The 72,089-nt window shown below is 29.4% G+C and overlaps 2 protein-coding genes across 2 annotated transcripts; one reads left to right on the top strand and one right to left on the bottom strand.

Moving 5' to 3' along the window:
- Positions 1-28,804: 28,804 nt before the first annotated feature.
- Positions 28,805-29,842, bottom strand: LOC136088070 (uncharacterized). Its single transcript, XM_065811724.1, has one exon. It carries the CDS (start codon positions 29,840-29,842, stop codon positions 28,805-28,807), a length of 1,038 nt encoding a protein of 345 aa, XP_065667796.1.
- A 24,733-nt stretch (positions 29,843-54,575) lies between these two features.
- Positions 54,576-55,316, top strand: LOC136088069 (zinc finger MYM-type protein 5-like). The gene is made up of 2 exons (XM_065811723.1): positions 54,576-55,032; positions 55,105-55,316. The coding sequence occupies exons 1-2, from the start codon at positions 54,576-54,578 to the stop codon at positions 55,314-55,316; spliced, it is 669 nt and encodes a 222-aa protein (XP_065667795.1).
- The last annotated feature ends 16,773 nt before the right edge of the window (positions 55,317-72,089 follow it).

Here is a 72,089-nt window from a genome sequence, read left to right as displayed (position 1 = left end):
TACTTTCACCACAAAAATAATACCTACTGTCTCCTCTTTAATAGAAAAACTAGTGGAGCATTAAAAAAGAATCTGTTAAAAGAAATAGTGAAGGAATTATAAAGGAAGGAACCAGCGACGAAAAAAATTTGATTTGTTAATATAATAGACGCTATTGTATCAATATTTATAACGAGTTTTTTTAGTTTAGAAAAAGAAGAAGAATAAAAAAATGGCAACTAATGAATCTTTGTCTCTTTTTTTTTAAAAACTCTGAAATTAAAAATTATTTTATAGGAGTTTATGCCTTTGACGAACTCAGTCAAACGCAGACTCATATTCATATTATTAATAATATGAAAAAAAATGGTTCTTTTATTATTTACAACAATGAAACTACAAAAGAAGCAGGTCAGCATTGGAGAGCGTTGATCAAAATAGACAAAGCTCATTTTTCGTTTTGTTTTGATAGTTTAGGAGAAGAAAGTGTATTACAACAAATTCTAAATTATTTAAGATACAATAGCCATTTGTTAAAAGCAGTAGAAGAAGTAAGTACCAACGTGCAAATCAACACTATTAATATTAACTACAACGAAATTGAAATTAGTTTTTGTATACGTCAAACACACCATTTCCCCACAGAATGGACAGCAGAAAACCATGAGTTTTATTGGTTTACTAAATTTATTTTAAAATATAGCGCTATGACTGGCAATCAAAATGTCTTTTTTTCATATAAAAAATTTTCTTTTCAATGGAACGATAGCAGTTTGTCTGGAGCGTTTGCCGCCTATTTTGTAGCTTTTTTATTTCGCAGTGAAAATGTTTTATACAGTGATCAAATTTATCTACCTTCACTGTGCAGATTGCTAGATTATCACTTCTTTGAAGTAACAACGCTTCATGCATCGCCATTAATTCAATCAAATCTCCGTCCACTCTTTCAATTTATAAAAAATGAACTCTTTTCAATATCTTGATGTTACCGCTAAACAACTGTTTGAAAAAGACATGCATTTGCATTTATATATGAGAAAAACAAAAATATCAGGAAAATGTGGAACGAAATCTAATTCCTTTGGATCATGATATTTTTGAAAAACAAACAATGGCTCAAAATACAATTAAAAGATATTTAAAAGATGCTGGGTTCTTAAGAATGAATAACGAATGCACATGCCATAAATTATCCATATTAGATATTAAAGCTATTCCTTCTGTGTTAAACAAGGAAAATATTTATTACATGCAACAAAATGAAATAAATAACATTTACTTAAACAATTATTCTCAATTAAAGACTGCAAATCAATTTTTAGATAATCCTAGAGCTGAATTTAATTTAAAGAAACATGAAACGCTCATTGTTAGAAGAGGTAGTAGAAGAAAAATAATACAGATTTGTTAAATTTTTGCTCGTGCAGTGTTTCATTAGAAAAAGAAGAAATATGGTTCACCAACACGAATACAAAAAAGACGGCAAAAGTAAAAATTATGAAAATATGTGGAACTTGCAACGGCAAAAAAACATTGTTAATCAAGCATTAGAAAAAACAAAACGAGAAGAAATACAAGATAATATTCATTTAAATGTATATATTTATTGTTTAGATGAATTTATATAATATTTTTTTACAAATGTCTTTTTTAATATACTTTAAATACTTTGTCGGGTGGCATGTAAGGGTTGACGGGTTTTGTAACAACAACAGGTTTTGGAGCTGCGTTTGTTTTTTTGCCTTTACACGCTTTTTTTAAACCGTATAACAGCGAACCCAATGCGTTGATTACATTTTTAGGAGTAATAAAATAAGCTATTCCGTCGTATTTTCGTCGTATCTTAGATCTATAACGTCTCTGCCTTCTTCGTCGATAAGCCATCCTCCCCAAGATTTAATAACAAAGTTTACAAACTTTGTTTCGGATATTTCAAAACAATGTTCTTGTCCGTCTTCATACATAAAAACAATATTGAGTTTATCACTTGAACGAGTTACTTTAATTAACTTTAATTTCATGCTCATATGCTTCATCCTCTTAGAAGGCTTTAATGCACTTCTCAATTTCTTCCTCATCGGACTTAGTAATCTGATAGAAAAATACACACACACATATATATATATATATGCGCTAACTTAAAAAAAAAAAAAAAAAAAAGAAATGGTAGAAAAGAAATACCGAATAAAGATATAAAAGCAATATTATCAAAAAAGACATAGTCGCGTGGCACTATGAGATTGCAGGGGTGCAACACAAAAAACACAATAACTATATAGGCATACCCTTATCACAAACCGAAAAAAGTACATTAAAAACGTATATAAAAAAGCAATTTCGTTATCATTAATATCAATGTTCAATCAAGTAAAAAACAAGGATAGTAAACCAAAGAAAGTTTTATACTTCTTAAAACTTGGTTCGAATAAGATGGTTATATAAGTTTTTTTGGTTGGAAAATATTTTTAATTGCTTCTCGCCTAATGCTTTACCAAGCACTGGGTCGTTTTTATTAATCCTCCAGTGCTTGGTCGTCATTTACATTATTTCTTTTCCAATAGCGTCGTATGGTAAAACCAGTGGTATACCATTGCAGAAGGATTTTTTTCGGCATATTGATAAGTTTGACACCCGTTCCGTTGGTTTCGTAGGTTCGCTAGATTTTGTTTGGAAGACGAGGTCTTTTTGTGTTGAGGATAAAGCTTTGCTAAATTGATAGTTAATCATATCCATTGGATAGCCCTTAACTATCAGCGTTCGTGCTAGCTTATCTAATTCGGTTTGTAGCACGGAGTCTTTCGATATTAGCCTGTTCAACCTTAAAGCTTGACTATATATATAATACCTATTTTCTGATGTCTTGGGTGGTTTGAGTGGAAATTTAATAAAGATAGGGTTTCAGTGGGTTTTTTATATATATTGGAGTGGATGGTGCCATCTTCATTTTTTTCCAGAGTCAGATCCATAAAGTCGACGGACTTGGAAGATGTGGTAAAAGTAAAGCTAATATTCTGGTGTAAGTATTCATAAATATTTTTTCTTCCTCCAGTTATTTTGGGGTACCTCTGAAGATGATGAGAACGTCATCAATAAACCTCTTATACAACACGATGTTATTTTTATATTTTTGGACAATCGTTTGGTCTAGTTCTCCCATAAAGATGTTAGCGTATGGGGGAGCCATCCTAGTACCCATAGAAGTCCCAAATTTTTGATAGAAGGTACGAGGTCCAATCATAAAAGCCATGTTTTCGAGAATTATCTTTAGTAGTCTGCAGAAATGGTCGGTGCGTATTATGGGTGGTAGGTAATCAGGATGCTTGATTGCATTCCATTTATTACAAATAAAGTTCCTAACGGCCTCTATCCCATCGTTGTGAGGGATATTCGTGTAAAGGGAGACTACGTCGGCTGTGATCAAAATGTAATCCTCTTCAGGTAACGGAGTGCTACACAAAATTTTCAACAGCTCTGTTGAATCTTTGAAGTATGATGGTAAGGATTCAGCCATTGGTAACAGATACTTAACCACATATTCAGATATATTGTCGGTAGGGCCCTCGCAACCCGACACTATTGGTCTCAGTGGTGTGTCCAATTTATGGACCTTGGGAAGTCCGTAAAAAAGTGGGGTCCTAGCCTCGGTTGAGGGAAGCATGAATTCCGCCACTTTCTCGGGAATCATCAAGCTGTTTCTTATGTAAACTATTTCGTTTATAATTTTGTCAGCGATTTCGTATGTGGGGTTACAATTTAGCTCTTCGTAGGTCTCCTTGTCCTCCAGCATCTTTAGTACCTTATCTTCGTATTCTTTTTTGTCGATGACACAGATGCCTCCACCTTTGTCTGTTTTTTTTATGATAACATCCCGATCTTTTCTGAGTTTCTTTAGGGCTACATACTCTCCCGGCTTCATATTCATATTCATGGTATCTTTATGTTTGTGTCCCTTCATAATTCTCTCGGTTTCATTTTCAATAATGGAGAAGAATCTCTTAAATTTGGTATTATTCTTGGCTAGTGGCCTCCAACTAGGGTTAGGTCTTCTGAGGTGGTTATTAATATTACTATTAATTATTTGTTGTTCTTACCTAGTTTTTGTTTCTCAAAATACATTTTGCAGTAGATTTCTCTTTTAAATTTCTTGATTTGTTTAACATATAGTTCAAAAGTAGGTTTTTGGGGTTTCGCAATCCATTTTTAACCCTTTCTCTAGAAGATCCAATTCGTTATTCTCTAGATTTCTTTTTGAGAGGTTTGTAATTGACTTATTTCGCATCTCCCTTTTTGTATCATCAATCGATTTTGTAATGAGTTTTTTGTTATCGCTTTTAACTAATGTTATCGTTTGAGGAAGGAAGAGTTTTCTATGTGTTAGTGTGCCCGGTTGTCTTATCGCGCCATTAGCATAATATAAGAATTTTTTGACAAGGTGAAGTCAGCTTTTCAGGCTAGATGGTATAGAAAAATATAGTATTAAGAGGGGTATCTAGCAAAATATATACCCTCATACATCCCCCTAAACCCACCTATACCAGAATGTCAGTGTGCACCTCCATATATGTACACAAATATACTAGTCAAGACATACCATAACTCATGAGTATGTATGCATACATGCGTAATCAACGCATGCACGCCTACATAAACACACACACACATAGAACAAAATTTATACACATATACACGCTCCTAAAATGCGCAACATCGCACATACTCACCCCATCAAAACACTTAGACTAAAGAGGAAAAAACCAAAGCGCAAAAGCAAATCAAAGCCACGCTAAACGGGTAGGTAAAGTGTAAATCAATAATACATGATGTGTATTGGCTTAAGGGTGCATCAGAGCAACGTAAGAAAGGTGTTTTTCCACCAGAATATATTATACACATAAAAAACAATACAATTAGGCTATATCAGTTAACATTTTTGTTAAAAATAATATGTCCGTGTTATATTTGTATACCTTCATACACTTAACACAAACATTGCCGCCCTCCTTTAGATTTCTTTCTTCGATTGTTTTACTATGAAGTCTTAATTCATACGCCAGTAGGCAAATTTATTAATTTGTATCTTGGAGTAGGTATATTCAGGATCAGTATTATATTTCAGGTACTCGATGAGCTCCATCGCTGTCTTTTTATTAAAGCATCTCTCTTTGTGCGTGTGAGTCTTTTCTTCCTCCGCTATATCCCCAGAGTTTCGAACTATTCTTTTTATCATGGGCGAGGTCAAAATTAGTAGTTTGTTGCAAGAAGAAGTGTTCGTTTTTGGAGTAGCGTTGGTTGATATAGAAAAATCAATTTCGTCAACAGACGGCGTTTTTTCTTTTTCTTTTTTATTATTATGCTCCACTAAACTAGGTAGTGACACCTCTATCTCACGCGTCTGAAATGGTGTGGTTTTCTTAAAAAGGTAATCAGTGGTGTTATCATCATTGCTTATCGTTAGATCTATGAAGTCTTTACCTTTCTGAAGATTCTGGAAAATCTGGAAATAGAAAGAAGAATTTTACCTTATCCGTTAAATAAAAATCTTCCTCCTCCATAGAATAAAATTCCTCCTCCCCCCCCCCCATCATAACAAAAAGATTAGTGTTTATCAATAGGTTCGGTGATTTATAATTCGCATCCGAACTCTAAAACCAATTATTTTCATGGAACACAATAATTCTCATGGAACTGAATAAGCCTATAACAGGATAAAGAGGAGTGCATATGAATAGTAGCAGAATACCACCTCAAGATGAATCACCATAGCGATAGACCGGATATAAGACGCTCGTCAATACGTGAGTGAATCTCATAAAAGTAAATCTCATAAAAGTGAAAATCTCATAAAAGTGAAAAGAGGGAAATGCCCTAACCCTAAAAGTGAAAAGAGAAAAGTGCGTTTGCCGACGCGGGATGCGAACTCGGTTCTCCGAGGCCATATGCAATCTCCTAGCCGAATGAGCTAGACGCTCTTCTTTATGCTGGAACTGATTACATTTTCATTCTAAAAATTTAAAAGCTATTTTAAATAAGATTCAGAAAGAAATTCGCATGCAAAAAGTACATCATAAACCAGGTATACGATGCATGGTAATGTTAGCCTTAAATTGTTCTTAATATATTTGTAAAAAAAATATATGGACATGCGCAGTGGAATGCTAATATGACAAAAATTCCTAAGAACAAGAGGCGCATATATGCATATACGGCTATAAAATAGGTGGATAATTAATGCTTAAATCAATTAAAAAATGGCGATAGGCGCAGTGGGGTGCGTATACATAGACTGACTTAATATAGGGAGAGGCGCAGTGAAGTGTGCATATATAGACCGACTTAAATAGGGACAGGTGCAGCGGAGTGTTGCTACATCGACTGACTAAAATAGGGATAGGCGCAGTGGAGCTAAGTCGCTAGCGCAAAAAGGGTTTTTGGTGAGGGCAAGTAGTCCAAAAAATTAACTTATTATTCTTAGTGTAAAAACGCCTGCTGCTCTGCCTCAGTATAAAAACATATCATACCGCAATGGAGTGCGTATACATCGACTGACTTAAAGTAGGGATAGGCGCAGTGGAGTTTGCATATATAGACTAACTTAAATAGGGACAGGCGCAGCGAAGTGTTGCTACATCGATTGACTAAAATAGGGATAGGCGCAGTGAAGCTAACTCGCTAGCGCAAAAAGGGTTTTTGGTGAGGGCAAGCAGTCCGAAAGAAATTAAATTTATTTATATCGATAAAAAATAAAAATAAAAATTTCTTGACCATGTTCGGTTGCACTAAATGCATCCCATTTACCTTTTAAATAGTTTTTTTGACGTTCAATGCATCTCGTTAAAATTTTCTTTTTTGTTTCACTAATGTACAAACTGCCACAAGAGCATGTGAGTTTATAAACACCGGGATTGCTATTTGGAATTCACTGAGACTTGTTGTTGCATAAGATGTTTTTAAACGTAGGTGGTGTAATAAATATTAGTCTGACGTTGTAAGGTTTAAGTTCTTTACTTAGTTTTTGACCTATTCTTGGAAGCCATGGAAGTTTAACTGTATATTTAAATGTTTCTGTTTTATAATATTTAATTTTAGAAAGATTGATTCTTTGCTGAATATAGTTCTTAGCAGTTGTTTCTCGCTAAAATTAATTCAGACAATCTAGTAAAGGTCTAAGTCAACAGTGTTTGTTTGTTTGTATAATTGCAAAAAAAATTACCTCCTTTGCTTAAATTTTTGTTTGCTTAAACAAACTCATTTTTAAAATTTCAGGTACAACAGCTTTGTGTACCAGGTACAGTTATTCTGTCAGACACACAGGAGAAAATATTGCATTTCATGTGGATAAAGTTGTTGAAAAAGAAGGGCTTCATCATCTCTCCATTGTAGCAGTTGTGGATCAAGCAAGCAATGTGGCAGCAGCTTTAAGGAAAAGTAAATACTTTAGCTCATTGGATGAAAACAGTATGCAGAGCACGGATCACAAGCTAAATAACTGTTTGAGAAAAACACCTGAATCAGACCCATTGCTTTCAGTAAGAGAATTGTCGTCAAAAATGCATTACTCTACAAATTACATTACTCTCCTTGAAAATGAGTGCATGTCTCATAATATATCTCCATTAAAGATTCCAACCTATTGTGAAACCCGATAGAATATTCACCTTCAACTCATTGATGCCATATTGAGAATAAAATACCCTCTTCTAAAGATGAAGTTTGACAAGGTAGATTTCCATGATGCTATACCAGATGAAGATCAAATAAAACTTTTTGAACAATTACTACCTGTTTTGAGCTACATCAAAGATTTCAGTGAATGACTCTCATGTGATTCCCAACCAAAGATGCATCAGGTATTACTCAAGCTTAAAATACTTTTTGGATTTATTGAAATATTTATTGCCAACGAAAACTGCAGTGAATCTGTAAAGTTATTATTCTCTGAAGTACTTAAAAATCTGCATGCCAAATTTCCTTTGAAAGGAAGTGGAATCTTTCCACTTGCAGTTGAACAACTACTGAATCCCTTCTGCAAGGACACTTCTTGGGAACTACAAAGTTCAAGGGTGATTTAGTTGAGAAGCTTGTGGCAAATCACCCAACAACAATGCAGACTAATAATGAAAACATATCATTTCCAAGCATCCAGAAAGAGAGAGTCAAGGACGTTCGAGGCCTGTCTAATGATGCTTTGGAAATGGAGAATTTGTTTCTAAATGAGTTAATTTTTTAATCAAATGATTGATTAAACCACCATTGGTACGTGAGTTCATCCATTACTTAAGTTTACCGAGAGCTGATGAGCATACCTGTCCTTTGGCATGGTTGGAAGGCACATGAACATCATCTCCCACTCATTTCTGATTTGGCAAGGGGATTCCTTGGAATATTTGCGAAATCTGCATCCTCAGAAAGATCATTTTCTCAGGCTGGACAAGTTATAACAAGAGAAAGATTAAATTTGTCACCAGAGCTGGCAAGTCAGTGCATATTCATAAAAGGCAACTATTCCAGATTGTCACCTTTTGTTCAAAATTGGTACCTCAGCAAGGAGGATGTTGAAGATCAACCCATGGAGGAAATACCTTCATCTCCAGACTCTCAATCTCAAACCTACTTTGAAGCTACCCTTTTACAAGCAATCTATGACAAAAAGAAAGCCTTGAAATTCTTGAAAAGAAAGAATAGGACTGTAAATCTCATAATCAATGAATCAGAAGAGTCAGACGAATTTTGAATGTTTTATTAAGATCTGTGATCTGTGTTTATAATCTCTAGGATTATTATGGAACATTTCATTTTATTGTATCTATGAAAAAATAAAATAAAATATGAAAAATTACTTTGTTGTATTTTTGACAAATAACTTTTGACACTTAAAAAAAATGTCATGGTAATTGACATATGACAAAATCGACTTTAGGATGTATTGTAACTGGCATATATCAATTACAACATGATGTTCATAGTATTGTCTAATGGCTATATGCGAATACATTTATCGATTTTGCTCAAATTTGTATTCACGTAAAACGTCCAATTACTTCGCAAATATCAAGTAAAAGCAATTGCGTTCTTGAATAAAAGAATTTCTTTTCATACAAGTTGACAAGTTATATATTAATAAGTTATATTAACATACAAGTTAAGGTATAATTTTTTGAACATTTATTTTTTAGGCTTCACTCATCGCTCTTAGAAAAATAAAGAACAGTTTAAAAAAAAAGAAAGAAACTACTCAGTTAAAATTAGAATTAAGAGGAAGAAAAGGAAAAATATATTCCGGATATTTTACCTAAACAATTTTACGCAATTTTAAAATAAGATTTGGATGATCTATGCATATGAGTCAAGTCAGATGATAACATAACGATTTTGTTGTGATTTGCGCATACAATGTTCGAACGCTGCAAAATAAACATAACTGTAATCTGTATCTTTAATGAAGTTTAATAAAGGTTAACTGTATCTTTAATGAAGCTTACAATTTTGTTTAACTAGGAAGCCAAAAAAAGTAAAAGTAAGCAGAACTAAAAAAATATCAATAAATTTATATTTCATTAGAGAAAATAAAAAATAAATAAAATTGTTATTAGTAATTTATTTACTAATATTTCGTATTACGGGTTGCCTACTGCTAGTTTAAATATTTTATCAAAAAATACTTTTTGAAAAATAATTGATTTTAGTTCAGATACAAGGCTTGAGGCATAAATGTACCGTTATGCCCCACTGTTCCGATATGTCCTGCTCTACCCTCGATCGAAATCTCGATTTAAAAATGAATAACAACTTTTCCTTGCAATATCTAGAGTAAGAACATATTTTCCTTTTTATCTAAAACTTTTTTAGTCTCGAAACATTATTAAATATTTGAGGTAATGTTTTTTTCCACCAAAAAACTAATTATTTCAAATAAAAAACTTCCATTACGATTTAAGTTTTTTTTAATTTTAATTAAATGAAAAGCTTAGTAATTCCATAGTTTAATGCATACTTTAAAACAAAGAATAAGAATTACAAACCTTTTTTTGATTGCGAAGACTAAATATGTCTTAAAAATATTTAAAAAGGAAATCAATCACTTAAGGTTTTTAATTTTTATGGAAAACTGCTCCGTTAACCTTCATTTAATTGCTTCATTTAACTTTTAATGAGCTAATTTAATGCGCATGCTCACAATAACGTTCTACGTCTAAATCGGTGTAACTATCTCATATTAAAAAAACATTTTAATTGCAACTTTGTCTAACCATAAATACATTTATTATATTTTTATGACTTTTATGGTTTAACGAATTAAGAGGGCATTTTAAAGACAGCTTTAATTAGAAAACGTGATTTATTAATAAACTCAATTAGTAGAAACTTTTATTTAAAAAAATAAAGTTTATACATTAGAGTTATCACTACCGTTTTACTATCGCTTTCTTAATTTGATATTGTCAATACCGAAAGGTCAACGATACAATTTGCATAGACATTTTTTTTCTTCCGTTTTTCAGGATAGCAATGAGGCGCAGCAGAATGGATGTTTTGGATGCATGTTTTATCTTTAAACCATGCATCAAAGCAGAGTTAGGATCAAATTACGATTATCATTGAAACGGAAATTTATACTAATTGTTAAACTATTCATTATACCAGTATAAATATATTGAACCGATGCATTAGTTTTATTAAAATTATGTAAAGTTACGTTTTAATAAATCAAATCGCCATCGTTTTCGACTATACTTTAATAAATTTACGTAGCTTGGTAATATAGTTGGCTCTGTTGAAATATTGTCCAACGAACTATTTAAGAGAGTTTTAAGTTTAAGTTTCATTGTCCAAGTAATTTGTTGCACCCTCTTGACAGCCTTTATTGGATCATGTAAGTCTTGCTAGAAGCGTTCCAACGGTTAAATGTATTACAAGAGATGAATTTTTCCAAACTTCATAAAACCCTTTTAGTTCAACTTTTTTTGACGACAAATATTTTGTTTGATTTAGTGACTCTATACGAGAGATAAATGGACCAGAATTATCAAAGGGTATTTTCATTGCATTCCGTTTATAATCCAGCAAGCGAGTACCAAATTATGATTCTGATAAAATTATGATTCTGATAAAAGTTTTAATCCTCGTAAACGTTTTTGTAATTGTTTATAAAGACAATGTAACTTTTGTAAGAAATCTTTATATTTTGCAAATGAATATTTTTCAAAATCATCTTTTACTGCGAGCTCTAGATGATGGTGAAAACAATATATTACTCGAAGCCATTGAGATATTTTTTCTGTTAAGCTCCTTAACCCTAACCCTAATCCAAGTAAATGCCAAGAAATACGCTTGCTTTATTTACGTCTAATACTATTAGTTTTTTTACCTAAGTCATTTATTTGCTTTAGACAGATTTGTAAACCAAAGGCATTACAATGCCAGGACTTTCAACCGATAAAAGTTTAACACATGGACTGCCCTTAAATAAATACAATAGATAAACAAACTCTTGTTTCAGTGTAGCAGTATTACAACTGACGTTATTTAAAATTGAATAACATCACGACTTTAAAATGAAATCATCTTGACTTAAAAATAAAACCATCTTTGAAACAAGCTTTATCAAGTTAAGATCAATGATTAATTTGCTCTGATTTGGTCTGTCAAAGCGATTGTTGAATAACTATAAATAATGAATAATTTGCTTGTTAAATAACTATTACCAAGATCAACGCCTTTTTTCTTTAAATAGCCCGAGCAAATCAGGGAAATCGAAAAGAGGGCGTTTTATAAGCCAAGTAGTTAGCTGAATTGAATTTCTTCTTAAGTGACGATAATATTCATTCATTTCTCGCAGCCCTTTTCCAATTTCAGTATTTTTGTTATTACATTCATAACCTTCTGCATCTATTTTCTCCGATAATTGATGAGATGTGCTTCCTGAGATGTTGTTTACTATTGTAATGGCATCTTACACAATTTTTCTTAGGTTGTAGGAGTCCCAGGACGAATCCACGAAATAAAATGTTTAATGTTTTTCATACGAGATTGATATTACTATTAAAGAAAGCAGCGTTACCTTACAACATCATCTCCCTCAATATCATACTCAAACTTCAAATTAAATTTTTATTCTCATTTTAAAACAGTACTTTATTTAAATTGCTATAATTATAGATTTTGATAAGAATAATGATGCAGTACTTTTTAATATTTAGTTCACTTTGTCTACTACGCTTTTAATTCAATATATTAAAATTTTACAAGTTTGCTCAAAATGATTATAAATTTAAACGTCATTTTGCAAATTAAAGCCATTGAAATCTCAATGCCTTAGTTTAGCAATAGCTTTTCTTTTATTATTTAACCCTTTACTACCATCATACAAATTTTGCTGAGTAATTATTACAAACCTCTACTGACACATAAATATAAAACCACACTAGAATATTCTGGCAGTGTTATTACAAGCGTTGTAAACAAAAAAAAAAGTTCAAATATGGGCGAAAAAACAAAAATTCAAACATGGGCGAATTTTTACATTGTACTTATAGAAAGTGGCGAAGATAGCAATAAAGATACAGATCTTGGCAATTCTGACTTTAGTAATGATAAGGATGACGATTTAATGGAATTTGAAGTTGAAAACAATACATCTACTTTTATTCTGTATGTGCATTAACAATACATCTACTGTTATATGAAGATACATCTACTGTTATACTCTCTATGTATTAACAACACATCTATTGTTATATAAAGATAAATCTAAGTTATTTAAAGTTAAACATAATAAAAGTAAAATTAAATATATACAATACACAGTAGCGGATTATCATTAAAGCAAATGAGGCCATGGCCTCAGGCCCCACAATTTAAGGGGGCCCAAAGTTCAATTTTTTTAAAGAAAAAAAATAATAATAAAAAAAATATATATACTATTTTTTTTATATAATTTCTCTGCAACCTTCAAAAACAAAAGCCTTATTGTCTAATTATACGAATTTATTACCTAACAAGGTTATCACTTCTTAAGGAAAACATGCAATGTAGAAAATAATTTTTAATTTAACTCAAAAATAATCTGGCATTAGCATTTTCTCTCGTGATTCAATTCATTCAAAGGAAAGGTGCAAGTATTTCATTTAGGTAATTACAAAAGTTTATTGAAGTAAAACATTACTATCGTACAATTAGTTTTGTTTTACATAAAAAAATTGTTTAAAACGTCGTTTGATGTACGTTTGTGTAACATAGATAAATTAGGTTTGATGGTATTTAGATTCAGTGAGTATTTTTTTATTGCACGTTTTTAGGTGGCTAAATAATGTCTGGTTTCAGTCGGACATATTAAAGCGGTGCAGCAATGCGAAAAAAAGCTTCAGAAAAAAGTGAAAAACGAAGAAAATTTATTAAAGAAGACCGCCAAACTTGATTTTTTCACAGTCAAGAATAATGGATAATTCCAGCATTTCCATTAGTAGAATCGCAGTCTCATTAAGGAGCAAGCAACAACATAAATACTTTGTTACATACTAATGCTATGGTTGCTGTCAAACAAATTAATAATCAAACCGACAAAGAACATCAGCACACATATCAAACGGATACAGGATTTCTAAAGATGTGGAAGTGTACTTCATCAGGAATGGAAGTGCTGAAAGTCAAAACTTAACAGATAATTTTGAAAAGTTAAAACGGGTTTATGATAATCCAAATCGGATTCGTTATTGTTCATCTGCATTATTTACACGGATACATTCTCTAACTAACGAAATATCCAACCGTACCTGACTTTGTTATTTCCCAACAAATGGAAAGATTAATTGTTTTATTTGTAAGCTTCTCTCAGCTACTCAAACAGACTTAAGACATGGGTTCAATGATTGGAAGAATGCCAAACGTGCCATTGAAATGCATGAGAAGAGTCCGTGCCACTTAGCAGCAACTCTAACATAGAGCGATCGCGATTGGCTGGAAGGGTCGATATCATTTATTAAGGAGTTAAGAGCCGAAAGAATTTTTGTAGATCAGTTTAGAAGCGCGTGGTAGATATTATTAAGTTTTTGGCTGCAAGGGGTTTGCCATTTTGAGGTCATGTAGAAAAACTCGTCCACATGAAAATGGTAATTAGATGGGTTTTTTAGAGGTAGTGACAAAGTGTAATCCATTAAAAGCAATGCATATTGGAAACAGGAAACGCAGGGCGGGGGAATATGTCATACTTGTTATCGACTATTGTGAAGAACTTAATGTTCTAATGGGTCAAGCAGTGCTAACTTTTATAGTTAATGAAATGAAGGAAGCAAAATATTAGTGTTTCAATTGACTCAACACCTGATATATCACCTGATATACATTGTTGTCCGGCTGCTGTGAAATATTTTAATTATGTTCAAAATGTAAAAACGTTTTTAAGTGCATCGTCACATCGCTGGCATATTCTTCTTGTCAATTTGAGTAAAGACATACCAGTACCAAAGCGACTTTCTAATACTCGTTGGTCCAGTCATGCTAATGCAACACAAGGACTTTTATAGGGCTAAAATGACTTTTACTCAGCTCTTTGTGCAATTTCAAAAGATAATGAAGAGAAAGTTGTTACAAGGCAGGAAGCTGTTGGTTTAATTAATTGGTTTAATATGCTAGAAACTGGAATTTTAACTGCGCTTTGGGATGCAATTCTTCAGAGAATGAACAAAACTAGCAAGCTTCTGCAAAGTTCAACACTTGATGTAAATACAGCTGCATTTCTATTGCATTCCTTAAAAGGTTTTATAGAATCACTCCCCATAGAATTCAGCCTATTTGAGGAACAAGGCATAATGTTAGGTAAAATAAAGATTTATAAAGAAGATAGTAGCAGAAAGAAAAGAAAGTTAAGTTCAACAAAGGATTAGTAAAGGATGAATGCTCTAGGGACTCGGGTCAGACAAAATTCAGAAGAAACCTATTTCTTTCCATTCTCGATAGTCTAATCAATACCCTAGTTCAACATGCAGATGCGTGTTCTGCTGTTTGTGGCGAAATTGTTTTTTTGACCAATTTATCTAATTTATCCCCTGACACCATAAAGGAACAATGTGAAAATGTCAGGATGGCTCACAGTGACGCCATTGAAGTAAGTTTAAAAGATTAAATGGTTCATATTTCCGCTATATCTAAAAATTCAATTCGCCAAATTTGCAGAACTGTAAAAGGACAAAGATTACAGTAAAGAGTTATTAAATTAAGTTAATTTTTTTAATTAAATTAATTTAATTAGTTAATACTAGACCATAAATAAAGGAAACATTTCCCAATGTCGAAATTAAATGTTGTATTTATTTGAGTCTAATGGTGTCCAATTAAAGGGGAGATTAGAATGAATGAAATAAATTTCGGTGAAGTGGTAGAAACATTTGCTATATAAAATGGCAGAAATAATTATGTCAAAGGAAACCTAAGAACTAACTTAACTTTGGAATTCTCTATAATATTGTAGTCTAAAATAAACGATATACCATGGATAAAAATAAGCAACAAATATAGCAACGTCCAGGTATTCAACTGATTTACTTTGTAAGGGCCTCGCAGAGTTATTGGCCTCAAGCCACTCGTGTGCCTAATCCACCACTGACAATATATCTATTGTTATATTAAGATACTGTTATTTTGTGTATGTATTAACAACACATCTACTGTTATATAAGAAAAATTGAAAGTACCATTTAAAATAATGTTGATGAATTGGAAGCTGTTATTCCTTTTTCTAATTCTGCTTTGCCGTTATCTGATGGATTTAAAGATCCTGACAGTAAAAGCTTTTGTGTGTCAAGCACAATTGACAACGAAATTAAGGCTTTTGCCACTCCTAAAAAAGACTCACGTACAAGAGGTGGAGGAACCAGACAAGTACGTGTTCGAGATGGAACTGGTATAAAATGCAATAAATGAATTTCTATTGAAGGTTTTGCTGATCCTAATCATGCAGAAGCTATCGCTGATGTTGTATTCAATTTAAATATGCAAAATTATGCTGTCCAAGGTAGTATACCTAACCATTGCAGAGTGCATAGTAGTGGTAGAGTGCGAAGTCGTGGTTATAGGCGTAACAGTCATAACAGTCAGAGCCTTCCCCTGTCAACTTAGATAAAAGTTAGTAAGGACGTTCCTGTACATCTAATTGATTCCCCTGAACTCAAGAGTGGTTAAAAGACAGTATGGGGCAAAACCCAGCTTGCCTCAATTTTGTTGAACATTATTTTCCACTTGAACTTTTGAGTCTGATAGTTACAGAAACTAATCGGTATGCAGAGCAATTTTGAGCTGGGGTTAAATATTGACAACTGCTTTGAAATATATCACACGTGTTAGATTTTGTGTAAAAATTAGTATGTATACATGTTTTTTTTATGTCTTGTCTTACTGTTCTTTGCTTTTTGATTTTCTTTTGTTATTTGTTCTTTTTTGAAGAAAACGCAATATTTGAAATTTTAGAACATAAGATTTACTAACCTATAACTTTAATGCGATAATATTTGATAAAGTGTTGGAGATTAGAAAAATTTCAAGGTTACTTATTATATATATCTGATTGTTTTCTACAAATTTGAAAGTAGTCTGATAAAAGTAAGACATATTTTAACTTGATTGAATTTACAATTTTAGTTTTTTTAAATTTTTAAAAGATAAAATCTTTTCTTTTAAACTTTTTGTTTCATTTTTTAAATTATAAATTACTTAAAAAAAGTTGTATATTTTTTAAGCAGTTGAGCATTTTTTAAACTCATAACATAATCATATATATTAGCTCATAATAACCCGTATAATGCGGGTCTTGGTATATTTAATCCACACTGACCTTTACTATACTTGTTTTTTATTTAAATATTTTTAGTAAGCGGCAAAATGTACTGTAAAAAAATTATACTTATTGTATACACCTTAAAGTTATAAAAAAAAAGTGAAAATGTTGTTTAATTGTGTTAATTAATTACCATCAGTATAAAAAGTTTCAAAAAACATGAAATGACTTAAATATATGAAATAACGGACTTACCATGATTCGTATAACACTGGTCATGCTAAGTCCTCAACGAACGTTTTAATAACTTTTCTTTCATAATTTAAAAAAAAAAGCAAATTATATAAATATTTGTTTTGAATTAACGAATAATGTTCAATACTTTATAACCTCTTTAAACTTCTAAAAAACAAACAAAAAAAAACAGGGGGCGGACCTTATTATTTTTTTTTTAATTAACTTTTTTTCAGACCATCTGTAGCTTATAAGGACTCTTGACCCGCAAATTGTAAAGAAAACTAAAGTTTGCATGTAAAACTTGTTTTCTATAAGGAAGAAAGTTCTCTTTAATGCGCCGTCTTAACTAATTACTAAGCACATTAGTAACTTGGGTATCTCATGATATGTGATTGCATATGTGCACAAATTTCTAACGGTGTTTTCATTTTTTGTTTTTAGAAATTTTTAAAAGCTTTTTAAAAAACCCTCTCCCTTCATTTTGTTACAGTATATAATATCTTTATATGTTAGCATATAACATCAATAGGCCTTTAAAAATGTATTACTTTCTAGCCTAAAAAATTGGAAAAGATTTAAAAAAAAAAAAAAAGTGTGTAAACGAAAAAGATTTGAATCCACGCGAAGCAATTCAACCATTTTGTTTTGCCATATATCATCTTTTAACACTATTTAATAGTCTGTAACTTTATTTTAAAAAAAAAATTAAAAAAAAAGAAAAAGGAGGGGGGGGGGGTGATAGAGAGAGAACTTTTGCCTTAAATTTAAGCCCACATCTTATGAGCCTTATAAGAAGTGGGCCCTCTATTTTTCTGCAATATGCTGAAAAAGCATTATAAAATATATCTAAAATGAAACAAAAAAATTATGACATAATAAAAAGAAGTAAAATCATATTAACACTACGAACCAATTTACCTAATGCTTTGATGTTTTTCTAGAGCATTGTTAAAAACAGTCAAAACCTGCTAGAAAAGACATTTGTTGCAAAGACAATTAACTATTACACAAAATAACGAAAACATAAAAGCTGTAAATGCAAAAAAATTTTTTAATTCGACCAGAAAACTAAATTATTATTACCTTGTTTACGACAAACTAATTTATTTTTAAACTATTAGCTAATGATTAACATAGTAAATAAATAAAGATTACTAAGTTAAAACCATATTTTAACAGTAGACAAAGTAATTTAATGATAATTGATATAGGACCAAAGTTGAACTAAATAATTAAAATAACAGCTAATTTTAAAATATTTCCAGTTATACACGAAAAATAACTCTTCCATCATCAGGTTTATAAAAACAAACTTTAAATAAATAAATTAAAAAAAAAAAAACTAGTAAAAAGTTTATTTATTTGAAATAAAATACCTTTAATCAAAAAAATTAATGCCTTTATGAACAGATAAGAGATCATCAATAAAGAACTTTCACAGTGAAAAAGTGATTTTTAAGTTCTTTTCAACTTTATAACTTTTGAATTAGATGACTTCTTTAGTAAAGAATAAACCTTAAGTTATTTTTAAATGAGTATGGTAACTGTTGAAGACAAGTTATTTATTTAATTCAAGCATTTCAATACTAAAATAATTCAAGCCCTTTTTCAATTGCATTTAAAGTATATTATTCTGTTATCTTTTAATTTAAAAAATTAGAAGACGAAGATGACTCTAGAAAACGATGCTCTTCAAAAGGCCAAACTCTTGATAAATTTTGCGTTTATCTCATGGCTTACTATATAAAAGGTCTTGCCAACGCGCGGCTTGCGTAAAAAACTGGAGGCAAGTTAGTTTTATATTTGAAAAACTAGAAAGCAGTTTCACAAAATAAATACAGGGGTGGTTTTTGAGTAACAATAATAATTATATAACATTAATAAATAATTATTATAAAATTAACAAAATAATTTTCATTTAAAATTTTATTTGATAATGTTAATTTAAGATATATATATATATATATATATATATATATATATATATATATATATATATATATATATATGTATATATATATATATATATATATATATATATATATATATATATATTATATATATATATATATATATATATATATATATATATATATATATATATATATATATATATATATATATATACTTATATATATGTATGCTTAAACTAATATTTGCATAAAATTTACAATAACAAAACACCCGTCATTATTTTAACTAACTTCCAAATAAAATAAAAAAAGTTAGTTGAGAGGTGAAAGATTAGGTAAAGGATTTAATTTAGTATTTAGAAAATGGTTCGTCGATGTTGTGTAACAAATTGCAATAGCAATTATAATGCTCAGAATAGAGTTAAAATATTTAGACTTCCAAGAAACATTGAAGAACGAAAACGTTGAATTGTTATAATACCAAGAGATAATGTTCCTGATACTAATTACACCGTAGTATGCAAAAGACATTGACCAAAAAATTATTCAAATGTTACTGATTATTGAAAGCTGAGACCTCGTGACCTCCGTCAGTATTTGATTGCATAGAGCAAGGCTTAGTTCCTACTGTACCCATGCCACTTAGAAAAACATCAATGCCTTAATAGTGTTCGCTGGCAAGAAGAGGATGAGTAAGCAATATTTAATTCATAAGAAAAAATAGAAAGTATTAGTGTTTAATATGAAAAGCTAAAAACTAATGAATTTAATTTTGCTATTTTTAATTATTTATGCAATGATATATTATATATACAGTCTTCAGACATTTAAAGGAAAGTGTTTTTCCTAGATTTCTTCTTTGCATAAAGATCTCACTTTGAAGCATTTCATTGTTGAGTTAAAATTAGTGTTATGACTTTATCATCTAACCGAGTTTATATAATGAACAAATTTTCCCATATCCAAGAAGCATTAAGATTTTTAAATTGTAGTGAAAAAACACCCCAAAAAGAAGTCGTATATCAACAAATTTAGTCAATGAGTAAAACATGTATTGGGGAAAAAAAGTATCCAATTAAAATAACTGTGCGAGCATTAGAGTATTTTTCTCTTTCACGATCAGCCCACAATCGCATCAGAGAAGATTTTGAACTTCCAAGTTTACGTACCTTAGGAAGAATTACATCTAATTGTAAATCTTTAGATGATACCATTCATATCAGACATTTTCTCTAATCTTAGAGATAGATAGACAAAAAAATGCATTTTACTTCTTGGTGAGATTTAGGTTAAACCAATGTTGCAGTGTCATGGTGGCATAGTATTTGGTAAACCAGTTAACAAACCCCATCTATTAGCAATTACAATACAGAGCTTTTTGGTTGTATTTTGTTTTATAAACCAAAATTTCTTTAAAAAAATGCTACCAGTCAGAGAACTTGATGCTGAGTTTCTTTTTGAACAGACAACCCTGATTCTTAATGCAATTAAAAATAATGGGGGCAATGTTGTTGCTATTGTCTGTAATGGTTATCAGAAGTTTTATTACTTTTTTGAAAAAAAAGAAGCATGGTGTACTGAGACAATATTTTTATTTATTTGACTATCTTCATTTATCAAAAAGTATCATCAATAACACGATCACAGAAAAAACTCAAGAACTTAAATTTTATATTGACGGAGAAAAAAAAAATAGCATGGTGGGTTAATATTATTTATTTCTACAAGCTTGAAACAAAAAACATTGTTAAAATGTCTAAATTAACGGAAGTTTCTGTTTATCCAAAGCCAATTGAAAGACAAAAATTACCACTTGTCTGCAAAGTGTATTGCGATGATATTAAAATGTTTTTGATATTAAAATGTCGTTAGTTTATATTGCTTGGTACATTATTCGTTAAGATGAAAATCGTTAAGTATAGAAATTTTGTAACGGACATAAATCGAGGAGGTTTAACAATTCGTGGTGACAAAGTTTGTCAATGGACAACTTACTTTTACATTCTTTTCTATGAAGTATATAATGACCTTTCTATGAAAGTTCTTTTGATCGTGCGTTTCTTTGAAGTTGTTAAACATTTACTACAAGGTATGTCATTAAACAAATAAGATTGTATTTTATAAATGCTTCTAATTTATATAGTTCTCTGAATTTATATATTTCTTATATTTATGTGTTATTTATTATCTGTTTATATGTGTTAGGGTTAAATGGTTTAATATTCTTTGAGTGTTTAAATATCTTTTTATATGATGTGTTTCCATGTTTGTGATGTGTTATAATGATATGTGTTTATAGTTTGTAAGTGGTTTTATGTTGTTTGCATGGTTTCAAATTTTTGTGATTTGACTTAGTTTACAGCAAGATTGTTGACCTTGCTAGCCAAGTGGTGTACTTCGCTATAATGTGACTTGGCTTTTTAAGAGCAAGAATGTTGTCCATGTAAGTAAAGTGGTGTACTGTAATGATGAAACACATACATTTAATCTGTTTGTAATTAGTTTAATCATAAAATGTGTTAAAAATATTGTTGAAAGGATGCGTTTAAAAACAATGTTAAAAAGATATAGTTTTTTAAATATTTATAATTTTAAGTAAATTTTATTGAAAAGATATATACTGCAAATATTTATATAATGTTGCTTTTTAAGCAAATTTTGTTGAAAAGAGTTATACTCTGATCTATTTTCGTCAACAATTTGCATTTTCTGAATTTGAATAAAATTTGTTCAAAAGATATATTCTCTGTTCTTTTTAACAATTTATGCTTCTGATGATAAATAAATTTTATAAATAAACGGACTCCCTATTTATTAATAGCTCCTCACAATTTAAAAATTTATAAGTTTCTATTTCCTTCATTAAATATGTTTAATTCAAATTCATTGTTTCTTTTAGATAAGTATACAAAGTGTTGTAAAATAAGTTTTGGCAACTTTCATTAAATTTTTAGGATTTTTTGCATAATTGTTTTCTCGAAAATAAAATTGACTTGTTATATATATATATATATATATATATATATATATATATATATATATATATATATATATATATATATATATATATATATATTTATATATAAACACATACATATATATCCAAAATATAATTGAAATGTTATTTATATACATATATATATTTATATATATATATATATATATAAATATAATATAAATTCATATATGTATGTATAATATATATGTATTTTTTATTGTTTTTCTTAATTAAATTCATATAATATTTGTCAATAATTGATAAGAACCAACTTAGATATATAACATTACTCAGTTAAAAAAGATTATATCAATTTATTTATAACTTTAGTTTAAGTTCTTGATAGAAATATGTTATCTTTGCACATTGCCTAATTATTTAGGAACATCTTATTTAAATACGACTAATAGTAGAATAAAATATAGCTAGATTATTATATAATGCTCTGTTTTATTTGCTTTCACTGTATATTAGATAAGCTTAAGAAAAAAAATTCAAAGTTAAATCTAAAAATAAAAAATTAACTTTTATTATTTTAGGCATCATTTTTACACACTCCCTTAATGCTTAATTATGTCAATAATTTAAGAAGTGAAACTATAAGGCTTCCTTAAAATGAAAGAAACCCGGTTAAGCAAGCTGAGATAAATCGTCGTCAAAATGAAAGAGATGAGGCTAGGCAAGCCGGGATGAATTGTAATCAAAATGAAAGGCTAGGTGAGATCTCGAGATTTAATATGCATTACATAGCAAATTTAGTAGTTGTTTTATTTCTTTAATTCTACTTTGGTGCTCTACCAAATATCATGTTTACTTTGTCTACTGTTAAAAAAATGGTCTTAACTTCAATTCTTAACTGTCAATTTTTATTATTCAAAATTTTATAAAGTTGATCATTAGCTAAAAGTTGAATAAGAAAGAAGTTGTTGCAATCAAGATAAAAATAATTTTATTTTCTGAATAAATTGCAAAATTTGTTTGTACTGATAGTTATTGTGTCATTGTTGTTTTGTGTAATAGCTAATTGTATTTGCAATAAATTTTTTTTCTTATAGATTTTGACTATTTTCAACAATGCTTTAGAAAAAGCATCAGCTACAGGTAAATTGGTTTGTAGTTTTTTTTCATTTTAGACATATCTTACAATGCTTTTTCAGCTTATTGCAGATCAAATAGAGGGCGCACATCTCATAAAGAACATAAATGTGGGATTTATTAAGGGTAAAAGCTCCACTCCCCCTCCATTTTTTATATACAGTATTGATTCTGTTGAAAGTAAAGTGAGGAGAAAGAGAGAGAGAGAGAGAGTGGTGGGAAAAAAAGTACGCTTCATCAATAATTAGTATATTTGTAGTTGGTTAATCTACCAATTAGTAATTGATAATGCAAATTTAATTAAATTTTTTTATAAATATATACTTTTCTTTATTCATTTTGTTTTGTTATTATGTATAAATAAATTGATATCCAGTTAATACATTTGGTGTATTTTTTTCTTATTTTAATTCGATTATTAAATTTGTTTTTAAACGATTTTACCTTTTTTAATAGTGTATATAAAAAATATAAATTAAATTGTTATTTTGAACAATAATAAATAATTCTTTTAATTTTTGACCAAAAATGATAAACTATTAAATTAAATTGTAGAGGTTATTTAAACCTATATATCATATAATGTAAAGTAATTGCATTTTGTTTTTTTATTCAATTTTATTCAATTTCATTATGTTTAAGAAACCAAGTAAGGTTCAACATTGTGCTTTTGTTTTTAATACCAAATAATATCTTTGCTATGAGGATTTTAGGTTTTGTTGATTTTTACTTGAATATTACATATCATTTTGTAAATATGTTCACCACTTTGTCGATAAGTTTACTACTTTAGACTAATAATATTTTGATACTTTCATTTTATTTCTTAACTTTATTTTGGATGGTCGATTAAGGCTTGTGTAGGTTTTTAAAAAAAATACTATTAACTTAAAAATAATTGATAATTTAGTAAAATGATGAGAATTAGGCACTACAATTAATTGCCATCAAAATGAAAGAAACGCTGCTCGGTAAGTAGAAATTAATTTATACCTAAATTAGAACATGATTAGACGAGTTTTTATCATACAAATAAAAGAGATAACATAGGCAAGAATACTCAAAATGTACGAAATGCAGCTAGACAATCAGAACGTATTGTATAGCAAGAAGTGATACTATTCTAGATTACATTTATTTAGGAGAAATGAGCCTTATCTGTCAGCATTGCTGTGCTAAAATATTTCTTGATGAAACACATTTTTAATATTGCCATATTAGAAAGATAGTTTTGTTATATCATAATTCTAATATCAATTTTTCAAAATATATTAGAATTTAATTTGTTTGTCTTTATTTTGCTTTATTTACTTATTATGTGGTTTAACCTATGAATCATAGGCCACCATGTTTTAAAATGTGGTCTATTTTTCATTGTGTCGGTAATTAGGCCAGATCGAGATATTCCCCCAACAATGTAAACTGTAAATCTCTGAGCCACTTGCAGCAGTACATTTTAAAAAGCAATAACATCGCAATCAACTTAGAAGTGTCAATGTCTGTTATATGGATCTGGCATTTCTTGACTCAATGAAAGGTGACAGAGCATGTCGAAATGCCACAGAAATTGAGTGTATGAAGCGAGCACATCGTGAGATTGAAACATAATCAGCTATGGTATCATCTGAAGTCGTGATTTCGAAGCTGCAACAAAAAATTTCAAAACGGCAAAGACTTCCACTGGGAACAACAGCATTCATACCTACAAATGTGCTTAGCCGACCAAGTCTTGTGTCACTGGCAACTCGAATGAATATGACGCCAACACAACAAGCAGAATTCACACAAGGATTGATAAATAAGTCCGGAGGAGATGTTTCTATGGTTGCTGCTTCTTATGCAACTGCTGATCGTTTACGACTCAAGGTAGTAAGTGCAATATCAAATAAAATCCACGATGATTGGGTACCACCTAAACTGTGTTCTTTGCGTTGGGATGGAAAAATGACTTCAACTCTTAGGAATCATCGTATTACAGAAGAACGCATGACTGTGATTGTGGGCGATGCTAAGCAGATTATGTTGCTGGGGGCTCCAAGTTATTTCAAAGCCACAGACCAAACATGCGGACAAGTCATAGCTGATTAACAATGAAGCTGATGGCCGATGGAATTGTAATGATAGAATTGTGAATATGACATTTGACACAACAAGCTCAAACACTGGCCACTTGACAGCTCCTTGTATTGTCATACAAGATAAATTGCAACGTGCTGTCCTTTGGTCATGCTGTCGGGGTCATATTGGTGAAGTAATTCTTTTACATGTTTTCACGGATCTAAAGATTAAAGCATCAAAATCTCCAGATGTCACATTATTTACAAGACTTCGCAGTAATTGGGACTTGGTATCACATAATTCCTCTCAAGTACTTCCATTCCGTCCAAGCTGATCATGGAATGCAGGCTCAAGAGCTCCTGGCAATGATAAAAGATGAGGTGATCGCTCTATTCAACGAACAAGTTGAATTTCTACGTGATGACTACCGAGAATTTTCCGAGCTATCGCTAGTCTACCTGTCTGCTTTCATATCGCTATATGAAATGTATATCATTTTAGCGCAGATATTCAATTTTATATAGTTTATATCTAAATTTCGTTTATACTGTTTTATTGAAAATATTCAATCAACACTTTTTTAAGAAATTATAATTTGTTTATATTAAATTTGTTTATTTTATGGTAGTAAAACTCTCTCAGTTTATATTAAATTATTATGTATATCTTTCAGGGAAAACCTGTAAACCATTTTAGTAGAATATTTCGTTTTATATTTAGGTTATGTTTTATACCCTTTATTATTATATATAATTTAAATTTATGTAAACTTATTTTCATCTTATTTAATACTCTTTAAATGGAAATATTTGTTTTAAACTTATTATTAGTTTGAATGTCAGATATAATTACAGCTTAACCGTTTAGTCGATCGTTTTAGTAAATTTGTACTATAAAAATATGCAGCTTTATAGCAAAAATATTTGTTTTACATTTAGTTTATATTCATAGACAGCGATAAACAGAATAAATCTGTGTACCACCAAGCAACGCGAACTCGTCAGCCTCAGACGAAAAATATTAAACACCCAATTAAAACTTTAAGAACCCATAAGATAAGTACAAAATTTACGATCACTTTATATCTAAATTACTTTAATTGTATATATTTCTTTACTGCTTAAAATTTTATTTACAAAAACCAAAACAACTGTTAATAATTGCCATCGTAATGGTAATCACAATTTGATAAACCAATTAACACAATATAACAAAATAGCTTAACTTGTTAAACATAAAGCTCTACAATAAAGCAGATGTACCACAAAAAACATCAAAAACAGACATTAATTTTAATAGTGTGCGCATATTTTCTTAAAGAAAGAGTATAAAAATATATCAGCGTTAATTAAAATAGAAAATTAAGTAGTATTTTACCAGATTCTTGTCAGGAAATGGATATAGTATTGACCCTTATAAGGATTCAATATTCTGGTATATGACGTTTCGAATGTTTTAATGCTCATTCCTAGAAACCCCCGTCGGGATATTATCCTCAAAACAAGCAAGTAAACCCACTTCTACGTCTTCAAAGCCTTCTTATGTTGCAACACTTGATAGGGCATACTACTGTAAAGCCAAACACCCTAACTCTCTCCCTTTTAAAAAGATACGTGCTGATATACTTTTAAGAAAGTAAGTAGAACTTATTGCGCAGGAGGTAGTCTTAAGGATCTAAATCTAAAAAATGATACCAAACGGCCCAGTAAGTGCTGAATACTTATTTTGTACTTATATTAACTAATAAAATTGAAAAACAAATTAATGAAAATAAAAAATGAACATGCAACTTACCATATCTTGATTGCAAAACGTTTTGAAATTTGTGATACTAAAGTGGACTGTTTGTGCAACGCGAATGAGCAGATAATTAAAACGCACGTAAAAGTGTACCACAATGCTCTATGGCACATGTTGCGGTAACACGGTGAAAAGCAGAAACAATAGAGAATATGCTCTTTGAGTCAAATTTCAACAGATGTATATGCGATTTTAAATAAAAGTGCAAATCAATTGGTAGATAAAAGTGCAAAATGATTGGTTGATGAAAATGATGTGGTTAAAGTGTATTTTAAAGGGTAAGTAGAAAGTTCCAGAAAACAGTCAGCAAAAGATACTTTTGAAACAGTTATGAGGGAAGAGAGAAAATGAATAATATTATTAGTGTAAACCGACCACCATAATGAAACAGAGAAAAACAAAGTTATACATCCAACTGTCTCTTAGGTCCCTGACGCACTACAAAATTTATTAAAGAGAGCTCCCTAGGTAAATAAATTTAAGTCCAGAAACTGCAAGGTTTAACTTTAAATTGGGTAAAATTAGTTTCAAACGGCCTGAACCATCATTTGTTTGTCGCAATGTTTTAGCAATTGTTTTTAGCAATGTACAGTACACTAAAAAATGCGCGAATATACACGAACAACCTAATCAACTAAGCGATAGGGCAATAATTATTTGAAAATACTTAGCCACACAAATAATAAATTCAAGCTGGGTATTAAATTAAGCATTTTTTATTCAAATTATTCTACTATTTTAAAATATCATTAAAATGTTCGTTCAGAAATGTTTCAAGATTTTCTGGCAAAAAAACTAGTGTTTCATTTACTTCTGCCGTCGTATCTTCTTGTATCATCTGTTTTTGCTCTTTTCCTTTCTCTTTTACTTTTTCGGCTCTTTTTTTAATTTCTTCATCTTGTAAAAAGGCTGCCATAGATACTCTAATTTCTCTTTCTTTATCAATTTGTTTGACCGGTGTGCAGAGTGCTACAGTTGATAAGCCGATTGATTGATCAAGCCGACTTTTTGCTGCTTTTCTAAAGTTTGAGCTCGGTCTTCTTCTTTTACTTTTTATATTAGGAATTAAGATGGGGCCGTTTTCTTTAGTACAACCAATGGCTACCGAGATATTTTTAGGGGTGTTCTACAGAAAAATTGAAAATAAATGTTTTATATATTTCGTAATAATAGAAGTATTAATTATAGAAACATAATATTAGTGATCACAAATTAATATTATGTCAATTTCATTTATATACAACTAGCCATTTTTTATTTTTATTTTTAATTTTTTTTTTTATATTAATACTTTTAGTTATACGAAACCTCTTTAGTTTTTTAACGAGTAATTTCATTATGTTTTGAATGGATTAATAGATCTCCAAGCGACCTCTGGTTCGTGAAGATTTTGAGTGGTTGATTACTCAACCTTTTGTACAGCGACTGGTCCTTCTTTATTATACTCCAGTGTTTACTGATCATTCTCATAATTTCTTTGCCAGTGTATTGTATGGGAGTACTATTGGAATATCATTGGTCGAGTGAATCTTTAACTTGTTCTTAATTGGATCCAAATTACCTCCGTGGATTAGCTCATTTTGGGTTTCCAACAGGGCTTTATTTATTTGGTGGTTTGTAATCATTAGCGGATATCCCTTAACTACAAGTGTTTTGGCTAAATTCTTCAATTCACTAACCAGATTGGTTTCTCCGGAGATTACTCTAATATATCTTAGGGCTTGGCTATAAATGATATCTATCTTTTGGTGTTTTAGGTGATTGGAACGAAAGTTTAATAAGTATCGGTAGGTTTTTTATACAGTCGCGAGGTGGGGGTTTTATCAATGTTTACGTCCAGTATTAAATCCATGAAGTTTATTGATGTAGGTGAGCTGTTAAATGTGAACTTAATGTTTTTGTGAACCTTATTCATGTATTCCTTGAGATCGTTTAATTCTTCAGTGGTACCATCAAAGATCATAAATATGTCATCAATAAATCTTTTATATACAACAATATTTTTTCCAAATTTGGACAAATATTTTCATCCAATACACCCATGAAGATGTTGGCGTACGGGGGAGCCATTCTCGTACCCATGGAGGTTCCAAATTTTTGTCGAAAGTTTCTGGACCCAAACATAAATGTGCTATTTGTAAGGAATAATCTTAGTAGTCTACTAAAATGAGTTGTTGGTATGATAGGTGGGAGGTTTTCTGGGTGTTTAAGTAATTGCCAGCGATTACGTATAAATTCCTCTACAGCATTAATGCCATCCTCATGTGGGATGTTTGTATAAAGGGAAACTACATCGGCTGTAATTAGTAGGTAATTATTTGATGGTACCGGATAATTAGATAATATCTTTAAGAGTTGTGTGGTGTCTTTGAAATAGGCTGAAAGAGATTCAGCCATGGGTTGTAGATATTTAACAACATATTCTAATATGTTATCTGTGGGTCCTTCGCACCCCGCGACGATTGGTCTTAGAGGAACTCCTTCTTTGTGAATTTTGGGTAGGCCGTAGAAAAGAGGTGTCCTTACGTCAGCGACTGGGCGCATAAAATTTTCTAACTTTTCTGTAATTATCAGGATGTTCTTCATGTGGTTGATTTCCCGTGTAACTTCCAACGCTATGCTGTTGGTTGGGTTCTCTTTCAACTCATCATAGGTGTTTTTATCTTGAAGCATTAACAGTACTTTTTTCTCATATTCTATGTAATCTATGATGCATGTTCCTCCTCCTTTGTCAGTTCTTTTAATTACTATGTTGTTATCCTTGCTTAGATCGTCCATTGCGTTGTATTCTGCTTTTGTCATGTTATAATCATTATCTATCTTTTGAGTGGCCAAGATTTTGTTGGTTTCTTTATCAATTATCGTGAAGAATCTTTTGAGTTTTTCATTTTTATCAGTTGGTGGTGTCCAATTGGGATTAGGTCTAGTAAACAGATGTTTTAAATTACTCTTTGTATCATTATCTTTCTGGTTCCTTTTCTGTTCCTCGAAGAACATTTTACAATACACTCTTCTTTTGAATTTTAAGACTTCCCTAAGATATTTTTCATGTCTTTGATTTTGAGGTTTTGTAAGTTACAAAAATACGTGCATTTACAACATTCGTTACTCATATTTACATCACATGGTGGCTCACATGCAAGAAAACCGTAGATGCGCTTTGGAGTGACCTACAGCTCTACCAGCGCTTACTGGAATATGAGGTTGTTGACAAAGTTATTTCTCAATCAGCAGTTCGAGCATTAAATCGCCATATTTGGTATCTAACTGCAGATATGGTTTCACTCGCACTGCTCAGTGATCGTATACCTTTGTTGGGACGACAAGCTCTAGCAGATGCTATACTCAAAGTCAAACCGTTGGCTGATCTGCAAGCATTACTCAATCGATTTGGTAATGGATGGGGCAAACCACTATTTCCATTGTCCATTGATCGTTCAACACGGCTGTGCGACCTTGTTCAGGTTGATTCATGGTTCACAATTTATCGTCTTCAGTTGGGTACTAACTTTTTACAACTTCCTGTCAATGAGTGGAACAAGTCTGCACTTATATATTGAGTAATGAAAATGTTGCAGCAGTGAATGTTGTAAATGATGGTTCCGAGAGAGGTGTCAAACTAGCATCGGACTTTTTCGAAACTGCTCGATCGGATGAACATTTTCAAAACGTTTTTCATGTAGTCGAAAAAGATCGCAAAGACATTCCAAATCTTTGCCTCAAAAAAAAAAAATGTCACAACACAACAAAGCTAACTGGCATCCTGATAACTGCATTATATGCAAAAATGTTAATCACAGTCAAACTGTTTCAGAGTTCAATAATTTCAACTTTTACATTTAAAAATTTATATTTAGACTAGAGATTTAACAAAATTATTCGATAATTTCAAGTAAAATTGCATTTTTTTTAATGTGGCTCTAAAACATTGAATTTTGAGGTTTAACATTATTATAGTCAAAATAGACATAATTATACGGAATTTTCTGTGACTGTTTCTGTGATTTATTCAGAGTCGCACATTGGTGGTAATTTGAATAAATGCTTTTCTACATGGGGACCTCTAAATTTACTTAGATTTTCAAGATCATTTGCCTAAGTTATCTGTAGTCATAATGGAACAAAATAGAGATATAGACAGCTCTGAATTAGTCATTCAATTTTTTTCCATGCAGTTGTGATGCACCCTAGGTAAAGGACCTCGAAAAAATTATCAAACCTTTTATCCAAAAAAAATCGAGAAAAAGGTAAAAAGCGTTTGTTGCTATGCAGTTTATGGAATGGGGTTTACTCAGATCAACTGCTTACAATAAAATTGTAAAATTAGAGAATGGATCTCTAAAAAGAAAAGTTGGAAGTGGTCGAATCGCTAAGGTAGCTACTAAAGAAAATATTTCAAAGATTGCTGCATTTTTAAAAAAAAAAAAAAGTCAGGGTGCTCCCAAAAGAAAGTAGTTCAAGTTTTTAACTGTAGTCAAACTCAAATTTTCCAAGTATTAAAAACAATAACTAACACTCGAACTTTCAAAAAAACAAATCGTACAGGTCGTAGCCATCAGCAGAAAAAAGCTATGCGTTCTAAATGTCGTAAATTGTACAAAAATTATAAAAACTTGGATTTTGTTATGATGAAAACTATTTTACCTTAAACAATAGCACATTAGCTGGTAATGATATTTCTGATCCTTCTTAATGTTCTGACAAAGTGAGATATAATTTGCGTAAAAAGTACGAGGACAAGCTCTTGGTGTCTTGTTGCATCAACCCCCGTGGAATAAGCCCACTTTATATTTATCACAGTTAGCAGGCAATCAACCAGTACACTTATAAAGAGATACTAGAAAAAACTTTACTTCCTCTAGTATCAGAATATTATAAAAAAGACAATGAGTTTATCTTCTGGCCTGATCAAGCTCGATCACATTACGCTAAGTCGGTCATCGACTTTTTAAAATTGAAAAAAATCAAAGTTGTACCCAAAGATATAAACCCAGCTAACGTTCCAGAAGCAAGACCAATTGAAAATTTTTGGGGTGATTTAAAACGGCTAGTGTACGAGAATAATCGGAGAGCTGAGAATTTGAAAGAGTTTGAAGCAAGAATTAGATATTGTTATTCAAAGATGAATAAAGAAATTTTCCTTACTCAAATAAAACATCTTTCAAAACAACTTTATAATATTGCTAAATATGGTATTTGAAATAATTATTTTAGTATATTAATAAACTACGTATACTAACATATTAACAGTTGAAATATTGAATAATAAAACTTATTAGTTCTTAAAATATAGTTTTTTCAAATTTTGTCCATAATTTTATTTATGAGGTGTTATAAACCATCAGTCAAAAGTTAAAGAGAGCATATATATATATATATATATATATATATATATATATATATATATATATATATACATATATCTATATATATATGCATATATATGTGTGTGTTAGATAGGGCTGTAAATCCTGGCTCGTGTTCGTGAACGGCTCGACAAGAGCTCGTTCATGTTCGGCTCGAATGGTAAATGAGCCGGGCTTGAACAAAAAATTAGGCTCGTTTATTTAACGAGCCGAGCCTGAACATCATAGGCTCGTTCATATAGGCTCGATTAAAGCTCGAATATATATATATATATATATATATATATATATATATATATATATATATTGAGTTGCAACTCAAAAAAAACATGCGCGTTTTTTTAATAAAAAAACACGTTTTTTTTGCAAAAAAAACAGGCCTGTCCTAAAAACATGTTTTTAATGGTTTTTTTTTGGTTTTTTTAGGTGTCCATTAAATTTTATATATCAATTATCCTTTAAAAAGTTACAGTGTCAGTAAACCTTCAAAATATACATGTTTTTTATTAAATGTAATGTATTTTACCCTATATAATATTTCTTACAAATTTATAGAGTTGCAACCCAAAAAAAACGGTTTTTTTCTTCTTAAAAACTGTTTTTTATAGTTTTTTTTATTTTTTATTTTTTTAGTATTTATTAAATTTAAGATATTAATAATACTTGAAACAGTTTCAGAGGCATTAAACCTTCAAAATATGAATGTTTTCTATTAAATAAAATGCATATTTAAAAAAAAAACAGTATTAAATATTAAAAAAAAAATTAAGTAATTTTTTTAATATATCTCAAAAAAACTATACTAGTAGCTACTAGTTAATTGTAAGTATAACACTACTGAACGAATGAAATAAAAATGTTATTTCAGCAGTGTTATTTCATTCATAAAAATAAATGAAATATCGCTGCATTGCAAAATACAAAAATGAACCAACAGTTATATAAAATATACTTTAATGTTTTATTTACTTTTGTTTATTACTTTTGTAAAATTTTAATAGTTTGTTTCTTTATTTTATAAATTTAACTAGTTTTAATTATTGGAATTTAAAATTGAAATAGTTTGGTTTATTTTGAAGACTTAATAGTGTTTTATATAAGTTTTTTTTATCTTAGATTCATTTAAGTTTAGAAAATTTAAATCATTTTTTTCAAATGTTTATTCAAATTGCAATTAGATAGCTAAAATTTTATTTATTTAAAAAGTATTCAAGTAAATAAAAATAACACAATAACTAAGTTTGTATAACTAATGAAAAAAATTTAATATTAAACAATTTTAAAAATATTTATTTAAAAAAAAAAAAATCTAAAAAAAAATGCCACGCAGAAAGAAGTGTTTTGTAGCTACATTGTTCAATGAGGCACCTTTAGAATCTGGAGGTTCTAAAATTCAACAAGTTATATGCAATTTTTGCAGCTTAAAGCTATCAAAAAATGGCACTCGAATGACCGAGCACATTGTAAAATGTATGAAATGTGGAGATCAAATAAAAAACAAATATTTGAACGATATGCCTTTTAAATAAAAGAAAGTTCAAACTGAACTAATGATGGAAGAAGATATTCCTGAAAACTTACCTATTCAATGTAAGGAAAAAAATGAAAAAATATGTTTATCATCTGCTATATTGCAAATTCCAATTGAGTCCTTTTTTCGATCCCCAAGCTGTTGTGGAAACCAAAGTAGGTCTACAACCCCTAAGTTTGGAGACTGTAAGCCAAATAAAACCAATTCAGTTAAGCCTCCCTTTAAACGATTGCATTCTTCAACAAGAGTTCCATTTACACCTCAGAAAAATAAAATTGCATCCTACATTTTCTCGGACAAAATGACTAATGAACAAATAGTAAGAATTATATTTAGAATATTTAATACTTTCAAATATTTAGCAAACTTTATTTAGTACATAAGTAATTTTTGTAATAACAATTTTTGTAAATTTCATGTTTTTACAGGATGAATCGCAAATGGATTTAGCACGCGCTGTCTATGGTACTGGGTGCTCACTAAGAGTTTTTGAAAATATACTATGGATAGACAGCTTTGCAAAATTGAGACCTGCATTTAAATTACCTAACCGTGATATGTTGTCTAATTACCTACTTGAAAGGGTTTATAATGAAACCTCAACTACCGTTAAAGAACTTGTGGGAACTGCTTTAAGTGTAGCAATTTTGTGTGATGGGTGGAGCAATATCAGGCAAGGAAAATATGATTTAAAATAGTAGGACCATTTATCTACGTTCTGATTTGTGCACTAGTATAGAAGTATCCAATACCTAGATACTTTTAAACGTTATATAACAAAATTATGTAACAATGTAAGCTACACATATATAATTTAGGTGAATTCTAACTTCATGTGTATAATTCATAAATAATAAAAATCAGTAATAAAGATAGATTTTACTATTTACAGGAATGAATGAATCATTAATTTTGTTGTAACGGTACCTCAACCTATATTTTGGACCAGCATAGAAACAGGTAGTCTTTTTAGATTAGTTTTAGTTATCATGTCTTCAGAATTGTCAGATAGCAAGTTTTATTTTATATTCTCCAAAGTTGTAAAGTTTTTCAAAAATATTTAAATTTTTATAGTTTATTATAATTATTAAACGTATAACTCTTTATTTAGGCGCAGAAAGTCATACTAGCGAATATATGGCAAATATAGTTAAAAAAATAATATGCGATGTTGGACCTATGAAAGTTCTTGGTGTTTGTACTGATAATGCAGCCAATATGAATAAAGCATGGCAACTAATAGTTACTGAATTTCCTCACATATATCCTTATGGATGCCTGGCACATACCTTAAATTTAATTTTTACTGATGCGAGTAACTTGAAATCAATAGCAGATTCCCAAAGAAATTGCACAATGGTGGTAAAAGGGATAAAGAACTCTCAAATTTTATCAGCTTTGTTAAAACAACATCAGCAGAAATCAGGACAAATCATTCAATAATCACTAAAGCTTCCAGTAACAACTAGGTTTATTAAAAATTAATTTTATAATAAAGTTAAACATAAAAACATAAAAAATAAAACATAAAAAGTATTATTATAAATTTAAAAAAAATTTATATTACATTATAAATCATAATACTTAGTATGGAAATAACATTAGGCAAATAAATATTTAATTATAAATAAATATATTCTTCAGATGGGCTTCAATTATACATTGTATGGAAAGTCTTCATAACAACAGATTAGCACTACGGGGATTAGCTATTGACGATGAAGCAAAATCTCTTGCTAAGCCTATTCAAAACCTATTGTTGTCAGAAGTGTTCTGGGATAAAGTGGATGGGTTTATCAAGTTATTAAAACCAATAGCCATAGCCATTGCAGCAGTTGAAGGAGATAAATTAAGTCTCTCCATTGTTTCAAAAACATTTTCAGATTTAGAAAAGTCTTTTCAGGACAATATCCTTTGCAGTCCAATTCTAAAAAACGAGGAAAATGCTATGATGGAAATAATTGCCAAAAGAAGGAAATTTCACATTCGAAACATTCATCTTGCTGCAAATTTAGTGGATCCACGTTATAAAGGATGTCATATCTCTGGAGATGAAATGGTGAGTATTTTCAGAATTTAATCCTCATTTAAATTAATTGAAAAAAAAGGAAATTATATTTAAAATGAATTAAGATGCCTTATTTAAAACATCTTCTTTAGATTGATGCCATTGAAACGCTACATAAATAAGGAAAAATGGATTCTTCTATTAAAGAATGTGATGACAAAATTTTGGGTGAGATAGCTCATTATAGATCAAACGAAGGACATTTTGCAAAACCTTTTATATGGGCTTCAGTAAAACCTTCATCTCCTGTAAGTTGGTGGAAGAGCTTCAAAATTAGTATTTATATCACATAATTTACAACTCAAAAATCTAAAATGTAATGCAGAATCATCAACAAGTCAAAACCAAGAATTTTTTCTGGACAATGGTACTTCACAGAGTTTAGAGTCAGAGGTATCAAGTGACTCTGAAGAATACGGATTTGACTTTACAATAGAAGACCTTAATGAACAAGAAAGCCAGAATACAGAGTCTTTTGTTAATTAAAAATAAATTTTTCAAGTCATGTACTATATATTTATCATATATCATGTTACTATTATATATTGTATTACATTTATAATAAAAATAGAAATTAAATAAAAGTAAATAATTTTTTTTATCTAAAAAAACAAAAAAAACTATAAAAAACAAAAAAAACATGTTTTTTTTGCAAAAAAAAACACAATTAAAAAAAAACGGTTATTTTTTATCCAATGCAATGAGAGCAAGACTTATATTTGTGAAAATGTAATTTGAACCATTAGAGTGCAGTGTTTAATAGGAATTATTATGTTTGTGAGAGTTTAACTTTTAGTTTGAGAGTTTAGTTTTAGTTTGTGAGAGTTTAATTTTTAGTTTTAGTGAGAGTTTAACTTTTAGTTTAACTTTTATTTTGAACTACTAGATTTGTGGGATCTTATTTCATTATGTTGTTATTTGCATGTTTAATAGACTGTAGGATTGTTTATGTTGTTTGTTGATTCGGACTTGCATATTTACAGAGAGCCTTTAACGAACAATTTTTTTACTAAACGTGTTTCAAACTAACAGGTTACAATAATTATTTCGAGTTTTAAACCAGTCGAGCAACATGTAAAACGAGCCGAGCCCAAACAAAATTAATCCTTAACGAGCCGAGCTCGAACAAAGAATCTCATGTTCGAAACGAGCTCGAGCCGAGCCTGAACACTCTTAATATGTAAACGAGCCAAGCCGAGCCCTGGCAAGCTTGGCTCGATTTACAGGCCTAGTATTAGATTTGTTAACTGGAATATTTCGTACAACTCCGGAAATATAAAATTCTTTCCGAAGGATATCGAGAATCAGGAATTTTTTATTTTCGTACCGAATTTAACGAAACAATAAAAACCGTCGATGTTCCTTTCGCAAATGCTACTTACGAAATGTCGCCTTTCGCAAGTTGAAATATGAAATAAAACTATTTTGCTAAATACGAAGGTAGCGCTTACGGCTGTCGCACTGGCGGAACGAGCTCTTTCGCTCAACGACGTTTTGAAAGTCTATAAAAAAATTTTATTGGCCAAACGGATATAATTGTAAAAATAAAATTTTTATATGCCAAAATGTTTATAATAAAGTTTTATATTCAGTATTGCAGCATGAACATTTTAAGATTTTATTTTTTGAAATAATGATAAAAAACAAAACTTTTTTCGAAACAAAAATCTTTCGCACCGCAACTTGCGAAACAGTTCTTAACGAAAAAACACTTACGAAACGCGGCATTTTTAAAATATTTAATTACGTTTTATGAATCAAATACGTATAATTAACTAGGTAACTAAAATACTAATTATTATAAGTATAATGATATTGATAAGTTTTAGTTAGTAAATTTTTGTAAATAAACTTTTAAAATTTTTATAAAAAAGACTTTCATAAATTATACTAAAAATGTCTTTCAATGAACAAGAATTAAATAATGAACATAACTTGAACAACATAAATATTCCCATTATGGGGAAAAAAAGAAATTTTAGAGCATGTAAGTCATTTGTTTGGGATCATGTAGATTTGCCTCAAAAAAATAATAAATTTGCAATATGTCAACATTGTAAAACAAAGTATCCCGAGGACAATAGTAAATGGAAAACAAAATGGTCCGGCGATTTCAAAAGCAACATAATTTGGCATCTAAATTCTGTTTATAAAATATTTGGACCATCAAATTGTAATATTGAAAGACAAGAACTATATGTTCTTTAAGATTTAGATAATAGTTGATGAAAACAGCTAAATAAATAAAAGGTTTACATTAAAAAGACAAGATGTTATAACTGAGAAATTGCTTGATTTCCTTCTCAAAGCAAATATGACGATGTGCCTTGAAAATCCCCAATTATTTATTGATTTTGTTAAAAGTTTAAATCAAGATTACAAACTGCCTTAAGGAAAAACAATATCATGTACTTTAGTTCTGAAAATGGTTAGTATATATATATATATATATATATATATATATATATATATATATATATATATATATATATATATATATATATATATATATATATATATATATATATATATATGTTAAGTTTGATTAAAACGTTTTAAATATATTTCGATGTAATTATATGTTTACACAATATTTTGCTGACCTTTTGTGGTCAGCATCAAAAACAAAAAACATGAAGATACGAAAAGCAAACGAAAAATCATCTTCAAAAAAGAATAGAAAATATATTTATATATATAAGCTTTTAGAAACCTACATTTTTTTCAAATATATCACAAGAAGAGTAAGGAATATACAAAGTTTTTTTTTTAAATTTAGGCTCTATACGCTGTAGCAGACTCTGGATTTAACGTGAAAAAGCTTTAACAGATTTAGATCCTTTTTTAAAATACTTTCCATGCGTTGGTTATGAAATAAATTCATGCGCAGTCGATTTTTTATAGAAATTTAATACCAAACGATATACCAACTGTAAGGTATCTAATTTTTAAATTATTTTTAATATTATGAATATTATTATTATAAATAAATATTATGTTATAGGGAGAAATATCATATATTTAAAAAAATATAATAAAAATGACAAATTACGAACAATCGAGATAACAGAAGCTAAAGCTCGAAAATATGAAGAAATTAATTTATTTAAAAAAAAAAACCTAATAACTTGATTGCAAAGTGCAAATCATTAGTTGGTTTATTTAGACATAGTAATGGTAATTATTTTATACAAATTTTTCAGAAACAATCTTTTTGATATTGTTAGAGCATAAATTATTGATTACATTATTTAGTTCATTATTTTTTATTATTTAATATCTCTATATTAAATAATGATGATATCAGAGCCAACGGAAAGAAGGGGGGCAAGACGCTATAGAATTTTCTGAGAAAAAAAAAAGGTAGGAGGAACCACGCTTCCCGGTCCCCCAGTGTCGTTGGCTCAGAATATTAACAAATATATATATATATATATATATATATATATATATATATATATATATATATAAATATATATATATGTATATATATATATATATATATATATATATATATATATATATATATATATACATACATATATACATTATATTTACAGAGCCACCCAGGATTTTTTGAAATTTTAGATACGACACTTCATGTATTGTGCTAACTCCAAACTTAAGTATGTTCATGTCTATAACAAAGGACGAGGCTTTGCAAAAAATTGCGGCGAGGGAGGCCTGGGAACAAAAATGCTCTAAAGTTTTTAATACTATTTTACAATTTTATACTATATTTAAATTCATCAATAGGCTTTAAATTTCATTAAAAAAATTGTAAATTACAAAAGTTATTACCAAGCAAACTTTTCGATCACCCCTCAAAGGTGGGGGTTGTAAATTTGCATGGTAATAACTTTCGTAGTTTACAAACTTATTAAATGAAATTAAAAACTTGTAGATGAATTTAAATTTAGTATAATAATAAAGTTAATAATTTTACTACATAAATGCCCTGACCTTTGGGGGTGGAGGGAGGTAGCTAAAATTTTAGAATATTTTTATTCCTAGACCCCTATCTTAGCAATTATTGCTAAGTTTTTTAATTTGTCATAGACATGACAATACTTAAGTTTGAAGTTAGCACAATACGTGAAAGTGCCATATCTGAAACATTAAAAAATCCTGTGGGCGGCCCTATAAATATATATATATATATATATATATATATATATATATATATATATATATATATATATAGATCTATAGTTTGTTGTCTTTGGGAAGAGCGGAAGGAAAAAAGTGATTCTTACGCCAACACATGCGTCACTTTTAATTACTTTTGACTTTCGTTCAACATTTGCGTGTTGGACGAAAATAAAAGCCCTTAATTTAATTACAAATAAATCGTTTTTTAAAAAATCCACAAAAACGCAAATTTGATTGACCAGAATGTTTTAAAAACATTCTGAATATTTTTAACAATATAAACAATGTTTTTATTTTTATTTTTTTTAATAAAATGTTTTTATTTTTAATTTTTTTAATAAGATGTTTTTATTTTAATTTTTTTTTACTGTAAAACCTGCGCGTAGTGTTGGTACATCGACTATCTTATAGCCTGACTCGCAAGGGAGTGCTGCTACATTGACTGACAAATAGCCTGACTCGCAAGGGAGTGCTGCTACATCGACTGACAAATAGCCTGACCCGCAAGGAAGTGCTGCTACATCTACTATCTTTTAGCCTGACCCGCAAGGGAGTGATGCTACATCGACTGAGGGTTTGGTTGGGGCAGGCAGTCTATCAATTAATAAAAATAAATAATTCTGGTCTTGCATTTTAATTTTTACTTTTTGTCAACAAAATATGGAAAAAACTTTCGGACAACATCTACGGGTTGTATATATATTTATATATTTATATATATTGATAACAAATAAAATATAGGATTAACAAAAAGACTTAAAGAAAAACAAGATATATTAAAATGACGTAAAGATAAAATTAGTGCAAGATGTTAAAACAAGATGGAATTTAACATATGATATGCTTGATTCAATTTTATTAAATAAAGATGCTTTATTATCTATGAAATATAAAAATGGAGCTGAATGCATATTTCAATATGTCCCTTGCAGATGACGAGTTTATAATATTAAATAATATTTGCAATTTGTTTGAATCACTAAAAGATTTGACAAAAAGCTTAAGTGGTCGAAAGTATCCTACAGTTTCTTTATTATTTCCAGCTGTTTACAGTTTATTGAATAGTAAAATAACTTATATGGAATTCTCTACAGATCTAATAGAAGCATTAAAACTTCAGTTACTAAATTCTTTAAAAAGTCGCCTAAATTATATTTAACTTATGATATTTTTCTGGCAGTTCCTTATCTTGATAATTGATATAAAAAATTTGAATTTGTAGAAGATATAACCCAACGACTTGGTTTAATAATTCGAGCAACAAAAAAAAAAAAAAATTAACAGCGCAGATGCAACAATTTAGTTTGTTATCGCAAGATGCCATTCATTTAACACCATCAATTCCATCAGACCAATTGTCAAATGCGAGTAATGGAAATGCACCAAGACATAAAAACACTACTTATATTTCACAACTAAAAGATAAATTTTTTATAAAACCATGTACAAACTCATCAATAAACTTGGAATTCGAAAAGTATGATGGACATTTAATAATAGTTAATGAGAGAAACAAATTAGCTAAAGAAGAAAATGGGTGTATGGCTTTTTATCAAACAGAAGATGACACCGATAAACTTATAACGCTAGCTTGTAAAATGATTTTTTGCTTAAGTGCAACTTCAATTGCATCCGAAAGTTTATTTTGTGTAACAGGAATTATACAAGATAAACAAAGAAACAGGTTACATACCATGCATTTGAGTATGCTTAATTTAATAAATTTTATTATCGTCTTCAGCTTGAGGTTTTTAACGGAACGGACGTGTTTTGAACCGTGGTAAAAAAAAAATAAATAAAAAAATTTATTAAAAATACAAATGTAAAAAAAAATATATAATACATTAAACAATTAATCAATATGACAGTTACTCTCGTGGAAATAAAAAAGATGATCAAGAATATGTTGGACGAATTTGAGAAAAAACGGAAGCGATGCTTAAAAGACAAGAAGTAAATTTCGTAAATATAATTAACGCAAATTTAAAAATAACAAACGAACGTTTAGATAAAGTTGAAAAGCTATATAATGACAATACAAGTATTTTGAAATTATTATCAAAAGATATTGAAGAGTTGAAAATAAGCTTAAACTTCCATGAAGAAATTTTTGAAAACAAAATGAAGACCGCCATTACAGTCGCGGATAAAAAAAAAGAAACAAACGACAAAATAAAAGGTAAGACTGAATTTGTATATGTAAAAAATAAATTAAGAGAAATAGAGGACCGAGCAAGAAGAAATAATCCAAGGATTGACGGAATAGAGGAAGCTGAAAACGAAACCTGGGAAGTGAGTGAGGCAAAGGTTCTAAATTTGTTTGAAGAGCAACTTGGCTTGGTAAATAAAAAAATTGAGCGAGCGCATCGCACTGGTAACACGGTCACTAAAAACCCGAGGTCTATAGTTCTCAAATTATGGGACTTCAAGGATAAAATCGCAATCCTCAAAAATCTTCAAGTTTAAAAGGAAAAAATTTATATATTAACGAGGACTTCTGCGCGGAAACAAATCGAAAAGATTTGCGTGAAAAAATGAAAGTGGAAAGAGAGTGGGGGAAATTTGCATACATATCGTACGATAAATTAATCATACGTGATTGGAAAGAAAAGGAAAGTATTTTATGTCCTTAATATAATATTTTCTTATGAGTATTTATTTACCTTTTTTTTGGATATTTAAATTTTTTACTTTTTTCTTTTTTTTATCAAAAATGGCGAATAATGTGTTTGACCAATAATATTTAAAAAAATTAAATTATGATCCTTTTGAAGATAATCTTTTGAACAATCTTTCTGATGACAACTTAAATATTTTTTTAGAAACTCAAATGAGTTTAATTAAAACACCATATTTTGATCCTTATGAATTTAAAATCAAAAAAGATTTAAACTCATTTTCATATTACACTTAAACATAAGAAGCATGCGGCAAAATTTTGAAAAATTTAAAGAATTTTTATTTATTATAAATTACTCGTTCGACGTCATATCTCTATCAGAGACTTGGCATGATTCAGAAAGTCCTTTAGAGTTGAATTCGAATTATATTTTGGCAAATTACAAACTAATTAGCCAACCACGAGGAAGCAATAAAAAAGGCGGAGGACTGGGTGTTTACGTACTTAAAAAGTATCAATTTAAAATAAAAAAGCAATTAAGTGTAGCAAATAACAATTATAAAAGTCTTTTTATTGAAGTAATTAATGCAAAAAAAAAAATAGTATAATTGGATGCGTGTACCGACCGCCTAGTGGTAAAATTAGATCATTTCAAGACTTTATCGAAAAAAGTATTTTAAAAACAAACAACGAGAAAAAAAACATTATTTATCCTTGGGAATATAAACTTGAATGCACTAACATACCAGAAATTTCCAAAAACAAAATCTTTTTTTGACGTGTTATATAAGTACAATGTTTTGTCAGTAATTAATAAACCGACTCGGGTTAATAGAACTTCTGCAACTGCAATAGATAATATTTTTATTAACAATCTCTTAGAAACATCATTTTGAGGCAGGAATATTTAAGACGGATATTAGCGACCATTTCCCAATATACATTACCATAAAAAATATAAAAGTTATTCCAAATGGTCAACCCAAAATTTTTTATATAAATAAACGCAACCTTTTAACTCATAGTAAAAACAATCTTACGAACAAATTATATTTAGAGAATTGGAGCGATGTTTATAAAAGTCAAAATGCAAATGAAGCATGTAATTTATTTTTAGACAAATTCCAAGAGATTTTTAATGAAGTTTGTCTAAATGAGGTATTAAAAATAAAAACAAAAACACTTGCTAATCCATGGATGGATAAAACACTTATTAAATGCTCTAGAACCAAACAAAAACTGTATAATAAATTTCTTAAAAATAAAAGCACAACTAATGAAAAAAATTTTAAAGCATACAATTATTTTTATATCGATCTTTTAAAAAAAAATAAAAAAAATTATTACAGTAAACAATTTACTAATTGTAAGCTGGATACTAAAAAAACATAGGCTGTAATTAATGGCATACTAGGAAAAAATAAAAATAAAACTTCTTCGCTACCCAAACGAATCAATATAAATAATAATGATATATTCTGTCCTAAAGAAATATCCAAAGAGTTTAATACATATTTCACAAATGTTGATCTAGCTAACAAAATACAACACCCCTTAATTCTTATAAAACCTATCTAACACCATCAAATGATAAAACGTTGTATGATTTCGACTTGACATTAAAAGAATTTGAAACGGCTTTTTCTTCGATAAAAAATAAAAATTCATCAGGATTTGACGGTATTCCCAGTAATATACTAATTTCAAATAAAAAAAGCATCAGTAGACCATTGTTCTATATAGTCAAGCTTTCACTGGGCCAAGGAATATTTCCTGATGTACTAAAACTCGCAAAAGTAATTCCAGTTTATAAAAATAATGATCATGCAAATGTTTCTAACTACAGGCCTATATCATTGCTTTCTGTATTTTCAAAGATATTCGAACGTGTAATTTATAATAGAATCTTTGACCATTTAACAAAAAACAATTTTTTTATCGAAAACAATTCGGATTTCAGAAAAATTTCTTTCAACTGAACATGCGATTATTGAATTAGTCGATCAAATAAATAATGGCTTTAATGAAAATAAATTTATCTTAGGTATACTTATTGATCTAACTAAAGCTTTTAACACTGTTGATCATTCCATCTTGTTAGAAAAATTAAAGTATTATGGGGTAATTAATAAGGACTTCAATTGGATTAAAAGTTACCTTACTGATAGAACACAATATGTTCATAAAAAAGAACACGGAATTCTTAAAGTCCCCTGTGGAGTACCCCAAGGATCAATACTAGGCCCTCTCTTATTCTTAGTTTATATAAACGACTTAAGTAATGCATCAGTGAAATTAAACCCAATTATGTTTGCTGATGATACAAATCTCTTTCTTTCCAACTATAGTATCAAGCAACTTTATGCTGACATGAACTTAGAATTAAATAAGATAAATGATTGGTTTCAAGCAAATAAACTCTCATTAAACGCTAAAAAAACAAAGTATACATTATTCTATATAAAGTCGCAAGAAGTAAACCTTCCCCTCAAACTACCAGATCTTTTTTTAAATAATAAAGAAATAAAACAGGAAGACTATTTAACGTTCTTAGGGATACTTGTGGACAAGCATTTATCTTGGCTTCCCCATATTAAATATTTACAATCAAAAGTTAGTAAAGCCATCGGCATGATGTACCGAGTTCGGCATGATGTACCGAGTTCGTCCTTATGTTAATATTATATGTCTTAAATTAATTTACTTCTATTTAATTCATTGTTTTATCAGTTATGCCAATATTACATGGGGCAGCACGCAAACTACAAAACTTAAAAAAATACTTAGTGTTCAAAAACATGCGTGTAGAATTATATACGGAAAAAAAAGAAGAAAGCACACGAAACCCTTAATGCTTGACACGAAAATGATGAATATTTATGAAATAAATATTTATCAACACCTAATTTTTATGTATAAGTTTACAAATAACCTAACTCCAGTAAATTTTAATTGTAAGTTTAAAAAAAATATAAATGAAAAGTATTTCCTTAGCACAAACCAATCAAATTTCTTCAAATTGCCTAAGAAACTAAACAAGTTTACAGAGTGTTCAATAGCATTTCGCGGACCAAAAATATGGAACTATTTAAAAAAAAAGAAGCTAAAAAAGATAATATGGTAAAATGATTAAACTCATTTAAGTTGCTAGCAAAAAAACACATTTTTAATTAGGAGGAATTACAAGAACTCCGTTAAGTTTTATCAAAATAGTTTTACTTTTTTATTCTTTGAAAAATTAATTGTACATATCTTTTGTAGTTATTTATGCAATGGTGTATATGTTTTAAACCCTTGATTATTTAGAATTGAAGTTTTTACATCCTTCTTTTATCTGCAGTTTATTTAAACATTTTGACGACATTTTATTTTTTCAAGGGGTTCTATGAAAAGATTGTGGTGGTATTGTATCACCCATATCTTCTTTGAGTCCCGGTCTGTTTTTTAAATTGTCTTATTTGTTTATATATTTTATAACGTGATAATCTTATGTAACTTATTTTATTAAACAGCAAAATATATTCTAAACTAAAAAAAAATAAAGTTTAATATTATGCAGAAAAATTAATTTTAACTTTTAATCAACTACTAATAATATAAACGATTTTTATACATTGATTTTAGCATAACTTTTCATAATATTTGTCTAACAATTATCTTAATAACGTAATATTTGTCTTAATAATAATTTAAAAAATATATTAAACTTTTACTAACATGTTAACATTAAATAACCAAATCTTAAATTTTAATGAAAGAGTTTTTTATTGCAAAAGTTGAGTTGTTTTAAACGAGTTGGTTAAAAAAACGAGGTCATTATTGAACTAATTTTTACTGTAAACTTGTCGTTAGTTTAACTCAAAGGCAGTTTTTCTTCTATTCCTTTCTTTATTTTCATTACTTACCCGAAGTTGTGAGAGAGCAGTAATTAGCCAGTAAGTTAATGGAAAAAAAGAGACGGTTTTAAACGAATAAAATTGCATGATTGGGAAACAATGCCCCTGTTGAAATTAAGTTAAGTTGAAAGTAAGTTAAGTAATGAAATTAATGTCAAGGCCCCTATGAATTGCAAAGTTGTTTCCCGTCCCCGCCCGCCTCATATTTTAAAATAAAACGATTTTGCCCATTATTTAATTGTTGCGTTTCTTTTCCATTTTTTAAAAACTTCAAAAAGTTGAGAGGTATGGAAAATATGAAAATACTCTTGTGAATTGCTGCATATATGACTCCAACTGTGGAGAAAAAATTGAGTGCTGGAAAATATTTTGTTTAGACGATGAAGAATTAACTGTTCAAGGGTTGTATGATGTGGTTTTAAGCCCTTCTAATGAAACTAATCCGCATTCATCCGACCATTTTCTGGAAAAGTGCAAAGTAGGAATATTTTCAGAAAACCTCTACTCTGTAGATGGTTTTAGTAAGTCAATTTTATTAGTGAGAATTTTTAATTACTGTGTCGTTTTTCATATTCATTTGTCTGTTTAAATTAAACAGAAAATTGAACCACCTATTAAATTTTAATAGACACACAAACACACATACACACGCATATATATATATATATATATATATATATATATATATATATATATATATATATATATATATATATATATACATATATATATATATATATACACATATATATATATACATATACATATTTATATATACATATATATAAATATATATATATACACATATATATATACATATATATAAATATACATATATATATGCATATATATAAATATACATGTATAAATTAGTGGAAAATCACTTAACAAAAATTTTTCTCATTAGAAATACATACATACATTCATGCATACATACATATCTACATACATACATTTCTGATGAGTCTTTATTGATGAAACACAGTGTAAAATAAGAAAATATTTTGTGTGATTTTCTACTAATTTATAATTGCTCTGTTCTTTTAAGAAAATTGAGCACTCTATTTTGTAGAATACATTTTAAAATTGTTTAAATATATATATATATATATATATATATATATATATATATATATATATATATATATATATATACATATATATACACACATATACATGTATACATACATTTATATATAAACATATATATTATATACATATATATACATATATATATATATATATATATATATATAAAATATATATATATATATATATTAGATAGACAAATATAATATATGTTAAAACTATGAAATGGTAATAGCACAAATAATAAAAAAGTATAACTTGCTTTACTTTTTCTCTAAAGGAATGAAAGTGAAGCAGCTTGTTGTTATAATTGGTCATTTTGTACAATTTTACATAAACAAAACAATTTAAATGAAAGTGAAAGCAATGTTACAAATGCAAATAAAAATGCTTTTGATGTGATGGTTGAAGCTCAAAAAAGTCTTTCAACAAGAACAATTCCAGAACTCAAAAATCCACACAATAAAAAAGATGAGTTTTTAATTCACTAATAAAATTTATCGAAAAGAGTGAATTTAAATGGACGTTTTCATAAATAAGTTCAAATATGGGTCTCAACAAAATAAATATTTTAACTGATGTATTATGGAATATTGATGGGCATTATGAAAAGTTTGCTGAGCGATATTGTGGGATACCGAAAGTATTTTATCAATTTTTATAATTATAATAAACCTGAAAGATATAAACATAGAAAGAGACATATATCATCACTCTCTGTAGATATTTTAAATTCACATTCTCAAAGATTGTTTGGTAATCTTTAACCTGGTTTTTGGAATCATCCAAAATGGAAACCTTTTAAGCAAGAAGTTGAGATACTGGCTTAAGGACTTCAAAAATACTGAATTGTTATAAAATTCAAAAGAAGCCAAGTTCTTATAAATCATCACACAAATGAACAAGTCCGATGTATAAGCAACGCGGTTAGTATAATGTACATTCCAGCACGACATACCCCATCTGAAGATATCACTAATCTGTCAGATATAATAAACAGTGGAGAAATTGATCAAATCTATTTATTAGAAGAATTAGACCTTCTATCAAATGATCGTCGTCGAAGATATGAGTATATAGAAGAAATAATAAAAGGACTAAATGTACCTACTATATTAGTAACTTATTCTCCAGGAAGTAACTTATGAAACCTACAGTGGATTTGGCATACATCTGTTATAGATATTAATTCTGCTTCGAACCCTTAATTGAAACAATTAAACTACTAATTCCCAAATATCACTCAAGAGCTATGCGAAAGGCTGCTTTTGAAAAATATTGTCTGATTACTCCCTCTGTTAAGAAAAGTATTTTAAGACATATGTACAAAGATCTAGCTGGTGATGCTTCAGCTGCTGACACATTATCCCAAGCCGAAGTTGATAATGGAGTAGATAAATTTTTTGACCTTGAAGATCCTGATCTGATATACGATTTTCGTGAACTTTATGCTGGTAGACATACACAATTTTTTGGGCTAAAGCAAAAGAATTTCTTGAAGAAGACATCGGGACTGCTGTAGATGATAGGCGACATTCACAAATTGTGCATTTAGTAAAAGCAGTTTCAGTTAGAGATTTCCGAGATTAAGTTGCAGCCAAACTATCTGATGATACCCCTATTCCTTCTAAGTCATATATCCAATTGGAGTTTATGTCAGCTAGAAAAGAAACAAAAACTTCACCGAGGTACACAGGGATTTTGAATGTGAAAAGAATTGTACAGCAAAGACAATGGCGTAAACAACACCCTGATTCTCATTATGCAGCTTGTATATTTCGCTATCAGCGTGAGTTTGCTTTGAAAACAAGGGATGTATCTATACTAGTTTGTGCTGATGACAAGCATCGGATTAAAGTAAAATAAAAACAACCTTATTGTATACAAATAAGTCTTGCAAATTTTTGCGAAACGTATACAACCTAAATCAATACGCATTACTTAGTCGACCTAGATTATTTTAGGTCGCGTACGTAACACGATCAAAACATCTATATAGGATCATTAGGTCTATTTGAATTCTTATTCTTAGCTGCTTGTGATACCTGATAAGCTTTACTGCTTGTTATACCTTACTTGACCTAGATTATTCTAGGTCTAGAGCGTAACACGATCAAAACATCTATGTAGGCTCATCAGGACTTACTTAATCAGGTTATATTACTAATAGTATTATTTTTATAGGTACAGTACTACTATTGCAAATGATCGAACATAATTACCTGAAAACGCTTAAGATTTATTTTTCTTACATGATGCATTTTTTAATGTTCACTTTTACGAGTTTCTCTTAAAAGCTGATAATCTTTAGGCTAAAGCTTATCGCCAAAAATCAATCTGCCGCAATACTAACTTCAATAAGTATACATGGTATGAGCCAATTATGTTGTTTATGGTTCATTAAAAGCCCTTTTGGCTATATATTTCTTAGGTATCTACATCATAATAAAACCGCGTTTTTAAAGTTTGATTAATAATTTTTAGTATTAGGAAATATTTAACAAAAATTTACATTAAAGTACCTATATTACCTAACAGTTTACATACCTATAAAAAAAAAAAATTAAAAAAAGATGAATAAATAAAGAAATAATAGATAATGGAAATATGCGCCCGCCCGCATACTTCATAGTTTTTTTTTAGGATGGGAAACAACTTTGCAATTCAAAGTGGGCTAAGTAATCAATCCTAAAAAATAATTACTCCATAAAGTACGTACGCTTTAATTTTGATCCTCCTCTCCCGGCAACTCTCAACACCCCAACGTTATTGGGAATATACAACCGCTGAAAGTTTTAAAGCTCAAGCTAATTTGGAGAGCAGTAAAAATTTTGTCGTAAGATTTTGCAGCAAAAAAGCGGCTACGTACAAAACAACATTTTCCCGGTCCAGTTTATATTGTTTCGTCCCTGGAAACATATATATATATATATATATATATATATATATATATATATATATATATATATATATATATATATATATATATATATATATATACATATATGTATACATGTACGTATATATACATGTACATATATATATATGCATATATATATGTACATGCATATATAAATATATTCAAATATATATGTATATATATATATACATGTACACATACATACATATATATATATATATATATAACTATATATATATATATATATATATATATATATATATATGCATGTATTTAAAATATATATATATGTAAAAATTAAAATTAATAAGTGATTATAATAATTTATTATTGCTTTGGTCTTTTATAAACATAGAGCACTCTATTTTAAAAAATACAGTTATAATTGTTTTTATAAGTAAATATATATATATATATATATATATATATATATATATATATATATATATATATGTAATCAATTAATCAATATATTTTCACTTTTAATAATCGCATTTATATACAAAAGTGAGGAACAAATACTAACAGTTATAAACTGATAAGACGCAAAGACCTAGGATGGTATAATGCAATTAACAAAGATTGCAAGGTTTTTAAATTCGAGACAGAAACTTTTATATGATGACAAGAACTTTAAAAACATCAACCAAACAGATTGATGATAAAAAAATATTTTAAATATTTTGGCAGTTTGTGAAAAACAAAATCTCACAAGTTTTTATTTTGCTAATATTAGATTCAAATAGAATTACATTTGTACGAGTCATGTATACTGAGTTATGAAAAGTGCCTGATAAAAGAAATAGGCGACATGATTGAAAAACGTCTACGTTGTAAATATATTTCATTTTTTTAAATAAATACATTGCAATTAAAAAAAGTTTAAAGTTAAATGATAGTTGTTGTTACTTGAGGTTTTCTTCCGCGTTTGTTTCTTGATTTTTTTGGAGGCCAATTGGTATATTTATTTCTAGGCAGGATGCCAAATGCTTTCGCATATTATCTTCCTTGTAATAAAAATCTTCTAATCCTAAAGCCTACATAAAGGCAATTGCAGCAGCAAAAACTACACAGTCATACGCGTTAGTTTAGTGCTGAACAGGTAAAACTTTTATAGCGAGGTTTCCACTTTTGTTTACAAATCTTGTATATGACTGTCGCATTAGGCGTCGGACATACTCTGATATAGATCCACCAAGACCGTTTGCAAAATAAACGCCTCTATCAAAACATGCTGTACACATTTAATATTAATTGATTCATAACAGCCTTGAGTCATAACCCAGTGATTTAAGTCAAATTAAAATTTTAATTAAGTCATTACGCAAAGCTTCAATCCCTTCTATTCCTTGCGAAAGTAGTTTGACTGACATGGTTCTTCGTTTGCCGAGTGAAGACAACCGATAGTATTAACAGCATCAATAATGCGGTCATTTAGCCATTCATTACTTTATCTTCTTTTTTTAGATTTAGTTTCTGTATCCATCATGCAACTGGTGGGAGTGGATCTTCTGAATCTAAAATTTCTGTTATTGCTTGATTCAAATGAACATCTTTCGATGCAACATTAGAAGTTGGTGAAGTAATTAATTATTATTATTTCATTTATTTAACAACCAATGTAATTTACAAGGTAAAAAAGAAAAATAAGAAAGTTATTTCTCGTGATTTTTACTTAAGAATTTTTTCTTCCAGAATTTGTTTAAAAATTCCTCTTTGCTCTTTCGCATTCCAGCACTCTATTGCATGTTTCAAAGTTTGTTCAACTTCGGAGGGAATTTCACTTTTAGAAAGTGCTATTTTTATCTTCTTTTTATTTTGAATCAAGTTTTGAAAATTTAGCATCCGAAAACGGCATAGGTCCTGAATATCGCCAAAAAACGAATGTTTAAATAAGGGGTGTTTCAGTTGAGAAAAGATAATGTCTGAAGTTGTTTTATTATTAAGAAGACGAAGAAACGAAGAAAGTTTAATTTATTTTGTTAAATACATTTTGAAATTTCCTGGATTTTAAATAGCGAATTTGTATAGTTCTTACTGTGTTTTGAAACATTTAAAAGCGATTTTAGTGCACTTCTTCCAATTACATCTAGCTTTTTCATCAAATCAAAATTATTTTCACATATCTCCATACCATAAGTTAAGGTAGGGACTGCCAATAATTTATATATATAAGAAATAGAACTTGGGTGGGCAAACCGGATTCCAGATTGAATAAGAGTTTGAACAACAGCTCTTAAGTTTGAAATTTTTTCATCAACATTTGTATTATTGAATGAAGCAAAGTTGAATGTTTAGTATCCCATGTGAATCCCAGATGTCTTAGTTTATTCTGAAGATTTATTTTATTACTAGATATCGTTATCGTATTGGTTTGTATTTGTGCTTTACCTGAAATCAAGAATTCAGTTTTTTCGGCATTTATTTTAATACAATTTAAATTACTGTAAATATTGCATGTTTTTATCAGCTTTTTGAGACCAGAGAGGGTAGAGCTTAAAAGTATGATATCATCCGCATATGCCACCACACCAGTGAAGTTACCATATATCGATGTGCCAACAATACCTTGATTTGTAATAGTTTCAAGAAGACTTTCAGTGTAAATATTATATAAAAGAGGTGAAAGAATCGATCCTTGTCTTACTCCTTGCTTTAGAAGAAAGGAGTTTGATATACAACCTTGATATGAGACTGTTGCACTACTATTGTTATATAACGAAGAGATAGTGTTAACTATACAGAGTGGTAATTTTTTATCGAAATATAATTTATCAAATAGGATATTCCAGTTGCAGCTATCAAAAGCTTTTTCGACATCTAAAGAGCATAGGTATACAGGTGAATTGTTGTTATTGTAATGTTTAATTGTTTCGCTATTTAGAAATTCAGCATGTAGCGTTGAACAGTTAGCATTGAATCCAAATTGTAGGGGGTGAGTATCTCTAATATCCGGACATATAATAAGGATTAGGTATTCTAGAACCTTTGTAAACAGGGCCGGTCTTAGGCCGATTTGACCGATTGCTTCAAATAGGGCCCCGCGCTTGGTAGGGGCCCCGCAATTCATAGCATATCATTATAAATGGCAGTAATTTTTTTTTATAAATTTCTATCAATCTTAATATAATTCGTACAGTTAACGTTGAACGTTTAATGCGTATGGTAACGTCTATTGTTATTTTTAGTTTATCTTAGTTATTGCGGTATATGGTATAAAATATATTAGTTTCCAATCTACTTTCGAAAGTACCAGAAGTACTTATTTCCGAAAATTCACGAGGCAAGCAATGAACATGGCGGCAGCTTTTATATTGTTAAAGTTTTTTTAAAAGTATTTACTTTTAAAATGTTTGTAATATATTTTTTGTTTGTTTATGCTATAAATATTTTTCATTTTGTTTACTATTAGTTTTATTTACTTTTGTTTAACGCAAACTTTTCTCGCTTTTCAGTAAATATTTTATATTTAAGACAATATAAATTTTATTGGATAATTCTAAGAGTACTTTTTTTCAAGTCTAATAAATAATCTTAATATTAAATGTTTGTTTATTTATATTAAGATATTTGCAGTAATCAATTGCTTACATTTTTATTTATGTTTTAATTTGTTGAGTTGTTTAGATACTTAAGATTTATTTATCTAGACTAGATACTATATTATAGTATTTAGAATCACATAGTCTATATAGTTCAATACTTCAGTAAACATTATATTAACTAAAAACAAAAGTACTTTTAAGTTTGTTTTCATGCTTCAAATAAAAAAAGCTATTTTTATGTTTTAATGTTACTATAATTCTAATCGATTTATTTATTTATTATCTCTTATCAATATGTTTTATTATATTTTATCTGTATATTGTTTTAGCTAATTGAAGGGAAAATGTTTATATTAGTTTTGTTAATTTTACTTTTAATTTTGTAAGGGGGATTTTTTTATGTAATTTAGTTTAATTAAACTATTTTATTTTATTGTGCAATTTAGTAGTAAAAAAAGAGATAAGTTTTTAGTTTTGAAGAACACAAGCCAAAATATGAGTAAAAGACAAAGGGACGTCGGTAGAAAATATCTAAGTGGTAACATGAATAGAACCTTAGCTAAGGTAAAGAAAACTGAAGCAGAAAAAGAAAAAGGTGCGTTAGATAAATATTTGAGTAAATCAGTAGATCTGTTTGAAACTGAAAAATCAGACAAACAAGTCGAGTCAGACGACATTAAAACAAATATTTCTAAAGAAATTACATCAGAAGCTAGTAGTAGTTTTCTTTCTGGATGTAATGCTCAACAAAATACATCTGAATTATGTATAAATATATCTGTTAACACACACAAGGATAATGAGGATATTTCAGAATCAAGAGAAGAAAATTCAAACCCAGCACTATGTGATATTTTAAAGATAAAAGATGACCCTGCTACATGGCCAAATAAAATAAATCAAAATGTCAGAGATTATTTAGTGAACAAAGGACCCCCTAAGATCACTGTAGAAAATTTTCCGCAAAATGAAAAAGGGTTACATTTTTCGAAATTTCATTGTAAAAGAAAATGAAAAAATGGGGAAGTTATAGAACGACCATGGCTAATATATTCTGAATCATTTGATAAAGTTTACTGTTACTATTGCAAACTTTTGGACACAAATTCTGATTCTGCACTTGCTACTTCTGGATTTGACAGCTGGTCAAATATTCATACAAGATTAGAGGATCATGAAAAATCAAAAAAACATTTGCAATGTACACTTAATTACTACGAACTGCAGCAAAGGTTATCTACTGGATTAACTGTTGATACATTAAATGAAAAATTAATAAGATAGGAAACAAAACGCTGGAATCAAGTCTTTGAGCGACTTGTTGCTTCTGTACAGTTTTTGGCAGAAAGGAACTTGGCATTTGGTGGGTCTGAAGAACAAATTGGAAATCCACATATTGGCAATTTTCTAGGCGTCATTGAATTGCTAGGAAAATTGATCTAGTTATGCAAGATCATATACAGAAATTTATTAACAAAGACATTCATGATCATTATTTAGGCAAGACCATACAAGATGAAATTATTGATACTATAGGCCAAACTGTTCTACAGGAAATTATTGCTAGTATTAAGTCGGCAAAGTATTTTGTAGTGATTCTTGACTGCACTCCTGATATCAGCCATCAGGAACAGATGTCAATGGTGCTAAGATATGTCGCTGATGGCACACACTCAGATGTCCCAGCAGGAATTTATGAACATTTTATAAAGTTTATTATAGTTGAGAGCAGCACTGGTGAAAATTTATTTAACACTCTTGTGAAAGAAATTGAAATGCTAGGACTAGATGTTGAAAACATCAGAGGACAAGGGTATGACAATGGAGCTAATATGAAAGGGCACAATTCTGGAGTGCAAGCACGACTTTTGGAAAGAAATTCACGAGCTTTCTATACTCCTTGTGTGTGCCATAATTATAATCTTGTTCTAGGAAATATGGCTAAAACGTGTTCAGATGCCATGACATTTTTTGGAACCCTGCAGCGTATTTACACCCTTTTTGCTTCATCTACAAAAAGATGGACTGTTTTTAAAAAGCATGTGAAACGCCTGTCTGTTAAACCATTATCAGAAACAAGATGGGAATGTAGAATGGAAAGTGTTAAAGCTGTACGATTTCAAGCCGCAGAAGTGTGTGATGCTTTAGAAGAACTAGCAAAAAGCACAAATGATGCTTAAGGGAAAAGTGAGGCTGAATCATTAGTAAGCCAAATGACAAATTATAGGTTTCTGGTTGCACTATGTTTTTGGCACTCTTTATTGTTTCAAGTAAATTTTACTAGCAAGGAACTTCAAAGCAATACCATAGACATTGCCGCGGGGCTGACATCTTTTGAAAAATTGTTTGATTGGTTGAAGACATACCGAGAGACAGGCTTTGTAGCAGCATTGATTGATGCCAAAGAGCTTGCAAATGAGTAAGAAGTCGAACCCATATTTCAACAGAAGCGCTGTTACAAGAAAAAGAAAATGTTTCTTTATGAATCTTCTGACGAACCAATTTTAGACCCCAAGACAGAAATCCGGGTAAACTTTTTCAATCAAGTTTTAGACAAAGCATTGCAATCTCTTTAACCACGGTTTATGCAGCTGAAAGAACACCATAAACTTTTTGGATTTCTATATAATTTTCAAAATATGTCTAAAGAAGATCTCAGAAAACATTCAGCCGACCTAGAAATTGCTTTGACAGACATTACAAAAGATATAGAAGGGTTCATGCTTTCCGAAGAAATGGAGGCAATTAAGCCAATACTGCCCATTCAACAACAAAAACCCATAGAACTCTTTAAATATTTGGCTTGTAATGATAGGTCGACTGCATTTCCAAGTTTGTTCATAGCCCTAAAAATACTGATGACAATTCCAGTTACAGTTGCTTCCGGTGAAAGAAGTTTTTCAAAACTAAAATTAATTAGAACCTACTTTAGGTCAGTAATTAACCAAGAACGACTAAACAATTTGGCACTAATATCAATTGAATCTCCTATAAGTAGAGAAATTAATTATGAAAACATTCTAAAAGATTTCGCAAGCAAAAAAGCAAGAAAGATCCACTTTGACTTATAGATTATTTGTTTATTATGACAATAACAAGAACTGTTTTGTTTAAATTCGTTGTAATATTTTTATTGTTTATTGATTCGTTTGTGGAGTTATGTTTTTTTGTATAATAAACGTGTTTCAATAATTTTATTAATAGTAGTTATTGTAAAAAAAAAATCAGGTGGGCCCCGCAAGCATTCGTTAAATTGGGCCCCGCAATTCGTAAGGCCGGCCCTGTTTGTAAAAATTGGTATAATGCTAATACCGCGATAATTGTTCGGGCTATCTAAAGAATTTCTATACGATTTAACAAGGGGTACAATAATAGACGTCGACATTGATAATGGTGTCCATCCATAATTAATGGAATAATTAAAAAATTTGATAAGCCATTTTATTAAAGTATCACAATTTGCGTATTTCAAATGTTCTTCTGAGATACCGAAAGAGTCAGGAGATTTTTTAAATTTTAGGTTCAAAATAGCCCTAATTATATTTTCTTTAGTTATTATAACATCATCATGTTTTGTACACGGGGGAATTCTCCGATGATTTTCATTACGATGTGTTATTTTTGAAGTATTCAGTACTTTTTCGAAGTGGTTTGCAAATTCTGAAGTAATGGATTCTTTGTCTTTTTTATTATTTATGGTAAATAATCTAGAATTTATGTCTTCGTTTAAACATCTAAAAGCATTCCAAAAGTTTTTTGGTCTAATATTTTTTAACTTTGCAATTTTAGTATACTGTGCGCAAATTTTATTATTTTGAGCCAACTTGACGGCTTTGCGAAAGCTTTTACGAGCCATTAAGTAACGATTAAAAGTTACGGAGTTTAAATCTTTTAAAAAACCAGAATCCCTCCATTTGTTGAAATGAATTGAAAGAATAGTTTTAGAACGACTTAATTCAGGTGTCCACCAAGATTTTGAATACAAACATTGCTTTTTACTTTTTAAAGTTTCCTTAAAAGCTATTTGAGCGCTGCCAGCAATTATTTTATAGATTTGAATAAGGTCGTATTCATAATTATCAGTAAAATCAAGATAGTTAAAGCAATTGGTTAAATGATCATTATATGAATTTATTAAGTTAGAATCGTTCCAAGCGTAGCTAGGAATATTAGTATCTTCTTCTATTGTGGTATTGTATTTAGTGTGCTTACCTTCAACTTCAACTGATATTGAAAGTGGTAAATGATCGCTTAAGTTATTTGAGCACTCAGGATGAACAATGCATTTTAGACTTAGGTAATTTGTATATTTTGGTATGGCGACGTGATCAATATATGACGAATTCGGTAGCGTCTGGTGCCGATATGTATAATTAGGGCCAGAACCTTTAGTTACATCTACTAGTTCTAATTGTAAATGGAAATGAAAATCTAAATGTAAGTGGAAACCAAAGTTTTAAATTGTTAGCATTAACAATTTGTTTAATAATTTTTTCTCTAAGTTGAAGTCTGTAAACGCCTTTTCGTAACTCGTCTATGATTTTAAAAGGACCTGCAAAACGCGCAGAAAGCTTGTCGCTCATTCTTGTTTTACGACGGCGGTTATATTTAAGTACCATTTGCCCGATTTTAAAGGTTAAAGCTGAATGCTTTAAATCGTACTAAATCTTTTGTTGCGCATGTGCTTTTTTAATCTTTTCCTATGCTTGTTCTCGTGTATTTTGTAGGGATTGTTCTAGGTTAATTATATGTTGAAGTATGCCTTCGCTTTCATCGACAGAAGCATTGCATCCATCTTTTTCCAAATCTATTGGAAGACGAGCTTTTACTCCATACATAAGTTGGGAAGACGGAGACTTTACAGATGTTTGAATATTAATGTGGTAAGCAAAAACAACTGCATCAATAAACAAGTCCCAATCGTCACCTTTTTTGTTTATTAGCTTGAGCAAATGTCTCATAAAAATTATTTATACAAAAATTTAGCATTATATTATAAAAAAAGAAAATTTAATACAATATGGTGTGTGTATGTTGTTATAAGGATTTAAAATGACCGTTTTAAAAATCAAACATTTCAGATTTTAATAACTATTTGAAAACATTTAGCCATCTTAAAGATAAAAATCTTTTTTCTTTCTGTACAAATACTTAAAAGAACTAACGGAAGTTAATATACTTGAAGAAACGTCGCTAACGGTTATGATGAGTAAATTAGATTTAAATAAAAAATAATCTTTAATCTAAAAATAAATATATATATATATATATATACACATATATATGTTTATACATATATATATATATATATATATATATATATATATATATATATATTTATATATATATATATATATATATACAGCTGCGGAAAAAACTACGTGAACGATTGCAAATAGTTTTTTTTAATGAAATTTTCAATGTCTTAAAATAAGTTTATAGTTTAATACTATATATGCACAGTGGTCCGTTTGAGCTGTTTTGCGGACAAATTTATATAACTATTTGAAGGCAGGTCAAAATTGCCTCAGATATATGTTATAAAGTTGCGGCCTATGTGTTAACATCAGGGTAGCAATCGTGCAAAAAATGGGGTGCTGATCCGCCAAGGGCGTCACTTTTTTATGGGTGTTAAAAAAAAAAAAATTCGCCTTTCTAGTTTTTATATTTCCTAACAGCACTACCTCCTTCCTTTACTTGCTTGTATTTTCCATAAAGGAGCGGCGAAAACCATTTTCCAACCCCTGCGATTACTGTGTATGCAGCCTAAATTTTTACGCCGAATCAAACTTTTTAATTATGTAATTTTGTAAACCATAAATAATGATTTGTATTTACAAAATAAAAATATTGTATAGTATTTTATTTATGTTGCGTAGTTATAACTACAATTATTCATGCAAGCTATAGCTTGCATTAAACACAGGAATTAGGTAATGACATTCATCACTGAATTAAAACTTCCTATTTACGAATTCTAGCAATAGTTTATATTGAATTAAAACCCTCAAAAATTAACATTAAAAGCCATATATAACAATTAACAATAAAAACTGTTTAACCACATAATCGTCGCCAAATGGGTTAAAGCTTTTTAAAACAAAATTATTCAATTCAGAATAAGAACAAACATTAAACACTGAACACGATAAAAACAATTTAGTAAAAGTATATTACTTTTTTTCTAGTAATTTCTCCGTTCAATATGGTTCTCTATACAGAACAAGAAGTTTTCAAAATAATATTAGATAACAATGTTAATTCAGCACAAGCATTAATTACAGTGTTTAAAATGTTAGAGAATATTAACGACATTGACGAACATTCAGAGTTAGTTTTAACAAATACATTTAGGCAGTTCAGCAACTTAAAAAAATCAATGTTTATTGCAAAACGTATCAAAATTGACAAAGAAGTTATAGTAAAGCTGGGAAAAGTGGAGGTAATTAAAACCTTCAAATATATATGTAAATTAAACAAAAAATGACATAATTATTATAGAATATTTTTTAATTAGTGCAGGTATTACTGCATTTATAAACAAAACTTAATTTTGACAAAAATCATTATTATTACTTTTGTGATTATAAATCATAAAGTTTGATATTACTAATAATAATTAGAATTTTTAGTGTTACATATATAGTATTACTACAATTATATATATATATATATATATATTTATATATATATATATATATATATATATATATATATACATATATTTCATATATAGGTTTTGCTGTCATTTAATGAAGATATGATAAACCAAGAAGATGACTACAATTCAGAAGAAGATACGCAAAGAAATAGAAAAAAATGGGATAGTATTTCTCGAAAGTCAAAAATTCGAAGAACAGAAGAACTCTGGAAAAATGTAAACAAACTTGCTGAAATCGATAATATTGATCTGAAAGAGGTTTGAGATTTCCTATTATCTAGATGTTCATCCTCTAGCTGTGTCAAAACTTCTCAAATAACAACTGTGACAGCTGTTGCAATCTGCTGTGATTCACTGCTGGGTCGATCAGCATACAGAAAACTGAGGAAAATGCTAAGAGCTAACAGTATCGATGTTTACCCAAGCTGGAAAAAGGTTCAAGACTTCAAAAATTCTGTTACTCCTCTGAAAACCGTTCCCCTACCTGAACCATATATTGGAGTTTACTCTAACTTTACAGAATCTGTCAAAATCACAGTAGCCAAAATTCTTAGGCTTGAAAATGTCCATAAAACAAATGAACTAACAAATTTAGTTCTTGAAATTAAATTTGGATATGATGGCAGTGGAGGACATAAAATGTATAATCAGCTACACAATGTAAATACCAATAATATAATCATGGCAATGTTTTGCCCTCTGAAACTTTTAAACTCTAATGCAGATGGAAACAACTTAATATGGGAACAAATATCTCAAAATTCAGATTTTCACAGAGGCCTCTTATGCTTCAAATGGGAAAAGAATCACGTGAGAATGCACAATCTTTAACCGTTTTTAATGCGGATATAAAAACAATGAAGGAGGAAGGTTTCATTATTATCTTTAACGGACAATATTTGAATATTAAAGTAAACATTGTTGCAGACAGTTTTGACAGAAAAGCATCAAATATATTTCAGGGCCTTGGAGGTGCTTACTGTGATCTTTGTGATTTATCTAAGGAACAATGTGAAGATATATGTACAATTGAACATGGATTCGTTATAAATAGAGACATCGAAACCATGGAGCAGATATTTTTGGATTTAGTTCAAGAAGACGGTTCTTTAACTAAAAAGTCAAAGGATTATGATGTTCGCCATGGACAAACAGCAAGTCCAATAGCTGGATCTAACGTAAGGTCTGTACAAGTACTCCATGCATTACTCCGTGGATTTGACCACTTTATGAAAGTTGTGGTTCATTTATCTGCAGGAGTTCACGCATGGACAGAGACTAAGACAGCCAGTACTACGCACTTCCTTGAAATGGAGAAAAAAAATTATACAGGAGTTAATTGGAAAAAAAAACAGGTATCAAGTGGGATTTTGCAGATTCATCAGGTCAAGGGGGTAGTACTACAACTGGCAACGTTGCTAGAAATCTTCTTTATAATGAGAAAAATAGAAAATTGATTACTGACTACATTTCAAATAAACATGCCAGAATGTTAGCAGAGCGGTACGGTTTCTTGTTGTCAAATATTATTCGTGCTATGTCATCTAGTCAGAAAATTAACATAAAAAAATATAGAGATATATGTAAGGAGACAAACATTGTTCTTCGACAAGAAATGCCCTGGGTTAGTTTGACACCGACTATTCATAAGTTATTAGGACATACTTGGGAGCTTATTGAGTTAAATAATGATACAGGACTTAAATCATGGAGCGAGGAAGGCATGGAGGCCAACAACAAACAACTTAGAATATTTAGAGAAAAACTATCAAGAAAAACAAATCAGTTGCAGAACTTGGAAGATTGTTTTAAAAGACTCTGGGTGGGCTCTGACCCATTAGTTACCGAGCAAAGGAACAAAGGTCGATTACAATGCAAATTGTGTAGTGAGATAGGGCATAGTAAAAAAACATGTTTCAAAGTATATGAAAATGACATTGTTAATACTTTGTTTATGTAAAATAAAAAAATTAAACTTGAGTGTTTGCTATTTTTTTAGTCTTTTTAAAAGTTTAGATAAAATAACTAATGCATTATGCTTAAAGAAACAATTAAACATAGTTTTTATAACCACAAATAACTTAAAAACCGGGTGTTTGGTAAATATATGTGGCATACCAAAACAATGGCAACAGTATGAAGTTTCTAAATAATATATGGTTTAGTATTACCAAATTTCCGGTTTTTGAGATATTTGAGGAAGTATACAAAATTTAAGAGATTTTTTTTTGCAGAAACTGACTTTTGCATTAAATTTTTTTAAAAGAAATGAAATTTTTTTATTAATAACGTTAAAAAAAAAAAAGAGTTAATACTTTTATTTTGTTCATTCAATTTCGTGAGAAATGAAATATTTTTTTAAATTTTTGTTTATAAATCTGCTGCATATAATTAAAATTAGAAAATGTATATGAAAAATCTAACTCTGCGGTGTGAACGTTTTTTTTACATGTTTTTTAAAACTTTGAAAGGTTGTCATTTCTTAACCAGGCATGATAATCACCTCTAGTCTTTTCCATTTAAGTCGAATTTTATTGTAGTTTCAAAAAATCATAAAAAAATTTTAGTCCAGAAATATAGATTTTTTCATTTTGTCCACCATTTGGACCACTGTGATATGGTTAGATAGAGCGTTTTTTGCTCTATAAGACTGTGTAAAGTGTATTCTCTAATAATTTGCTTATAATTAAACATATCTAAATGTTCAAAAAGCATCAAATTTTTGCGCGACAAAACCACGTGAACGATTATACAAACGTAAAAGAATAATTTTACTAACATCAACAAATAATAGATTCTAAAAAAAAAAAAACATTAATATTTAGTTGCATAGCCTTTAGAATCGATAACGGCCTTGCACCGTCTTGGCATAGATTCTACAAGAGTTTCTAGTAACTGTTTTGGTAATGCCTCCCATTCATACTGTACGGCTCTAAAAAGTTCATCCGGTTTTTGAAATTTGCGACCTCCCAAGCGTCGCTCAACTTCAATCCATAAATTTTCGGGAGATTGGGCAGTCCACTTCAAAACCGTTATGCTATTATTTATGAGCCAATTTTTTACAGTCAAAGCTGTATGTTTAGGGTCATTATCATGTTGATAAACCCAATTGTGAGGCATTTTTTCTAAAGCATGTGGCAACATTTGATTAGATAATATTTCCCTGTACTGTAGCTGGTCCATTATACCGTTTACACGGTACAACGGACCAATTCCAGCCCAGGAGAAACACCCCCAAACCATTATATTGCCACCCTCAAATTTTACAGTTCCTATTGTATACTCTTTTGCAAATCTTTTACCAACTGGACGCCTAACATAACCTCGACCGTCGCTGCAAACCATGTTAAATTTACTTTCATCCGACCACAAAACTGTTTTCCAATTTTCAACCGTCCAGTTTAAGTGATCTTTAGCGAACTGTAGGCGATCTTTGACGTGCCTGGGCTTAAGGAATGGTTTCTTTGCAGGTCTGCGCCCATAAAGACCTCCTTCGTTTAAACGCCTTTGAATCGTTCGTGTGCTTACGTTTTCCATGCCTGTTTGCAGACGAATTTCAGGGGCTGTCAAATGTGGATTCTCAAGAGATTTTCGCACAATTTTTCGATCAGTACTAAAAAATAAAATGTTAAACATTAAAATTAACATTAACATTAATATTATTAAGATTAAATATTAAAAAAAATAAAATTAAAGGAATATTACCGCTTATCCGTAATACGTGGACGACCACCTTTCTTAACGATCTTTTTGCTCTTTTCTCGGTGTATAATTTTATGTATTCCACCTTTTGACATCTTCTCATGAGCTGCAATTTGCCCAATGGACCATTTTTCTTCTTTGCGCAAACGCAAAACCAAGCTTTCAATTTTTGAATCAGTCTGACGAACCATTATAGTTTTATTTTTTTAATTTTTTGATGTTAAACAGAAGAATCTTGAGAAATTTAAATGGTTGTAAGTTCTTAGAATACCAAAACCACATGAACGATTTTTAAAAGCACTGATTTCGATGTGAATATAATATAATTTGCATCAAAAATGACGCTTTTATAAATCGTTCACGTGGTTTTGTCGCTCAAAATTTTCGAAATTATTTTAACGTTTATACATGTATGATTTTATACGTATTATTACAGAATACACTTTACACAATCTTATAGAGCAAAAAACGCTCTATCCAATCATATATAGTATTAGAGAAAAAACTTTTTTTAAGGTGTTGAAACTTTTGTTTCAAAAAACTATCTGCAATCGTTCACGTAGTTTTTTCCGCAACTGTATATATATATATATATATATATATATATATATATATATATATATATAAATATATGTACATACTTATCAGTCTGCGGGTGGTATGCAGATGTCATGGCAACTGTTATTTTTATTTGTTTACAGAGATCGTCGACGTAAAATTAAGTCAGATGCACCAAATCTGAATACACATTTCATCAAAAATGCATGAACACTAATAGCATTTTTTTTCGAATAGCTTTTACTTCCACCCATTTTGTAAAATATTCAGTAGCTACACAAATAAATTTTTCTCCTTTTTTGGTCTCTTTAAGAGAACCAACAAGGTCAATATCCCATCTATAGAAAATGTGCGTCACTTTAATAGGATGCAGTGATGAAGAACCTGGTTTGTTAACAGGATTTACAAACTTGACAAGGCGCACACGTACGTACAAAATCTTGGACGTTTGCTGCTATACATGGCCACCAATACCAATCGGTTACTATAGCTATTGTTGCGGTTTGACCGAAGTGACATCCGCTGATAATTCCACCGTGCAAAGACTTTATTATATTTTTTGTTCATCTTTATCAACAATAAATATTCCTAATCGCAGTCGTCTTTTGTGTGCTTTATCGTAACAAGGTTGATACATTATATAATTATATAATTTTATAAAATATATATAATATAATATACAATTTTATAATTATATATAATTATAATATATAATTTATATAAGTTTTCAAATTCCTATAAATATATAATTTTCGCAGATATATAATTTTTCAAATTCACATAAATTTTTTCTTCTAGTTTAATATGTTTATCTTCAATTTCGTGTTGGATAATGTTATCAGATCAGATCTTCCATTATTGAGAGTGTTGTACAACAAAATAATTTTATCATATTTTTATACTTTTCCAACAATTTATTTTTATTTTAATTAGTCAATAATGACTATTATTTAAGATAGTCTTTTTAATAATTGCTAAATATTGTTTGCAAGTATTAGGTAAAAATATTTTTAATGAGAAAATTACTTTGTTATGGTTCTTGTTGGATGGCAAGACTTCTGAAAACTTTACATCTTTTACTGGAATCCTTAATTGGTTAGCAATAACCATTATTTACGATAATTTTTATAATAATTGCCAAATATTAGACAAAAATGTTTTTAATGATAAAATTACGTTGTAATAGTTCTTTGTCGGATGGTAAGACTTGCAAAATTTACATCTTTATTTATCTGAATACATCGTCAGCTGAGAACTAAGAGGCCGTATCTCCGTTTTTTATGTTTTTATATCAATAAAATTTTAGTTCAAATTTAAAGTTTTAAATTTTAATTTGTAGGCACACCCTGCCAGAAAGTCTGGCTAATTGTTCAAATATTTCCTAAATGGTTCCATTTTTTGACTAGTTTTTTGCTGGACACAGGCCCCATTAAATGATGATAATTTATTGAGCACAAACAGATAAAACACTAAGTATGGACACACGGCCTCTTGGTTTTCAGCTGACGACATGTTGCTTATGCAATCAGTTGCAAACGTTAATTTATTATATAGCAACATATGTTAAATTAACTTTTGAATGTCTAAGTCAATTTCGAAAAAAGTATTTCGATACACTTTCAAAGCTTACTACAAAATATTATTGAAACATTTATAATAATGTGCATACTTTTGATAGTAATAAATATTAATAAGTAATTAACATTTAATTACTTAGTTAATTAAACGACTTTATCAAATAAAACATAATTAATTATATTTATTATAACGAATTTAACAAATAATGTTCCGGCTACTTTTGTTGACGTTATATCAAGATTTTAAGAGCTTTCTTAGCAGCAAAGTTGGAACTAACATTATCGTACCTATCTTTCTTCTCCAGATCTCTTTCGATTGAAAGGATGAGACAGTCGTTAAAACAAGCCTGTCATATCGTAGTTCTTTAATTGTCAGAGCTAGCTTAGTAAAAGATCTCTCGTCTTCAGCCAAAGATAATAGCCGCGTAAGAAAAATACCAAGATAGATGGAAATTTCCTTTAAATCCTTCTCTATAAATGCAATTTTTTATTTAGCATTTTTCCTACTGAAAATATTGTTTTGAAATTTTTTTGTCCTCTGACGACGACCTGATGTAAAACATACCTCAAAATCATTTTCCTTCGCACAGGAGTTTGGAATAGAGTATTTTTAATACAAAGAAGACATTATGCATAAGTATTTAGCGTGACGCTTGCAAATAAAGATTAATTGCTTAACATAATAACATTTTAGACCTCTCGTTCTTAGCGAGAAAATCTTTAGGAGCTCCGCCTTCTTTTGTGTTAAGTAAAAAAATAATTAGTACTTATTGTCATCTTATACTTTATTTTAAAATTTATTAAATTGCTTAACTTTTTTTTAAAATTAACTCAATTTTAAATTTCTGTTTTTGTAGAGTTATACATAAGTCGTATAATTTTTTAGCGTGTTCTTATAATTTAGAACTCTAAATTATAATAACACTAAATAAGTTGGAGTCGCTGATAGAAAAAATTCAAAAAATATTTTGAAAAGTTTAGTGGTTGCAGATGTACTTATATAACGACTTAGGCTTATATATTGCATTCGCATTTGTCACAATTATAAGTTTTCATACAATACAGAAATAAATAAGAAAAAAATAATGTTCTAAAAACAATCAGCATCAATCGATGACAACCAATGCTGATGGTCTACTAAATGGTTGATGCCTTGCCAGACCGATTTATCCCTTTTAGGGGTATGTTGGAGTGCTCAGTTAAATAAGATGTCCATCCAACATTTTCTAAATTATCCTGGTAACCACTTTAAATGGTTTAAGGTAGCAGACCCCTTAAAATAAAATAGCTTAAATTGTTGCTGATGAACGTCAATTGCAACCAAATTTTATTTTATATTAGTTGAACTTGTTTTTTAATTAATTTGAAAATTGGAAAAAAATTTAAGCTTTATTTTAATATTTGAGCAGCCATTTTGAAACATTTTCAAACATGATTTTGAAAGTTTTGTAAATGCTATTGACTCCAAACTTTAAGGGTGTTTTAGGAGTATTATTAACAAGGGTTTCAATCACTTCTGTGAAAAACGGGTAAATATTAAAAAAATATATATATACCTTATATAAAAGTTACACCTTCATTAAAGTAGAGCTGATACTGAACATAGCAAGGAACATTTCCTGAAAATTTCAAATCAAAATATTAATTAGAAGTGGAGAAAACGCGTTTAATGTTGAAAAGTATGAGAAATATGGTTTTAAAGTTAAAAAAAAAATGCTTTTAAAGATTTTGTAATAAAAATAGTAATAAAATTATTAATCATTTGTCGAAAGGTGGTTTTGAGCCATGGTAATAAAATAAGGTAAAGAAGATACTTTTAAGACTCAAATTTCCTCCAAACACTTGATTAGGAAGTTTAAACATACCACTTGCTATGGCGGTTGCTAAGGAAGTCTAAAAAAATACGGTGCACTAAAAGGTAATTATTTAAAAAACTAAATTAAATTACAAGTAACAGTTTTTATAATATTAACTTGAGTTAAATTACGTATCAAAATCTACTAAGAAACTTTTTTGCAAATGTTTTTAATTTTTATGGGGGTCTGTTACCCCTACAAAATACTGGGAGTATTTTATGGGGTGGCAGGGGATCACCAGGGAAATTTAAAAAAGTGGGTAAGACACCATTTCCTGTACCCATCATATAGCATTAACATTATTATTAAATCTAATGTATATAGATAAATATGTATATAGATAAATATGTATATATTTGTGTATAAATATATATACAAATATAAATATATATATATATATAATTTAAAAAAGTGGTTTAGGCGCCATTTCCTAAACCTATCATATAGCATTAACATTATTATTAAATCTAGTGTGTATATCTATATCTATATATATATATATAGATATATATATCTATATCTATATATATATATATATATAGATATACATATACAGTGTTGGCCATTAAATTTAGGCGTTCATAAAAATTTCACTTTTTCTTGATTTTGAGTTAAAAATAACGCAACCAATGCCGTGTCAGTGTTCTGGAACCATGGCAATTTAATAATAAACAAACGCTTTGAAAAACAATTATTAATGCAAAGAATTTTAAATTAGTTTTATTGTTGTATGTCAGTTAAGAAGTCGCGAGGTGATTAAGTTCATATTGAAGTTGTGTTGGTGTTACGTTGAACAGTATGCAACAGAATAAAACTTTTAATGATTAGAAAAATTAGTAAAAATAATATACTGACTGGATTTAAGGGATGTTTATATTTTGAAATTACTATAATATATCTGTAAATTTTTATAAATTAATAATGGGTAAATGCTCGGACACTTGTCCCGCAAAACGTCGTGAGGTTTCTACCTTGTTGCAACATTCGTCTTTTACAAATACGGATATTGCTAAAAGGCCTAATGTTTCCCATCAGACTGTTGGCAGAATTAAAAAAACTTTGTTTACTGGTGGCAATATTACTGAAACTAAGAGAAGTAACTGTGTCAGACCACGCAAATCAACACCCCGTGGTGATCGGGAACTGATAAAGCTTTGTCGTGAAAACAGGCGTAGATCATCTTCTGTTTTAGTCAGTGAATGGAGGAGAGCTGGTGTTGAAGTCAGTAGTAGAACTGTGAGAAGATGCCTAGTGGAACATGGATACAAGGCCTACAGGCCACAGAAAAAACCAAAGATTGCACCAGCAATGTGCAAGATGCGACTAGCTTGGGAGAAGGATCACCAGAACTGGACTGAAGATGATTGGACAAACATATTTATTGAATATTATTATTTGTTTTAGTAAATATTGTCCTTGTTTGCTGGTTATTATTACTTATTAGAATAAACTTTTTGCTTTTTGTTTAAATGTAATAATTGCATTAATGTAAGCAACCTCGACATTCTGTTTAGTATTGATAATAATTAATTTATTGATTATTAATTAATTTATTGATTGTTATGAAATTGTGGTGTTCCATTAAAAGCAACTTTGTATTGTCTATGCTTAGGTCTGCTTATCAGTTGAGACAATGCTAAAAGTTTTGGGAGAAAGAACACAGTGTGTTAGGAGAAGATCAACAGAAGCATATCATCCAGTATGTATTCAAGAAACTGTTAAACACCCACAGAAGATTATGGTCTGGAGCGTGATATCTATTCATGGGACAGGGCGACTCCACATTGTAGATGGTATAATGAACCAAGAAACTTATTAGAGAGAAAGTAATTTACACAATTAGATGAATGGTATCCAGATGGTAATTGCATGTATATGCACGATGGTGCACCTTGTCACATGGCCAAATCCATAGCTAAACTTCTTCACGAAAGTAATGTCCCAGCATTAAAATAGCCGGGAAACAGGAAACAAGAGGGAAGTAAATAAAACAGTTTCAACTAATAGGGCACAATTAATTGAGAAGCTAGTTCATGTCTGGCATCATGATGAGCGTCTCAAGAAACTTGCCGATCAATTTATTCGTGGAATGCTAAGACGTGTAAAAGCGCTCATAGATGCCAGAGGAGGACATCCAATATATTGATTTTTTTTAAACTGGTTTATTATGTCATTTAGGATGCACTCACTAACTATTTCATTATCAGTAATACATTTTAGTGCATTTATATATGAAAATAAATATAATATGTAACTTTTTTGACAATGTCCTCATTTGATGAATATTTACTAAAACAAACATATATATATGTATATATATGTATATATATATATATATATATATATATATATATATATATATATATATATATATATATATATATATATATACACACACTGTATGTGTGTATATATATATATATATATATATATATATATATAAATAAAATAGTTAGAAAAACTCACGCCTAAAAAACTTCACATGCATCAATCACACAAATTTATTATTATAAAAACTGAGTTACATAATTTAAACATCCTTTTTTATTATTTTACTTTATCCTATATATGAATTCTCAGTGAGTAAAAAAAATATATTGCAATCAATGGCAGATCAAGACCATAAAGTAAGAGGTAGAGAGGCGGGAAGGGAGATTTTATAATTTGGTGAATCCAGACAATCTATTGAAGAGGGGGAGGGATCTATTTTTAGTTTTAATGATTTGAAAGCAAGCAAGCCCATATTTTAATATTTTCACTTCACAATGTTATTAAAGTTTAATACCACTTTCAAACAGCATCCCAAATTAAATTGGGTAGTGTTGTAGTGGTAAGAGCGTTTGCTTTGTAGGCGAGAGGTTCGGAGTTCGTCTCCAACCACGTCGCTGAAAGTACCGCGCTCAACTTAGTTTTTCCGCGCAGCAGCCATGCTCGTAAAGGTTTGTATTTCGGATTTAAAGAGTTCAGAGAGGTATGTACCAGGATAACTACACAGAAATTAGGAATAAAAAAATTGAGTAGCTTCCTTGACTATAGTGACTCCTCGGGCCTTGGGAAGGTAAATAATTAAAAACAAAAACAAACAAAAAGCGTTAGTTTTTATACAACATGCTGTGTTAAATACAAAGATTTTTAAAAAACAAAACTCAAAACATATAAAGATCATCCATTTATTTATTCTTATGTAGGATTTGTGGGGGCTCTACAGAATTAAAGGAGATTCCCATCCCATTAATTAAAAAATATGTTCTGAATGTCTTTAAAACATTTAAAAAGGCGTTGAACGATCAAAAAATGTTCAATAAAATTTGGTAGTACTAAGACACTGATATTTGGCAATACTAAGCAATTTAAATAACTTCATATTATTATGTAAATCACATTTTTTTTTAAACTAAAAACATATAAATTTTACGGGCATCTAAAATCTTATTGGCCTTGGTGCGGGCACTAACTGCATCCCCCTCTCAAAGGACTCACTCTGAGGTGAAACTTTCAAAATCTCTTAAGATTTTCATAGAATGAAATTGGCTTTTGACAAAAGTGAGTTGCTATTACTATTATGTATATGCTATTTATATTATGTATATGTGTGTCTATTTAATATAATACAAAGATTATATATATATTTAAAAATATATATGCATACATATATATATATATATACGTATATATATATATATATATATATATATATATATAT

This window comes from Hydra vulgaris, chromosome 12, assembly GCF_038396675.1.
Source record: "Hydra vulgaris chromosome 12, alternate assembly HydraT2T_AEP".
Taxonomy (NCBI): Eukaryota; Metazoa; Cnidaria; class Hydrozoa; order Anthoathecata; family Hydridae; genus Hydra; species Hydra vulgaris.
This window is presented reverse-complemented; position numbering and strand designations above follow the sequence as displayed.

Bases quoted from the DNA above. Each gene is read 5' to 3' on its own strand.
- LOC136088069 (XM_065811723.1), top strand. From the start codon at position 54,576: ATGAATAGAACCTTAGCTAAGGTAAAGAAAACTGAAGCAGAAAAAGAA. The intron at 55,033-55,104 runs GTAAAAGAAAAT...CATTTGATAAAG, and splicing joins ACATTTTTCGAAATTTCATT to TTTACTGTTACTATTGCAAA.
- LOC136088070 (XM_065811724.1), bottom strand. From the start codon at position 29,842: ATGTTCTTCGAGGAACAGAAAAGGAACCAGAAAGATAATGATACAAAG.